The sequence below is a fragment of the Cryptomeria japonica genome, chromosome 9 (assembly GCF_030272615.1).
Source record: "Cryptomeria japonica chromosome 9, Sugi_1.0, whole genome shotgun sequence".
NCBI lineage: Eukaryota > Viridiplantae > Streptophyta > Pinopsida > Cupressales > Cupressaceae > Cryptomeria > Cryptomeria japonica.
In genome coordinates this window covers 489864908-489936996 of record NC_081413.1, presented here as the reverse complement: position 1 = coordinate 489936996, position 72089 = coordinate 489864908, and the positions used below count along the sequence as shown (strand labels likewise).

Sequence of the window (72089 nt, the reverse complement as noted above, 5' to 3'; positions counted from 1 at the left end):
AAACAAAAAGGGTTTTTTCGCCTTTGCAAATGGAGTCCAAATCTGCAAGAACAACTGTGCACCTGCAACCTACACACATAAAAGAGAGGAAAAGGGGTTGGGATTGGGGGTTTGCCTTCAGGTCAAACCCCATTTTAGAATTAACCAAATGATGAAAGAAAGTACTTGTGAGTAAATGTAAATGAAAGATTGAAATGTAAATCACCTCAAGGGAGGTTGCAATGGGAATGTAGATAGAATTGCTTGTGTGTAATTGAATGTTGAAAGGGATCTCCTCTTCAATGGTTGAATCCTTGACTTGAATGCAACACCTAGCCTTGAAAGGAGACTTGAGAATTCTCAACACTTCAAAGGGATGCTTGAATGCTTGAATAAGCTTGAATGCTTGAATGCTTGAACTAATGCCCAATTTTCACTTATCCAACTTATGCCAATGGGAGGTAAAATATGACATATATATTCATCAATTAGGGTTAATTGGACTGATTTTTCGTCATAGGCCGATACATGGAAATTTTCCCGCTCAAAATGCAAAGCTCAATGCACAATTTGAATGAAGGGACCCTAAAATAGGGCAGGGATAGGGGCACCACGCCCCTGTCCTGCCCTTAACTCGAGACATGAAGTAGGTTTAAGTAGTGCAAGGGGTAGAAAAAGTGCAATTTCCAGGGATTGAGAAAGTCTCGGGTCTCCGATCAGGCTTGGGGATTCAGTTCGCCAACGTGAAGACTCTAATGTGGTCAAAAATTGCAAGGGTCGCAATTTTATGACACTACACAATTGTTCAAGATTCAATCAATCCCTCTCAAGATGTAGTGGTAGGTGATGATGTTGATTCAACTTTGCCACCATGGTTACTTTCTAATGCACCTAAGAGAAAGATGCACGCAGTCTCACGTAAATATTTTGATTTCAGTCAACTTATTCTCGTCAAACCTAAGACTACCAAGAAAGCTAAAAATTTGTCAAGGATAAAGGTTGACAAAGAAAGGAAAAAGTATGTCGAGATTTATATTCCTCCTCCAAACACAGATATTAATAAGATCCATGAGTCAGACTATATCTAATTTACAGGATTGAACTAGGTAAACAAACTCATAATTCTTTTGCACAAGATGCTTATTCATCTTTGGAGGCTCGTGTATTCAGATATGATGAGGATAGGGTTAAAAAGGGTCAAATAAAGGTACAAATTGAGTGGCTCACCTCAATACTCATCAAAGTAAGTAAGTCCTCAAAAGCTATTGAACCAATGGCTTCATCTCTGGATGAACAGGTTGTGAAAAGAGTTGAACAAGCAACATCATGGAGTAGAGTTTTGGGAGAGTGGATGGATAGGATGTTGAGTCAAGGTACGTGGCTCCTATACTCAGTGTTCACCATCGTCAATAATCTTGATGTTGTAAGAATAGAGGAGGACAACACCATAGAAGCCTTCTTGTAATGCCCCGCCAGGAAACCCCGAAGGGATTAAGCCACAACACAAGAATAGAGGGCAAATTTTTTATTTTTTTTAAAGTTACAACACAAAAGACGCAACAAGATATCAAAGATTCAGATTACATAGCGGAAGACATCAACTAACACCTAAAGAGTTTCCCAACGAGATTACTTAAATTTCACAATTCACTTTACTCACACAATTAATCCAATAAGCTAATTATCTTAACAACGAGATAGTTCATAATCAGGATAATTCCTTTCAAAAGAGGGAAATATAAATCGCAAGAGGAGATTCATCATTAAGAACCATTCATAATCTTCATTCAAGCTTTTCATTTAAAATTACAAGCCATACATCTAATATTCTAACACCCTAGAATTTCATCAAAATCATATGAGATCTTTCCAAGCATATATAAATTCCTTAACAACAACTGAGTATAATTCATTACTCTAAGTTACATTCTTTCATATTCCAACTTATTGCATTTCAAAAGACGATTGCATACTAGCATCTACGATAAATCTCATCTAAACCGCTTACGCATTCGATCAACATGGCATTCAAGAAAGAACTGAATATAAGCATTTATAGTTAATTCCATTTATCCACTTAACCATTCTAACATAAGTTAATCATACATGATAAAGCTGAATAAAGGAAACATAAGAGAATACATCACATAACACCATAATGATCTCGGAGTTCACCCCTAAAGGGCTACATCTCCGGGTCTACACAACTGCAAGACCCCCTCTGATAAATAATAAAGTTAAGAATACAAGAGGTTACACCATACGATCCAGCCATCAAGGCGATACATAAACAATATACAAGCGACCGCATCGGTCCATAAATACATAAACGATATCTGAAAAGAACAGGATCCAGCTGAACATAAATCAAGCTAAAACAAGAGGTCCATGAGAGCATCCATAAAACTGAGCCATCACCACCCAAGGTCTAACATGAAACCGACACTCACAAGGGCAGAGACAAAAGGACGACTCACAAAGGTACTCCTAATAGGACAAAATGACAACACACTAGCGAACGTAGGGACAAGTGTCATCACACAACCTGGTATGGATACCATGGCAAGTCTTCATAGGTCCCGGCCCCATACACTAGGTTACCCTGGCCACCTAATCAGAGGTTCCGGCCCATCCAAGCCTCATGTGGACCCACACATCCTCTCGTGAAGACAAGGAAGATGGTTTGCCATTTCAGGCCTTCTCACAGCATGTCGAATCTATGATAGCACTCGTCCCATGTGTGAGGCACATTATCTTACTTAGAGATTACATTCTAATCTATTTAAAGGTTATCACTTATTAAACTCACTTTCGACGGGTTACCCAGCAGCCACTTTGGGCGCGGCCCCCAATCGAAAGCCACTTTCCCATACGACACTAGACTATACTCGGACGAACTCAAAACCAAGGAATACACATGGTCAGACGAACGGAGTTCAAAAAGGAGAAACAATCATCTGGTCAACACGACTCAAGGAAGAACACTTACTGACGGTACTCTAACTAGAGACCTGACAAACTAAGGTCAACCACAATCATCATTCGACTCACACACAAGGAGGATATGATCAAAATGACACTACCACAATACAACAGCCAACTCAGAAAATAGAGGACTGGAACGGGTACCCTAAGTCAATCCATACAACAGGGTCCTATCAAACAAAGCAAAACTTGCCATTTCATAATTAAAGGCGAATACAGAAATTAAACTCGCAAGGTAATAATCAGAAAAGACAATATTCCTCAAATTAATTTAAACATTAAAATCGATCAAGTTTTCTACATGATCTAAAAACAGGTTACAGTTATCTACCTCATCAAGGGATAAGTTGCTCTTGGTTTTCTAACTCCTAAGGTTCAAAGCATCGAACAGGCAAATAAAGCCATAATGAGTTTTTTTAGCCAATTCATATTATTAAATCTCAGACAACCATTAATCTATTAAATAAGATATTTAATCTCCGACAAAACATCATAGACATACTGGTTAACAATCAATCTCTACAGATTCATAATTTCCAATCCCAGATGTACCATACGAAGCACGGAAATATAAATATAAAAAGGAAGTCTAAAAGGAGAAAATCAGTATCAAAAGCATATCGTTAAATTTCTAATGCCCAACGATAAATATTTCACTACTTTTCAATTACTCAAATGATATGTTCTAAGATAATATTAACAACATCAATAAGTAATTACATCGTGTTTCAACGATCTTCCAAAACATATTACTCTCTATTTTGTTTTTAAACAAAACTGCCTCAATTAGCCAAATGTTCAAATCAGCTAGAAGGTAAGATAATAACTAATTAATCCAAGATCAATCGGAAAGTAATCAATAATATTCAATTGCGAAGATTCACAATTTAGAACTTAATCAGGTAGGGAGCATAAGTCATGAAATGAGGTTGAATAATGATTAAACCAATAACTCCGTTACGAAATTAATCAATACCCAATCAACAAATATGATGATATTGCCTCCCTAATCCTAAATAAGAAACTAATTAAATCTTAACATTAAAATAACATTTACAATATTAAATGCCATTTTTTTTTAATAATTAAAAAAAAGCATTAAAAAAAAAACCATTTTAAATCCATGTTTAAAAAAAAAAAATGCATTGTAACACGTGGTGAGGGCGGGCCGTGCCCTAGCCCTAGCCGCAGGGCAATACCCGCGAGCGGCGCTCACAGTGGTGCCCGCAGGTGCCGCGGCGCCCTGTGGCCACCGCGGCCCCTGCGGCCACCGCCGTGAGCCGCAGGCAGCGCGGTTTGCAAGCAAGGGAAGGGGGTGTGCGGGGAAGCAAACGGGGGATGCGGGGGGGGGGGGGGGGGGGGGAAGGGGGGAGGAGCGGGTAGAGCTCCGCTCCCCGCCTCCAAACCCCAACCACTGGTTTTACAAACCAACACGCACGGTGGTAAAATATAATATGTATTTTTGATTCAAAACACAGTTCGGGAATAAGCACAAACGCCCAGCTCGGCATAAATTAAATATTTTCTTTTTCCTTTTTAAACACAGTCCGAACTGAAATGAACGCACAGTTCAATAAAAAAAACATATAAATTTTCTTTTTAACACAGTTAGGTTTAAAAACCAACAATACAACCCAACTCAAAATTGGATTAACAAATTTCGGTTTGAAACAAACTAGGTTTGATATCACATCTTCTTGAAGGGTTTTTCATTCTTTACAAACACCCAAGGGAGATTTACACCAAAATTCATCAAGAACAGCCATTTCCCAATTCATATCCAAAATTAAATCTGAAAACAATCAAAAGATTGGACTTTGGCAACAAGCAACCATTTTCATAAGAACGAGGAAGAACAAATGCGGTAAATCCTACCTTCATACGCATTCCTGGAGTAGCTGAAGGAGAGCCCAATCCTACCAGGTCCAAAATCATTCCTTCCCCAAACCCCCAATTTCATTCCAAAATCTTTTCCACCAAAAATTTTCTCCAAAATGTCCATCCTCCATTTTTCCCCAAATTTGGGTTATATGGAAGAGTTGACCCAAAAATTCTATTTTTGGAATAAAAATTCTTTATTTACAAATAATACTCAAAATTTAATTCTTTTCTAGCTAGCAACAAATTAACTTGCTATTCAAATCAAAAATCGATTTCCTCATTTAACTAAATTTTAATCTTTCAAATTTCAGAATCCAACAGAAAGCAATTACGTCTATTGCGATTAAATACCAAACTTTCTTTTTCAACAGCATAAATAAGATGCATTAAATATACAAAATCAGACATTAAATCAAATTCACTCCCAAATTAAAATAAGCAATCCAATATCAACGAAGATCGCATAACAGAAACCAAATTAATTTAACCCATTAATCTTCAATGCACAAATGCATAAATACTCAAAATAATCACTAGGGACTAATTAATCAATTTAACCAAACACACCAGGCACGCAAACCGAGAAAGTCAACCAACAGATGACTCGCAAACCCAAACAAGAAGGGATCACCGATGACGACTGACGATGCTCACTTGAGCACGACTAAGGTCGACTAGGGTCTTACGACCACCTAATCCAACTCTAAGGATTAAAAAGGTACACTCAAACCTGCAATTCCAGGTGAAGACGAACCTCGCATTCAAGCGGCATTGTACCTGAAATTTCCTGCAACCAAAGGTCATACATGTACAAAATTTAATGAAAGCGTCAGCTCAATATTAATACCACGAAATAGGTACACAAAACAACTTGCATACACTAGAGTGAAAACCACATCAATAGCTATGCGTAAAATCAATCATCTGACTATAACGTAATATTACGATAAACTAATCAAGATTAAACCAAGGTTAGAGATAGATTAGGGCAGGGGTACTACACTTCTCCCAGGAACTTGAAACATAGGAGAAAGATTTTGAAGCCTGTTTGAAATTTGAGGATTATGATCCAAATGATCTCATCCAAAATGGTGGTATTCCTTCATGAGGAATGTATATTCAACAACAAGAGGCATTAGAACATCATATGAATATCTTGGAGCATCTTGTCAAGGATATGAGGAAATCCCAAAAAGAATGTGTAGATAAGAAGAAATAGATTGTTGCTAAAATCTATGAAATTCCTCTCCCTTCCCTGATGAAAATAAAGAATTCATTGATGTTTATAGAATCATTAAGGAATTTAGCTTGCTTGTGACTACTGAGGATGATATGGAGGACTTCTTTTGGCCCTCAATTGATAGATTAGCTAACCTCCAATTCATCTTGGATTTTCTCGATTCTTTTTTGAAGAAACACAGGAAGTGCTACTCTCATTTAAAGGATTCCATCACCAGGGTCAAGATTATAACCAGCCATACCTAGGGATTCGATGAAGTTCAAATGAAGAATTCCTTTCAAAAGTTCAAAGAATTCCAAAAGCACGAGTCAACTAGAGAAAAATGACACTTAGTCATTTTCATGTTTTTCCTAGTGGTATTTGGTTATGTCAATCGACATCTTAGGTGTCATTTTGTATATTCTCTTGTGTACGTGTTGAGTGCACAAGTCCTAAGTCAAATGAAACTCCTCTTTTGACAGTCTTAGAATTAGTTGTAGTTCCCTATTTTTATGTCACACCCCTCTTCTATATATATGAGGTTTAATATTGTGATAAGGATTTTTTTCCATCATTGTTTATGCAACGAAACTCTGCCAAAGTGAAGAGAAAATTGAGACTTGGTGTTCATTTTGTAAACTTTGAAATTTAATCAAAAAGGAGATAAGCTTGGCATTCAAACTTTGTTTTGAAAACAAACTGACATATGGTATGAATGTTCTTATGTCATTTGTATCATATTTTCTTGAATGATTAAAATTAAGTAAAGTTCTTGGTGCTAGACATTGAGAATTTTTTGAGTCTTTACAAGTAATCTTTGAGTTGCTTTGAAAATTCAAGAATTGGAAATAGGTTGAGAAGATTGTTTAAAGTCTTTGAGCTTTTGCAAGTTGTCTCTGAAGTTTGTATTGGAAAGCTAAAAAGTAAATTCTTTGTGCTATATGGATTATCTAGTTAGAGTAGAAAATCCTTCAATATATATGTAAGTCTTTGAGCTTGCAATATATTTTGGTTACAACAGTTGATAGGAATTGGGTATTCAATATAATCTTTGAGTTCTTGGTGGACACAAGCCATGTCCCCAGCTCATTTTTTAGAAAAAGGGAAGTAACAGAAGATTGTTCTTTCACAAACACTTTACTTCCTAGTTAACTTAGTTTTAATATATTACTACAAAAATTAGAGTTGTTTTAGTTAAGGAATCTGTTCTAAAAAGAGAATTAGATATAATTAGTTCTGAAAAAGAGGACTAAGTTACATTTCATCTTGGAATAGTGTAAAGTTAGCATGTAGATAGAATAGAAAGTAATTGTAGTACAAAGGGGGAGTCTTTCCTTACGATTAGAAGAGATCATATCTTGCCTTCTGAGAGATATTAACTCATGTACCATCGTCAAACTCACATTCTGTAAACCTCCATGAATTTACAAAATTTTCACCCAATAATTTTTTTTGGCAACTCTATTGGGGATACGAGCATATAACCCATTTTTAGTCTAGCCATTCAAAGCTACACTCGTGGGTGCAAAAATCAAGGTGTTGTTGATCCTATCTTTGAACTTCTTCAAAAACATCATTTTGATTACTTACATGTGCATGCAAGTTCTTCTCTTTAGAGAACAAGGATTTTTCTGCCTATAAGTCAAAGATCTCCTATTCCAAGCAAAGCTTCAAGTGCACCAAGGCCTTTGCTAATTCCACAAGTACAAAGGTTTATAATTCATCCATATCAATCTTTATAGCTAGTAGCTATAGTTGCTCAAGAACCGTGGGGACATAATTTTGGTCCTCTAAATTTGACTCCACCACTTCATCCTCTTCTACAAGGTTCGAGGAAGAATATTCCAAAGTTCTTTAGGGATGGAAAGAAACATCCATATGAACACATTGCAACATTTCATATTGCATGTGGAATTATTTGTGTTGAGTATGAAGATGTAGCAATACATCTATTTGTTGAAACTTTACAAGGTGTGGCAACAGATTAGTTTTACCATTTGGCATCTCAAAATAACACAACTTGGGATATTCTTAATACTTAGTTTGAGGCGTGTTTCAAGCTAGAAAAAGATGCACATTCTGTCTTAGCTCATTTACCAGATAAATCTATGAGGGATTTTGTGACTAAGTTCAATAAGTTGAAGAATAGAATTCCTACCAATTCTCAGCAGACTGAAATCACAAGTGTGTTCCTTGTGAATGCTCAGCTACCAGAGGTCAGATTATTGTTAAGAAGGAAACCTTCGATGGATTTGACAATGACACAAAATCAAGCTATGGAAATTGAGGATCATTTGATTATTTCAGAGAAAATTAAGAAGGATTCGAATAGAACTACAGTAAGTTTTTCTACTCTGGAAACTTACAATTTTCCTTCTTCGAGTATCATTGATCCTATGTTGCAAATACTTGCGAATGAAGTTTTTGTTTTGAAAAAGAAAATTTCATAAACATCTTTCCCTACTCCATACAAAGATGTTCCACAAAGGACCTTGATAAAATTATAAGGCACTGAGAGGGGGGGTGAATCAATGCAAGAAAAAACTTAATAAATCTGATAACTACTTTCACCAACTTGAAAATCAATAAGAATGCAAGAAATATAACCACATAAGAAAACATCCAACAAAGAATGAAAACCATAACACAATGATTTTTCATGTGGAGACCCAAATGGGAAAAACCACAGTGGGAATTAGTACCCACAAAGATCTTCTAACTATAGTATAGAGATCTTACCAATTAAGGTCATACAACCACCCTGTTAGGGGCACACCCAGTTAAGAGTGTTTTATCTCGGTTAAGAGCTATACAATAAGGCCTTTTAGGGGCCATCCCTATTATGAGCTACACACATTACTGTGATTTAAAAACACAAGCTAATATGTCACCTTCTGACCTGCTAGGATCCTACCACACCTATTAGGAGTGACCTTGTTAGAGGATTTTCTTGTTGCACCTGTTAGGAAGACAACAAGTTCAACTAATATGAAGCTAGCACCTCTATACCTTATTAGATCCACTTCTGCTCAACTTATATCACCGACTAAACATCAAAACCTAATTTCCCCTTAAACCGCACTATCAAATTCTCACTCTAGATACATGAAATCATACAACTTACATCACCTTATAAAGAACTTTATTAGGTCGGTTAAGAACCTTGGAACAATTCCCTAGGTTCATTGAATCTAGTCACCTTTTACAATTTCCCACTCATTACACTTTTCTTTTGTCTGCAAAACAATTCATAACTTAAAAATATAACAATAAGTCTATCGATTACTGATCAAACTAACTCTGTTATACTAATTCTTTGTTCTTCCTGACTGTGACTAAAAAATCCATCATAACTTGCTCAATACATTGAATCTATTGATCCAATTTAGAACATAGGTGCATGTTCCTGTCTCCAACACTCCTATAAAACCACAACGTCTAACTCTTCTCCACTTGTTTGTACCAGTCACTTGATCATCACTATGTTCCTGTTTATTAATTGACAACAACTTAGTAGTATTGTTGTCTAACTGATTCCACTACCGGTTAGGCCATACCACGTGGTCTAGATGACCTAGATGACTAAACAAACATGGTTTCTATCAATGACAACACAAATAAAGTCATCAAACATCCTATTCAAATTATATCATCATCATCAAGCCAACAATCTCCCCCTTTGGCATTGATGGCAACACTTAGGAATTTTTTTGTCTAAGTGTCACATTACAATAATCATGACTCACCTCAAATACATAATACAAAAATCCCCCTTAGCAATTACATGATATTACAAAATTTTGACTGACTTATACTACTCACTTTTTGACAACAATGACAAAGGTAAGCAAATACATTTGAAACAAATGAATACAACACACCAAAATTTGCATTACCAAATGTATAAGAGTTCAAAAGTTTACAATTACATCTTGAGAAGAATATCAGCAAAATTAGTCTAAAAGAATTTTAAATCATTCTCCCATGTCTCCAAAAGAGTAGATGTAATCTCAATCTGTGTTCAGAAATGGTATGCAAGCTCTTCCATAGCATCAAGTGTACTCATTTCAGGTGTAGTCAACATTTCCTTTATCTCTTTGTATCCTCTCTGCAAGATTTCTAATTTGGGGGCTAGATGAGTCTGTAACTCCTGCAATGATGTAGTCCTCTTGATCTATTCTACCTCATATGCCTTAAGCTTATGTTGTATCACTATGATAGATCTACCAAAAATTATTGTTGAATCATTTAATGGATCAAATGATTCACTCAAACTCTTTAGCTCCTCCTAAACCTCCTTCCCTTCTTATCAATATCATCAAAAAACAATGAAAAGTGGCAGATTGTAGAAAGAATTTTACCTCCATTCTTCAAGGCTTCTTTGATTTGGTCCATATTCACAGTAAGATCTTCTTTGTCTTTGTCAATTGCCTTGATCAATGTCTCAATTATTTTATTTTCATATTCTTTCTCTACATTATGTAGAGAAGCCTCTCCAAGACTTTTCATTTGCTCCCTTGTTGTTGTGACCAAGTGGTCTAGTTTTTCAATGGGAGTTGTGAGACTATTAGTATCAGTCTTTGGTAACAGACTTGAAAATATGTCAACTACAACCAGTATAGTTTGAGCTTCTCTCATTTGAGTTCTCATTATCTTCTTCTTGGTCTTGGATTGCATTGTAGATGCAATCTCCATCAATTTTGTTGGACTCAACATATCCATGTTTGTTGGTCCTTGAATGGCCATTGTATCATCATCCCCATTATCATCAATAGTTTTGTTTGAAGTAAGTGACCAATGGGTCACTTTCTGCTCTTGTTCTTCTTCTTTTTACTTCTCTTCTTTCTTCACCTGTGGCTCTGTAGGTTGCACAACATTAATTTGTGCACCTTTTTGTGTGTCTTTCTGCATCTCTAATGTCTTCTCTGGTGGCTATGTGGTTTGCACAAAATTAATTTATGCATTCTCTTGTGTCTCTATCTTCTCTTCATCTTTACTAGTTGGAATAAATTCTGATATAGCTGGTTGTTCTTCTATGACAGTAGGAACTAATGTGGCATCACCTTCTGGTTTTTTCATCGATTGAGTAACATCCGATATCTGATCAATTTCAAACACATCCAGTAGTTTACCTTCAATTATCGGTACTTTAGAGAGATCTTCTTCCTCAAAAGAATCTATCTTCTTTGGTTCCTCCCTTTCAAGTCCTAACAACTTTTTCAAAATTTCCTCAGTCTCAACTTGCACAGATTGAGACTCACCAACAAGCAATCTTGTCAACCTCTTTTTGGTATGAAAGAATTTCTTGCACTTCCTCCTTGGGGGTCTCCAGTTGTAAATGCATAAGTACATACTCTATTATTTCTTTATCCTTCTTAATTGTGGTCTGCCATCTAGCTTCCAATTTTCTATACAAATAATCAATTATCTATCATTGTAATTCAATCAATGCTTTTTTATAATGATTCATAAACCGAACAACTAAATCCTCAATTTGTTTCTTCTCTTCCTCACCAAAATTGTTATAGTGTTTATGTACACCAATTAATATACTATACTTCCTTATATTACTCAACAAGTTCTCAAGAGAAATAGGTTTAGTTACCTATGGCTTGACTGATTTGATAGTGGGTGAACCAACCACTATAATTCTTACCACTTACCCTCAATTCTTTCTTATCGCCTTCTGATTTGGTTTCCTCTACCTCTTCCTCTGCTACAACCTTAAAAACTCTTTGTGCTTGTTCTTTCTTTCTTTTTCATGTAGCTTTTGTGAATTTAGGTGCTTGAGGGTTATCTTCCTTTTCTTTTCTCCTAATTTGTATCTTTGGAGGAGGGGGCTTCTCCTTCTTGACATTAGCACTCCTAGTTTGTCTATCGGTGGAGACACTAGAGTTTCATACCTTCCTTGCTTCAAATCTAGTTCTTGCTTCATCAATCATCTCCTTTGTGAAGCCTTGTGCAACAACAAATTCCTCAACCTCTTTCCTAATCTTTTTGGTCACTACTAGTTTGGCCAATTCAACATGTACCTATAATGATTTCTCTTTAAATGTGTCAAACCTAGGTACATTCAGATCTACTAGTTTAGATAGGAGGTGGTCAACATAAATAATCAAGATATGTTCTTCTACCTCATACCCCATAGGCACGACACATGAAGTCCTTGGATCTGCAACCTCCATCTGACAAGTATCGATATCAACCATAAAACAAATGGAGTCTTCATATGTTTTCACCACATGTTCCAATATCCTCTCTCTTATGCATTTTCTTTTGGAATTTCTCGAAGTATCCCCAAATAGTCTTAGTGAACTCTTTTCCAAGTATCTTAATGTTGTTCTTGATTTGCAAGACTGTCGGTATATCCACAAACCATTGGATATCACCTATACCGGGAAAGTAATTTTGGAAATAGAAAAACTATCCAATAATCAACTGAATTGACCAAACTTGAAATTGTGTCACTTGTCCTTCTTGATTGATTCAAGATTCAATATCAGTTGGGCTCTCAAAGCCTCTACTAGGTCATAATCAGTATTATCTTTTAACATCCAGTATGCTGTGTGGATAGTAGCTCCGAGAATGCTATTCATCCGGCTCAAATGGTATACTCTGTAGCTGATGATCATGGATGCAAACTTCACTTCTAGATCTTCTATATCATTCACTATCATGGCACAACCATCTCACTTTGACTTTGTCAGTCATCGGGATTGATCTCAAGAGAGGGATTTCACTGGTGGCCCATGATCCAGTGACAACATGTATGGCCTTTTTCTGATCTTGTGTGGTCTATCCAACCACATAAAATGATCATGGATCCTAATCAGAACATATCTCACGTGCTCTTCTTCAAAATCATCTATAAATTTTACAGCATGGTGAAAACCCTTATCAGATATCCTTTTGAATTCATCCTTCACCAATCCTTTTTTATCGCGCAGTGTTAAGAATTGATTAAAGATGGAAAATGTGCCCAAATCCTCCAGTTTGCAATGGATGTATGATCGAATATCCTCAACATGCAAAACTCCATAGGGAACGTTGGATAGGGCTCTAGCTGGATATGTGTCCGTGAACTTATGAGGATGTCTCTTAAAATTCGGTCGAGGTCTTTCAGTAATATCAATAATATGTGGTGTATCCACTGTGAAAATTCAAACACAAACTCAGATTCACAGAGAAATACCTTTAAACTTCTTCGCAACTAGGGTTTCTGGTTTGAATGTTCTTCCACTGATTCACTTTTCCACAAATCTTCACAATCTGCTATCAACTTCGCCAAAGTAGCAGTCAAATGCTCTTATATGTTTCTGTCGCTCTCTAAATGTGCTCTTGAAAATGCTAAGTGAAAAATGAGATTGTAAAACACCTTTTTATTTGGCTTTTACCAACTGCATTTAATGCTAAACCGGTTGAACATACCCTAATCATTGTTCAACCGTAAAACTTGCTACCGGTTCACATATCATATCCAATTTACTGATTACATCTCAAAATCACTTCATAACATCATATTGCATCAAAACATGCAGATTTGACTTATCACACACTATTTAGGGGGTCCAAAAATGGATCTGACAACATGCTCCCCTTAAGCTTCATACATAGCTTAGTTTTTCAGTGAGAGATTCGCCACACCAGGTGAATAATTGGAGTCCTTTGATGGTTTCTCCTCACTTTTCTTCCTCCAAATATTATTCATCTCACTTCTAGTTTCTTCCACATCTACCTTATTCTTTCCTTTCCGGTCAACAAACTGATTAACCAGTTAATTCATTCTAGCTCTACAAAACCTTGCAATGTGTCCCGATTTGTGACAGTAGAATCATAACATTCCAGATGCTCTCCAAGGTCCAACATTTCCTCTATCACTTCTTATCCAAAAATTCATAGCCACATGACCATAGTTGTGACAGATTGAACATGTCACATTCCATCTATTCTCCATTTCATATGGACTAGACCGGTTCACATAAGGTCTCTGCCAAGTAGGGTTCGTTCGGCCATTGTAAGATCTTTGTCATTCACCATTAGATCTCTGATCCATGTAAGATCTCTTATTGTTCACTCTTGACCAGCACTCAACAACTCTATGCCCATGCTTGTTGTAATGGAAGAAATGTCCATCAAAAGTACTGGATCTACTTCTACAAACATTTGCAGTATGACCTACCTTATGATAGTTAAAACATACTGGTTTGTAGGTTCTCTTAGTGGTGTTCTTCTTGGTATTTAGAGAAGATTTGTCTTAATGCATGGTGTCCTTGGTACCAGATGGCTCTCCTTGTTCAAATGTTGTGTATCCCAAGCCATGTGTATCTCCTTTTTTCCTTTGTATCTGAATCTGCTCATCAAGAATAACAATGCTCTTGTTGAATTTAGCTAGTAAGTCATTTGTATCAACCAACTCCTTGGTAAGCTCCTCATTCTTCTTTGTGATAATTTCTCTAAGAGACATAGCCATGTCTAGATCAACTTGTATTTCCTCTTTTTCCTCATGAATATGTGCACGTAGGGTACCAATCTCCTACTTTAGCTTAAAGATCTCATGCTCCTTCTCTCTTATTTTTTCTGCAGTTGTTCTCCTATCTTCCAACTCTTGGCTCATCCTAATGGTAAGGGCTTACAACTCTCTCCTCAGATTTGTATTTTTATCATTAACCTTTTCCACCTCATTAGACAAGGCATCAATGGTCACTTCCTCAGATGAACTATTTTCACTGAGTTCCATCAAGTGCTCAACCAACTCTCTTCTCTTAGCTAATGAAGCTTTGTACTTGACCTTTAGTTCATTAAGGGCTTCTTCAAATTCTGCAAGCCTGTTTGAAAGTTCTTTGTAACTCATTGAGCCTTCCCCCATGTTAGCCTTAGAGAACCTTCCCAAATGGTTAAGCATTAAGGGAATTAGGCTTTGATACCAATTAATAAACTTATAAGGCACTGAGAGGGGGGGGTAAATCAGTGCAAGTAAAAACTTAATAAATTTGATAACTACTTTCACCAACTTGAAAATCCATAAGCATGCAAGAAATATAACCACATAAGAAAACATCCAACAAAGCATGGAAACAATAATACCAAAATTATTCACTTGGAAACCCAAATGGGAAAAACCACGGTGGGAATTAGTACCCACAAATATCTTCTAACTGCAGTATAGAGATCTAATCGGTTAAGGTCATACAACCACCCTGTTAGGGGCACACCCAGTTAAGAGTGTTTTATCTTGATTAAGAGATATACAATAATGCTTGTTAGGACCCAACCTTGTTAGGAGCTTCCCACATTAATGGGATTTACAAATACAAGCTAATGTGTCACTTCGTTAGAGGATTTCACCTTCAGACCTGCTAGGATCCTATCGCACCCTGTTAGGAGTGACCTTGTTAGAGGGTTTTCTTGTTGCAACTGTTAGGAAGACAACAAGTTTAGCTGATCTGAAGTTATCACCTTTGTGCCTGATTAGATTCACTTTTTCTCAGCTTTTATCACCTACTAAACATCAAAACCTAACTTCTCCTTCAATTGCACGATCAAATTCTCACTGTAGATACATGAAATCATACAACTTACATCACCTTATAAATAACTTTGTTAGGTCGAGTAAGAACCTTGGAATAATTCCCTAGGTTCATTGAATCTAGTCACATTTTAAATTTTCCCTCATTACACTTTTCTTTTATCAGATAAACAATTCATAACTTAAAAACATAAAAATAAGTCTATCGGTTACCGATCAAACTAACTCTGCTATACTGGTTCTTTCTTCTTCCTGACTGTGACTAGAAAATCCATCATAACTCACTCAATATACTAAATCTTTTGATGTGGTTTGGAACATAGGTGCATGTTCCTATCTCCAATACTTTTGTTAAACCACAATGTCTAAGTCTTATCCACTCGTCTGTATTGGTTATTTGATCATCGCTTTGTTCTTGTTTACTGATTGACAACAACTTAGCAGTTTTGCTGTCTAATTGATTCCACTACTGCTTAGGCTATACCGGTTGGTATAGATGACCTAGATGACTAAAAAAACATGGTTGCCATCAATGACAACACAAATAAAGTCATAAAACATCCTATTACAACTATATCATCATCATCAAGCCAACATACCTATCCTAAAAATGCTTCTAGCTATGTTGCTAGAAATCAAAATAAGTTGCCTCCTGCTGAAAGGTTGGCTCTTGAAGTACTTCTTGTTAATGCCTCAATGGGTTGTTATGAGATGAAGTAAGGAGACAATATTGTTGAAGATATTCCCCTTGAAGGAGGTGTTAAATTCTTTTCAAAAAGAGGAAAATGAATTAACTTGTGACTCTAGTATCAGGTTCATGCAGTACTAGGAAGCTTAAGAAGAACATAAAAGTGAAGCCTTTGAAGTTTTCACATGTTTGTGTGCTTCTAATCAGCCAGATCAACAATCTAGTGATAATTCCAAAGCAAAAGATGCACCTCAGCTACCTGTGACACTAGCAAAAAAAGGTACTCCTTTGCCTACATTGCCCAAGGATCCTATTGCAAATAAACACGTAAGCACTTCTGATTCTTCCTCATCAAATGTGCCAAAGAATGTACTTGTAAACTTGAAACCTGTAAATGATGTGTCTACTTTATCCAATTTACAATACCAACCTTTTTACATTATTAATCATGGTAAGAAAACTAAAATTCAAATGTTAGAAGCTGAGTATCTTAAGGAAAACCTTGACAAATTTGATAGGTTGGCTAAATTTGTCAAAGAAAAATAAATTTCTCAAGTTCCCATAGCCTCCTAGAACAATTTAGTTGTTGTCCCATCCACCATGTCTGGTAGGATTGAGCCCATTTATATTTCCCTTCTCATTAATGGCTATAAACTTAGCAACTATGTGATTAATTCTGGAGCCTCGGATAATGTAATGCTTGCTAAGGTAGCTAATGCCTTAGGACTTACTCTTACCAAAAATTTTGGTAAATGTTTCTCAATGGAAAACAAACAAGTACCCTTGATTGGACAAATCAAGGATGCTCAATTTGCTTTTACCGCCTATCCTGACAAGATGATCATCTTGGTAGTTGATGTTCCAACCTCCTATGGTACTCTTTTGGGAAAGAACTTCTACAAAGATGTAGGAGGTGAGATCAATATGTATTGGTCAGAAGCAAGAATTCTTGTCAAATGTGAGATGTAGAAATTACTTTTTGAAAAGGAAGTGAAGTATTCAGTGGTCAAATCAAATGATCACAAAGCTCAAATTTTATTTAAGTCATCTGGTATGGCTACTTATTTTCTTCAAACAGAGGAAGGATCAAGTTCTTCAAATAGCCCAAGTAATGACAGTTTGTCAACAAAAGATTTTATGTCTATTTCTTCTTTTACTAGAAATCCAAAGTTTAGTCAGTATCTTCTAATGATGAAGCTTCCATTTCACAACTTGTTATAAACATTGATAATCAGGTATGGCTGATGGAGTTTGATGGTACTTGTACTTCGAATGGCTTTGGTGTTGGGGTTATTCTAATTTCTCCTCAAGGTGAGATTTTTCCATATTCTTTCAAGCTTCAGCTCTCTAATACCAATAATATGACTGAATATTGATCTTTATTCTTGGGTATGGACGTGACTCAAAAGAAAGGTATCAAAAATATGCATGCTCAAAGAGATGCTGAGTTGGTGGTATGCCAAGTATGAAATATTTACCAAACTCAAAATGATTGGTTGAAACATTACTAGAATTCAATCTGGGGTAATATTGAATGTTTTAGTTCATTCAATATTTATGTGGTTTCCAGGGAGTTTAACTCTAGAGCTTATTCTCTTGCTCAATCAATAATTCTTTTAATTCCTCATAATGATTTTTCCCAAGATGTGCACTCCATTAAATTGATTTGTAGGCCAAGTGTACTAGACAATTGGGACCACTAGCAAATTTTCAATGATGATAAACAAATTTTGAACTTCCTTGAAACTAGTGATGGTCTCAACAATTTGTATTTCAAAGGACGTAATTGGTCAGATTCAGTAGCTAGTGATGATTCCTCACATGATGAGGGTTTCTTGCAGTTGAAGGGAAACATGATTCCAAAAGGTTTGGTGTCTTTAGAGAAGCTATTTGATAAACATGATAGGTATATCAAACAACAACAATTGTCATCGGATGATGCTATGGGATATGAGAAATATAATATTGGATCAAAGAATTATCCAAAATATGTGAACATTTGTAATACTTGTACTTCAACTAAAAGGGAGCAGTTCATACAATTTCTACATCAATACATCGACGTGTTGGCCTATTCATATGATGATCTAAAGTCTTTCAAGCCTAAGAAAGTACAACATGGTATTTCAGTCAAGTCTAGGACCACACCTTTCAAGCAGAAGCAAAGGTAGTATAATCCTAAGATCCCAGGTACTATACTATTAGAAATTAAAAAGATGTTGAATGCAAAAATAATGTTCCCAATTCATCAGTCAACTTGGATTGCTAACATAGTACCTGTAAGAAATAATAATGGAGAAATTTGCATTTGTGTAGATTTTCGTAATCTTAATTAGTCCTCTTTAAATGATAATTACCCTTTACTGGTGGTGGATCAAGTCCTTCACTCAGTCACTGGTTCGCAAATGTTCTCCATGCTTGACGAGTTTTTGAGCTACAACTAGATTGAGGCCAACAAAGGTGGTAAACACAAAACTGCCTTCACCACACCTTGGGGTACCTTTTCCTATCGAAGGATGCCTTCCAATTTGATCAATGCAAGTGTGACATTCCAAAGGACTATGGATATGGAATTTCGAGGCATCATTGTAAGGTACATTGTTGTGTATTTGGATGACTTAATGGTTTCCTCCAAAGATTGCAAGAATCATCTTTTTCATCTTAAGGATGTTTTAAGAAGATGTCCTGAACATGGAATTTCTTTGAATCCCAAAAAGTTAGTTTTTGAGGTTACAAAAGGTAAGCTCCTTGGGCATGTAGTGTCTAAGGAAGAGATTAAAATTTACCCACAGAGGGTCAAGTCCATTCAAGGTTTGTCTTTACCTTCAAGTAAAATAGTTGTTCACTCTTTTTTTGGCAAAGTTAACTTCTTGAGAAGGTTTGTTCCAGACTTTGTCGAGAAAACACATCATATTGTGAATATGATGAAAGGAAATATGGCTTTTCGTTGGACTCCAAAGGGAAAAGAAGCCATTGATGAAAATAAAGAAGCAATAGCTCATGCTCCAGTATCGGTATGTTTTAATTATACTAAAGACTTTATAATGTATAATTATGCTTTTGATCATATGCTTTCTGCAATTCTAGTGCAAAATAATTCAAAAGGTATTGAGTCTCCTATAGCTTGCATGAGTTCTCCAATCAAAAATCATGAGCTTAAGTATTCTCAGATGGACAAACATGCTTATTTTGTTGTCAAAGAAGTGAAGTATTTATGTGTTTACATTTTAAATTCACATGTCATATGCTTGGTTTCGGATACTGCAATGAAGACAATTTTGACAGAATGAGATTTTGGGACTAAAAGAGGTAATTAGATAGAAAAGATCCAGGAATATGACTTGGATTTGACTTACCAAGTTGGTCCAAGGAAAAGGTTTATGTCAGTTGATGGCAAAAAATCATGCTGAAGAAGCTATTCCCCTCGAAAGAGATTCACAAGGATATATTCGTACAATACTATTTGTGAGTACCGTTGATGAATGGTATTCTAATATAACTTATTTTTTGACTTACGGTGAATGCCCTATGCATCTCACATATAAGGAGAAAAGGACTCTGAAATTGAAAGTAACAAACTATGTTCTTTGGGAAAATAGTTGTATAAAAAACGTCTTGATGGCACTTTTCTAAGGTGTGTTGATAAAGCTCAATAGGCTAGATTGTTGGAGTCTTTTCATAACTTGGCAGTTAATAAAATTATGTTTTAAGTTCTTTGCATTTTTAGGGTTTCATTGCTGTTGTTTTACATGTGTTTTTCGATTATTTGTTGATTGATTTAGGGTTCCATTGTGTGAATTTTTCATTCCGTGTCTCCATTACCCTATGAGTTATTTAGCCTCAGTTACTATGGTACTTAACATATTTTGGGTTTTAATAAATTGTTAGATTTTCATTTTCTGTGTTTTACAAATATATTGTTTTCAATTTGTCATTCTCTGTCTTGGTTTGTCTATTCGTAAACTTAGGGTGTGTGTGTGTGTGTGTGTGTGTTCTAAAAATCTATCATCGGCTTAGAGTGTCTGTGTTTTGGTCACATCTCTCCATTACTCTACATTTTTAGGATTTCATCATCGTTGTTTTACATGTTTTTTTTGGTCATCTATTGATTGATTTAGGGTTGCATTGTGTGCATTTTTCATTCAGTGTCTCTGTTACCCTGTGGGTTATTTAGCCTCGGTTAGTGCAATAACATATTTTGGGTTTTAATAAATTAATAAATTTTCATTTTTTTGTGTTTTACATATATATTGTTTTCAATTTACCATTCTCTATCTTGGTTTGTCTATTCGTAAATTTAGGGTTTTTATATATACATATATGTAAAAAGATACACATATGTTTAAACTGCAAACAAAGGCAAACACAATGAAAATGCACATAGTAACGCCCTAAATCGAAATCAATTAAGCGCAATAGTAATGTACACAAACAATGTAAGCCTAGACAATGACAACCCCTAACTGAACCTAAATAACCCACAGACCAAGCAAGACACATAATAAAAAAGAAAATAATGAAAACCTATATTGATCAATAGATAATGTAAAAACACAAACAATCAAAATGAGAACAAAATCAAAATGCAAACAATCATCTTTTAAGTTAGAGTTACCTGAGATGTCAAGTTGAAAGATGAAAGATACAATTACCTTGCTTGTCCAGCTACACCCATTGAAGAAAACGTAGAGAAGTCATGAACAAACCAAAAAACACAATGGACATATACACAACCAAAAGCCATAGAGGAAGCCGAGAACCACAAAAGGATATCTAGACAATGAAAACCCAAAATTAATTATGAACTTTGTCTTCGACAAAAAGCACAATGAAAAATACATAGAATGAAAACCCAAAATTTGTGAAGTTCGTTTGGCCATGTTGGAAGTGACAAAAACATTGGACATGGACATGAAACATGCTCTATAGCAGCCAAATCTTTAGGCGCATTATATGAAGGCTCTTCAATCACCACCAGCACTATTCATACAAGACATGGTAGGTGGAATTTCACCTCACTGCCACATCACACTCCAATGCATCAATAGAGGACGTGCTTCAACTTGTCTTGTCATCGACCGGGAAATAGGGCTTGGCTATGTTGATGGTGTTTTGATGCACTATTGAACATAGAATAAAATACCAAAGGTACTCTATCCTCTCTTGATAAAAGACTCTCAAATGTTGAAGATCTGCAAAGGATTACTTGAGATGACTCCAAGGTTCTTTTATGTTAGGTCTTGACTTGTCGGATAGCTTCAATGGTATTGATGTGATTTGTTGTACCTACCAGGGGACTTAAGTTGAATACCTAAATACTCAAATGATTGTTGGAACATGGGATGTCACTTGACTTGATTAAAAAAAATAAAAAGTTAAGGGTTTGAAAAAAATCTAGTTGAACTCTAAGAATGTAGGAGCAATGAATGATCTTTGATGAAACTCTAACTAAGTCTTGCTTTGACATGCAATGAACATCTCCACAAGGCTAGTGCGGTCTTCTAAGGATAGCTTTATGATGTTCAAATCACCACTACAAGCATAGATACCATCAAGTTCATGCATATCAATGAAGGAATGATAAATTGAAGTTAAGTATGGGTTAATATGGATCCAGTTGATCACACAAGGCACTTTACCATCGACAAAGTGTTACTAGTATGGATATGTGAATTTCACCATTGATCATAAAAAGTTCTTCCATTCATCTAATAATTTAAAAATTAAACTGAGAAGTATAGAGACCATGCAAATTTTTGAATCAACATATCAATTTCACCATGATATCTTCAATGAAGTTTACATGTCTTTTGCAACAATATCTTGGCAACAATCTTTGCCTTCTCTTTCTACTCTACTCTAAAATGATATCTACTGTTGAGCTACTAACTATTTTCTAACTATTCACACTATTGACTATCAACTTCACAAATGACGAAGTGAGGCCTTTTATAGTGCTCCCATTATATTTGATGGCTCAGATCGATTTAAGATCAATGGCCAAGATTACAAAATAGAAACCCTAAATAGGGTTTCTTGAACCCATCACAAAGCATTTAATTATTGAGCAATGATACAATTACATTTGAGAGGACACATGTCCTGTGAAAATTCAACCAATAGATGATGATGGTAGGTACATCAAACTTTGTGCCCTTGTAGTAATTATATGGATGAGCTAGGTTCATTGAATCTAGATGCCTTCTCGTGAAATAATGTGATTGGATGTAATGATGATTGGGCGCCACCTCATCTTGATTGATCTTTGTAACTCATCGTAAGTGTGAAAATGACTAAGGCATATCTCTTGATACTCAATATATGCGAGCACTTGATATGGCGATGACTCTACTCATGTCGACCTTCTAACTTTGATTAACTCCTTTGAAATGACCGCATGTCTCGATCGCCTACATTCGCAATCACCTGCGTTTGCCAGCTTTCACCTAGGTATACTGGCAAAGATTCTTGGATTTCCGAAGGAAATTCAAGATTGTCAAAATTCTTCTTAAGTGCATGGCGTTGATGCTTATCTTTTGCCTTGATGTTGATAGTTGTTCGTAATGTTGATTGCTTGCATTAGACCCTGTCGTCGCCTATACATGATCCTCGCCACGCCTCAAAGTGCATGTCGCGCTTGGAGTGACCTCGGGGCAATTCATTCTCATTCATCTCCATATGCATGCCCATAGAATAGTAGGGCGATGACGAAGTGGACCCAATAGTAGAATGATCTCCTACTCGCTCGTAGGTAGAGGGTGTTGAGACCATAGCATGTTGCACGCCTTTCCGTTCAGTAAGTGTTATCACAGAAGTAAGAGACTCCTTGGGAGCAAGCTGCCCCCACCTATCACAACGAAACACAGATTATCCCAGCTTGACCCCATCCCTAGCCCATCCATAAAGAAAGGCTGCATAGCTCTTGGGTTCCGGAATCTCAGCAAGCATGTGGCCCTATGCCTGACTTGCATGAGCTTGTGACGTGACGATCCCATCAGTTTCTTTGTAGACACTTGGATTGTCGGTGTAGACCACCTTCACGTCGTCACGACTTTCATATATCTGGATTAGTGTCTCGCACATTGAACGATGAGTTTGTTGCACTGCACTACTAAAGAGAAGTCGACTGCCTTAATGATGCCACTCTCTATCTGTGGGTCTTGTTGGCCTGGTGGTGTAGAGCATGCCTTGAAATTTCCTCATCTTGATGCATCCAAGGTTGATGTCACTTATATTGCTCCAATATGATGTGATCTTCAACTCAATGATGACACTCTTTGTGTCTTCCTTGATAGGCGCTTGTCGCAATCTTGTCATCACGCACCTGCAAGATTTGACTAAGTTAGTGTCACGATATACAATTACGAATAATCATCCTTAATTAACCATAATTTCTTTAAAATGACATAAAGAGGATGTCACAATCATGATATTGCAATGATCAAATGAGACAAACCAAGTTCTTTCAAAACATAATCTGACCGAAGATATATAGACAACTTATTTTAAACATTAATTCAATCAATTCTTATGAATATTTTGATCAAACGAAGTGATCAAAATGAATGTTAATTCGCTGTCCCCAAATCCACTCCTGATATGTATTTGTTTCCTTGATGACCAACTTCGATAAGGGTATTCACTATCGTAGCATAGGTGTATTTTCGCCATCACTCAGTCTCGGTGGTCAATGTCCAAAGTTGCAATGCTATCGCAGATCAAGGTGAAGGAGGCCTTGTAGTCACAGTATGAAGAACATTGGTATTCGTGGATCACCCAAAATGCCTATGCAAAGCACAATTTGGAGTACTTGTTGATATCAACCTGCCACGATATGTATAAAGGAGGATCTTATGAGTGCATTCACTAGAAAAGTAGAATCGTGGTGCTCTGGGGTGAATTTGCTATGCTTAGCAATGCTAATTTGAAGTCGCTTCCTTACCAACAATTGTGTGCCTAATTCGTTGCATCTCCAAAGTTGCCCAAGATCATAATCTTCAAACATGAATCGCCCTATGTCAGAATCGCTGTCTTAAATTGCCGATTAAGTATGCTGATGAAAGTCACCAATTGGTAGAATAAGTGTATTAATGATTACTGACTCGAATTTTTTGATGAAGACAACGAAATCGTCCTATACCTTGATCTAAAATATGATCGTTGATAAGTCTAATCGCTGAGTGTCGCCTCACCTTGATGGTGTAATGGATCGGCTTGGATGATTCACCTGTATGCAAGCAACATCGGTTTGAATTCGATCAATCAAATGACCGAGTTCAAACTTATAACAATTCCTATCACAATGCACCGACGACTTACATTGAATAGTTTGCATTTGAAAAATCGTGACCCTTGCTATTTATTCGACGGTCTCATTCAGATTGGTAAATGTGACTGGTTGAATTGCTTCGTTGGGAGGCTAATGCAATCTAATCGCTACCCTCATTAATGGTGTTTGGGTGCCTTTCATGAATGTTTTGCATCGTTCATTAAATGAACATTTTGATTTGCCTTTTAGCGTACCATATGAAATGCGATACCTCTGTAAATGTCCATAACATATATTAAATGGTTGCTTCCTTGGTACAAATTAGAATTGTTCCGACCTTCGCACCCTTTAAATCCAATCGACGAGTGACTGCCATCAAATGTGATCAATAATGCCTTTGCATGAGGCTTCGAACTTTGTGAGCTTGAATTTGAACGATCCATATTGATCCAACCAATGACACAAGGCATCGATTTAGTGGCTTGCATCGCATATGGTTCAAATGTGGGATTAGCATTGTTGACCGCCCTCTTTCATATGCTTCAAACTGCCAAATCTATAGTTAACCAAGCTCACCACCTTCATTAAATATCTTTGAATCGATCCCCATGGGATGTGTTGAGTCTTGCTTTCAAAGTCATGAGTTAGCCGCCTTGGGTCTTGTGAGTTCCATCCAAAAGTGTTTCGTTAAATGTCTTTTCATCAACTCCTTGAGTCGTCACGTTGAACGTGATGTGAGGATACATCGTGCAATGCAAATGTGGTAGATAGCGCTCGTAAAGCGCTCACAAGGCATAATCATTTTTCTCTATTGCATTCATTTCGCGACTTCATCGCGTGATGCTCCTTCTTCATTTCTTCATTTTTCCGTTTGTCGCATGGCTTCTTCTTTGATTGATCGATGCCGCTGTGCGTGATGAGTACGAGTAAGGCATGACGAGCGCAACGCTATCGTGTAGGCACAAAGGCTTCGCACGACGTATGTAAAATATCAATGATAAGTGCGAGAGCAACGCGTGACGAATGCATGACAACTATGTGCAAAGGCAATGCGTGACAATTAAGTGTAGTAAGTGCAATGCGATGCGTGCAAGCAATGCACGACAGCGATGCGCGATGGTAACATGAAGGCAAAGTGCCACAACAATGCAACATCGTTGCGCAACAGCGACCCAAAGGCAAAGTGCAACAGCATCGTGACATCGCTGCGCTGCAGGAACGTGATATCGCTACGCGGCAGCATCGCGACATCACTGCGCGGCGGGAAAGCAACATCACTGTGCGGCGGGAAGGCAACATCACTGCACGGAGGCATTGCGACATCACTGTGCGACCGGAACGCAACATCGCTGCACGGCGGCATCGCGACATCGTTGCACGACGACATCACGCGGCCTATGTAAAAGCAAAGCGACATGCATCGTATGTAAAAGTGGTGCACGACGTATGACCCTGCCTTAGTCAAAATTTAATTTTTTTGGATTTTTTCAAAAAAAATTTAATTTTTTAATTTTTTCAATTTTTTTGTATTTTTCAAATGTTTTAAATTTTTAGGGAATTTTTGAATTTTTCATTTTTTTTGTATTTTTTTATTTAAAATATGCTAACTCTAAACTTTACTAAACCAGGACATCTATATTTACAACTATGCTCAAAAAAGTGGGCGTCCCCATTTGTAATGGGGCGATGTGTGAAAACATCACAACAGACTGGAAAGTTGCCGGAAAATAGACGATCGTCGGAAGGCTGACGCTTTGGCGAGCAAAAGCCTGCACAAGCAGCCTATCGGCTAATTATAATATTAATTATATATAAAATAGCTATATAATTGTACATAATATAATATATGTATTATATTTATATGTTAGTTTAATTTGATTATAATAATTTATATTTATATTTAATATTTTTTGTTTTGAAATATAATATATAATAATGTAATTCATGTATAGAATATTATATAAAATAAAATAAAATTATATACTAATTGTATTATATTTGTATTTAATAAGGTATAATATAAATAAAATATATAATGCCAATAGTGGCATGTTGTGATGGTTAAGTTGTTGTGTTGTTGTTCTTGCCATCAAGATTCAAATCCCACCGGTTCATAGCTTCAGGTTAAAAATCGTTTACCCCTTGAGAAAAAAATAAATAAATATATAATAATAAACATAATCATAATATTTATTTTAAAAATAAATATAATTTGGAGTTCTTTCCATAGTGTGTTGGTTACTAGTGGTGTGTTGTGACCACCAAGGTTGAAACCCTCCCTCAACTATAGAATTGTTATATGGGCTACATTAAAAAGTTTAACCAACACTTATAAAAAAACTATAATTTAATTATATTATATAAAATAAATAACTAATGAAATATTTTGCATGATACACACAAAGCTTATATTTAGAAAAAGATATGTAAAATTGTTTTTCATTGTGCTAACCTCCTATAGGCACTGTTACCATTTTTCCCTATGGTACATTAAATCATTCTCATAAATTTCAAACCCTCAAACCCTCATATCACATGAAAACAGTCAAGAACTACAAGAAAAATGGAAAAAAACCGACTCATCTTGCCTTCGAACGGTCCAACACAAAGACATGGGTAGATGTGTTATGAGAGTTCGTCCATTTCAAATAAAGAAATGCCTTTGATGTAACATTACGTGTGACAATTAAACTTCTTGGTACAACAGTTGAACTTCTTCATGAGTAAAGTATATTAGGGGGGCAAGTGTTCTATTAGGGATCTTTGGGTGATTGAGAAAAGGCTTTTTGGCTGAGATCGAGAAGGCTTTTGGAAAGCCAAGAGGAGATTGAGTGACATAAACAAATGGGGAGAATGCCTATGAAGGCAATGGCTAACAGAGAAGATGGTAGGGGTTAGTGAAAAAGTTTGAGAGTACAAGGTGACAAATACACAACACATTTTGTTGTGTTATGGATAGATGGCTTATGTTGTGTGAATGTGGATTGCATGGTGGGCTGCTTGATAAGACCCCTAGCCATGATTGGATCAATAGGATGCCTATAAATGTAATGTTTTGATATTGTTAAATGAACCTAATGAAATTATATTAGTTTTAGTACGTAATATTTTTTTTGGTCTTATGCATCTATATTCTTGAATGCTTCATTATACTGTGATTAATATTGTGCACGTCTAATTTTCCACCTTTCTACCCAAAAAGACAATTGCATAAGTAAAGATAAACAAGTCTCTAACACTGCTTGCGATGATTGGCAGCAACCCATTCATTAACACCTCGAGTTATGTGTTAGTAAAGAGGGACAACAAATTTTTAACATCACACTAATAGTGTTAAATCTAAACAAGTAGAGAAAACATATGGACAATCAAACTAAACAAAAACAAACAGAGAATGAATACATAACACAGCTATTTACATGGTTCACCAAAACTGGCTACATCCACTAGAAAGCAAGGAGAATCATTTATTAATTAATATCCAAAATACATACAATACATAGACTGCACACATATTTATACATTCATATTCAAGTATGAATCTAAGAGTTGAGGGAGTCAAAAGGTCATGTGACCGTTGGGCTTCACATCCCAACAAATAGATCTTAAAAAATCATCTGCTAATTGTCATTGTTGCACACATATTGAATGTATAAAAACATTTTCAGTGGATCAAAAAACATAAAACAAAAATTTGAAAATATGTAGAATGGGTTAGTGTTGATGTGTTTTTTATGCACATGCGAACACAGAATAAAATACCTAGGGTACCTTATCCTCTCTTGAGTAAAGTTTCCCGACTGCTGAAGATATCGCCGAAGGATCAGTCGAGGCAACTCCAAGGTTCTGTTATGTAGGATCTCTACTCGTGGATAAGCTCTTCATGGTATGATGTGATTTTGTTGGAATCACAAGGGGACTTACACTCGATGACTTGAACGTCTGATTTGCTGGAATCACACGTCCTATTTACTAACTGGAAGACAAACAAATGGCAAAAGATGCAGGGTTCATGAAGTCTACTCTACTACCTAGAATGCAAGAAGATGGATGAAGGACTAGGTGGAGTCCTACTGGGCTGAGTCTCACCATTAGGTTTGAACAATCCAACATCAACTCAGTGTGATCTTCTAAGGGATGCTTCCAATACGTTCAAATCGTACACCATCAGACACTAATCACCATTCAAGATAATGCATGAACAATAGACATGTAACGACTTAAGATTAAGCTCATTTTATGCCAGTTGACCACACAGGGCGCACTTACAATCAATAAGAGGCTAGTGGTATGGACTAGACGAATTCCACACAAGTGCATTCAACAACTTCTTTCATTCAATTTAATTATCTATCATCTAAAATGAAGATTCAACAAGAGACCATGCATATTGCAACGAAACAACACACTTCACCATAACTTCAATGAAAATGGAGTTTTTTTACAATCACTGGCAATAATTTCTTGCCTTGTCCTCCTAATTTACTCTAATTGCTATTCTATCAACTGACTATTCACTATTTCTAACTATTCACCGACTATTAACTATTGACTCACTATTAACCTTTACAAATGAGGAGTCAGGGCTTATATAGTGCCCTCAATACAATTCAATGGCTCAGATCAATTTGAGATCAATGGTCAAGATTTTACAATGAAAACCCTAATTAGGGTTTGTTACAACAAACTCAAATCTAGCCAATGAAATAATTGCATTATTTGGACACATGTCTTCTCTGGAATATTCCACCAATGGATATCAGGGGTAGGTACATCGAAGTTTGTGCCATCTTTGATGAGTCAGGTACATTGAACCTGGACACGCTGACGTGGACCAATCCAACTGGAGGAGTGATGACTGGGATGCCACCTTGTCTGACACTTGTAACTTGGTAGATGTTCAATTTGACGATGCTGAGAAGCTAACTTTAAATAACTCTTCTGAAACTATCTGTTTCTTCAACAGACCCTTGCTTTGACCTCCTTTGTCTTTGATGTGCATGATGGATGGTGTACCTTTCCCTGAAACACTGGACTGGAAGAGGTCGTCCTTGATGATGCTGGGCTGGAGGAGGTCGTCCTTGATGATGCTGGACTGGAAGTGGTCGTCCTTGATGATGTTGGACTGGAAGTGGTCGTCCTTGCCCTGGCCTGGTTTTCTTTCATCTGCAAGACAAACCAAAAGATGATTAAGGTCATATAACGAATTCATTTCAACATAGCATTTTCTACCTTAAATTATCAACAAGAAGATATCAAAATGAAGTTTGCTCAAGATTCTTTCCAGGGACAGGCTCTATAAGAATTTTGCCCTAGACCATTTGTAAGGGTCAAGGCGAAATTCAAGTTTTAGGTCTCAACTCTTCATTTCCTTCACTTCAATTTATCTTACAAGGCTCATTTTGAATCCACTTCTCAACTTGGCAACATTGGTTTGATCTTCTCAAGGCCTAAAAAGGAAAATTCGCTCAAAAACCTAGCCAAGGGCAGAACCTATCCAAGATTTCAATCTGGACCCTCTGGAAGGGTCAGGAGCGAAATTCTCATTTTAGCTCAAAATTCACACTTTTGATGGTCAAACATCTTTCCAAGGCATTCCAAATAGCTTCTCTCACCCTAGCCTAGGCCTGACTTAGCACAAAATTTGGAGAAAATGATGGTTTTAGTGTTTTTCGCTCTGGACCCTTTGGAAGGGTCAGGAGCGAATTTCTTCCTCTAGCCCAAAATCATCATTTTTGGAGACAAAAATCCATTCAAGGGCAATCTCAAGGGCTTCTATCATCTTTGTCTAGGCCTAACATGGCACAAATGTGAGAGGAATAAGTGGATTTTAGAATTTTGCTCTGGACCCTCTAGAAGGGTCAGGAGCAAATTTCTTAATTTAGGCTTATTCTTCCATCATTTCAAGTTGAATTCAACTCAAAAGGCTAGAAAACACTTCTCCTCTCACATCCAACCCAAGTTTGACTTGATTTTGCAAGGGAAAATAGGTGGTTGAAGAATTTTCGCCCTGGACCCTTTGGAAGGGTCAAGAGCGATTTTCATCATTTGGCTCAATTCCTTCAATCTTGATAATCATTGGTAATTTGGAGTCATTCCTAAGGCCTTCTTTAATCATGATCCACACTAGATTTGGCATGAAACTAAGGGAAAAGATAGGTTTTGCACAATTTCGCCTTGGACCCTCTGGAAGGGTCAGGAGCGAATTTCCCTTTCTAGACCAAAATCATCATTCTTTCAATCTTATTTGCAAGGTAAAATCTCCTCTATCTTCACCTTAGGAACAAGGTTTTAAGCTCAAGCAAGGTTAAAAATATATGCTTGTAAGGAATTTCGCTCTGGACCCTTTGGAAGGGTCAGGAGCGAAATTTCCTTCCTTGGCTAAAACACTCATTCCTCAACTCTTTCAAACATTCCCAAAGGCCACAACATGTTTATTCTCCCTTTCCACATGCCTTAGACATCAAAATTTGGTCGAACAAGGAAGGGAAAGAGGTCTAAGTAGATTTTTGCTCTGGACCCTCTGGAAGGGTCAGGAGTGAAAATCATGATTTGAGCTTGATTTTTCACTTCTCCAACTCCAAACCACCTCAAAAGGCAAAGACATGCTATCTCACTTCCATCCACACCATAAAAACCCAAGGACTTGACCTTATCCAAGGAAAAATAGGTGTTTTTAGGAATTTCGCTCTGGACCCTTTGGAAGGGTCAGGAGCGAAATTCACTATTTGGCTCAAAATCCTTCACTTTTCAATGCTTTCAAACATTGCCAATGGAAAAAGATGTCCATCCTTCCTTTCAAGATGCCTTGCAAATCCAAAATTTGGTCAATCTAGGGAGGAAATGAGCCTTAGGAGGATTTTCGCTTTGGACCCTTTGGAAAGGTCAGGGGCGAAAATCTTAGTTTAGGCTTGATCACTCACTTTTCAAACTTCAAACCTCCTCAAGAAGCAAACTTAGATCATTTTCCACCTAAGGAACAAGGATTGGATCCCAAACAAGGTAGCAAAAGAGGTTTATAGTGAATTTTGCTCTGGTCCCTTTGGAAGGGTCAAGAGCGAAATTCATCTTCTTGGCTAAAATCCTTCATTTCCTCCACTTCAAGTCGTTCTCTAAGGCTTAGAACAAGTCAAACACCTCCATACATGCCTTAGAAGCTATGAACCTGGCTTTGACAAGTGAGAAATTGAGGTTTAATGAGATTTTCGCTCTGGACCCTTTGGAAGGGTCAGGAGCGAAAATCATATCCTTGGCTAGTTCCTCACCTAGGTTCACTTCATTCTCCTCCAAACTAGATCAAATCAACTTCTTCCTTTTACTATCAAGATAATCCATCACCTAACTGGGTCCAAGCAGGGTCAAACTAGGTTTTTAGGGCCAAGAGAGGGCAAAATGGAGGATTTCGCTCTGGACCCTTTGGAAGGGTCAGGAGCAAAATCCTCCTCCCAAGTTGTTTTTCATCATTTCAAAGTCTTAAACCTATTTCTTAAGGCAAACATGTGCCTAAGGTCCCCAAACCATGCTTTAGAAGTTACAAATTTGGTCATGCCAAAGAGCAGAATAGAGGAAATATGAATTTTGCTCTGGACCCTTTGGAAGGGTCAAGAGCGAAATTCCTCTTTGTAGGCTTAATTCACCTCCAAACTGACTTGACTTTGACTTAGACTTGATCCTAGACAGATTTCCCTCTATATCCTTGCCAAATTTGCTCAACCACTCTTTGACTTCCTCGGACTCAAACGGGACACCACTAGCAAAAACTAAGCCTAAGGAAGACCTTGAAGGAAACCCTAACTCGGAGCATCCACTGACTCATCTTATCTCAAGTAGAGCCTACTGTCCAGCGATCCCCCTGACAGCACTCAAAATGCAAAGGCTAACAGACAAAACCCCAGAAACCCAAAAAAACAAACCCTAGAAAGCAAAAAAGCAGGGGTCCCCATTCGCAATGGGGCGATGTGTGAATACATCACAACAGTTAGCAATATCAATTGTTGATGCAAACACTTCTCCAAACTTGCATGTTAATCTCTAAAATGATGTTCCGTTTCAGGGAATTATTATTCAAGACAATGTAAAGTATAAAAACAGCAGACTGATGTAGACACTTCTCTGAATGTACATGTTAATCTCTAAAACAACTCTGTAACAAGGAATCATTGCTCAAGACAATGAACAGTATCAAAAAAGCAGAAGATAGAGGAAGTATTATATCAGTCTTATTCCAAGAGAAAATACAATGTTTCTTGAAGCTCATTAACGTAGCGTATGGAAGGATTTACTGCAGAAAATATATAGGAAAAACTCACAGTAAGCTGTAGCAAATATACAGAGAATACCCCTTGTTTCCTTTTAAAACAAAGTTTTACAAAGTCTCCAATATATTCCCTCCCCAACTCCAAAAGCTAAACCAACATACTTACGTATCTAAACTAAACAAACAAACTCCATTTAGACTTTCTAACTCTAAAAAAGATTTCCACTACTAATATTAGAAAAAAAATTCACCCTAAATTCTCAAAATGTTAAACATAACGCAATTCTACATCATTTTTCCTCTTTAATATAATTTGAAAATTTGAACCTCTTGGTTCAAAGTTAACTTATTTGACAATAATCTTAAGAAAAATAAAATGTCAAAGAAATTTAATTCAAATAATTTTTTTCTTTTTCTTTTTCATTTTAGTGATGGAGAATTGCTTTTGCCTCTCAATGTCAATGCATCAAACATTTGGGTGAGAGTTCAGATTAAATGGTAGAACCATCCCTTTTGACATAAAGAACCAAGCCATGATATGCCCTTCCACCAAATTAGGTACCTCGACAATTTTTGACATTTTTTCTCTCTCTACTTCTAGCCTCTTGTTGGATTAAAAGCCATCATTTTTTCTTAATTTGTTCTCTCTTTTGTCAGTGTCTTGTGGGCTTAGACACACTTCCCATGGTCTTCCTCCAACGAAAGCCATTATGGCTCTTTTGACCTCTTGTCCAACCTTCTACTGCACCTACATATAAACCATCAAAAATCGAAATCGTGTTAAGGAATAAGAAAATTCCCATGGATACTTCCTCCTCTATACAATAAATTATATATGCCTATGCTCCTTTCCTCAATCATTCTTATTTCATCAATACGGGGCTCCCAAAGATTTCTCTCTGCTGCAACATCATCTCTAATGTAGACTACTTGCACTACTACAGCATTTTGGTCCATCTCTTATGATGACTGTTTCCTCTTCAATGTAGTTTTCAAACTCTACTCCTCTCACATTGTTATCCTCAGTACATTACCTTTCTTAGAGATAACGCAAATCAACATCTTCATCCCAGTCATCCTCTTCATCTTCATCTCGCTCATACATCCACTCTCTCAAACTCTTTGCAAATCACATTTAAAGGTCTTCAATCTTTAATAATTTCTACACTCATCAAAGGAGTTAAACTTTCCCTGTTTTAACACTTATATTCCTTGGTTATTCCTAGACTCTATGGCTTTCCTTTTTGAAAATAACTCTTGCTCAGAAGATAAGTATTTATTTTGACCATTCATTTTTGCCTTCTCACAATCCTTCAAAGCCTCTGCTATAGTTTTCTTGTATTAGCTTCCTTTGTCTTTTATTTGCTTCTGCCTCTGCCTTTGTTTTATTTCATTTTTCAACTTGGTTATCTTCCTTTTCACATCATGACACAACTCCATCTTTCCATTCGTAGCCATAGCTACAACTACCCTCTAAACTATTCAAAACTCTTGTCACAAATTCTCTACTCTTTGGAATGCTCTGTTACAAACACTTATTAAACCTGCATTTTAAAATCTGAAACAATACTCTGTTTCAGGGAATTATTTCTCTAGGCAACGAACAGTATTAATAAAGGAGAGGAAGTATTACATCAGTCTTATACCACGGGAAATTACATCGATTCTTTTAACTAATTAACTCAAATCAAACAAACAAGCAAAAATGAACGTAGCCTGCAGAAAATACTCAGAGAAGAGCTCACTGTAACAAATATACAGCGAATGCCCTTTATTTTTTGGAAAAAAAATAGCTTTTACAAAATTTTCAATCCATCCCCTCCCCTGCTTCCAAAACTAAACAAACGTGTTTATATCTACAGCCCAAAAGCATCGATCATTAAGAAACTCCATTTAGACTTTCTATATATAAAATTGCTTATTAGATGACAACTATTCCACTACTATAATATTAGTCATTTTCCCCTAAATTCTTAACAAATTCAGTAATACCAACCGATCCAATGTCGAATTGGTTTCCATAGATTTTCTATCAAATTCTTTATTTAAATTAATATTTTTCATGTATGTGAATTCGAAATTCAAATATCTTGATGTTGAAGATGACTGATGAAGAAGGGTAAGTGAAAACAAGCTTAATAGAACAACGGTTGCCAAGGTTTACTTCATACATGCATTCTTTTGCAATCGTTTTATGAACGGTCCAAATAATAATTTTACGTTTACCATATTGCTTGCAATTGTTTAATAGTCTGCCTACAATATTGATATTGAAAATGAAGAAATTAAAATAATTTCATCAACCTCTACCCATCATGTGAACCAAAAAAGCCACATCATATAACTGGAAGTTTAGATAATAAAATAAATTCATGTGAAAAACAGTCCTCTCGCTATCAGAAACTATTAATAAATTATAAAACACAATCTATGTGATGACAGTCTCCAAAAAATGCTTTGCCACAGAATGAGTTTTGTTGTCTTCGCAGTTCACATTTTCAGCAACTTTTGCCTTTGGAATTCCTTACACTTAAATACATGCACCTTGAAAATGCTATGCTTCTTGTCTACCAACTCAAAAACACAAGCATCATTTTCCTTCAGATTATGTGCCTCAACGAAATCTCGCCATCCTGATGATAACCCATAAAAGTGAGACTGGGATTGTATATTCGCCACCCATGTGTTAGAAAGTTCATGGCTATTCAGTACTACATCATGTTGTTTCTGTAACCACTGTCTACCAAAATTTCTTGGGATGCTCTGCAGTGCAACAATAGGATAAATAAGTACATTATTTTGTTCCAAATCATGCAATGTCAATAGTTAGAAGGATGGCAAGAAAATTATCAGAGTAGCAACAGAAAAAACACTGAATTGACTGTAGGTCATGTTTAAGATGCCAAAAAAGCATAAAAAAGATATTGTATGCCCAACTCTACTGAGCTCATATGACCTACTGTGGCATTTCAATTTAAACAGAATATATTCTTTATCAAAATATTCAGGCTAATAAATCCCTTCATAGCTTTCATGATTCTGAAGGGCAATGTATTTGGAAATTTCATCTGTGAAGAAGGATCACAACGTGAGACTATGTATAGAATAAAAACAATTGAATGCCTTGACCATGAAAATTAATTATGTTGCCTTCAAACAAATAATCTATTTACGAAATGATGGGTGTGAGTCTTCATGAATCTGATGATCAATGTCTTTGGAGATTTACTGGACAGGTTCGTTGTACCATAAGATAATATCCTTGTGTAACCCAAATCAAGGAAGAGAATGATAAAAAATGGCAAACTCTGTGTGCGCCTTTTGTGGAAGAACAAGTTATAACTTACCAAGATCAGGTCCATTATATTAGCCACGTAATATCTAGAACCAGGTCAGCAGTACGTCTATAGATGATACCATGCAATTGTTTTTTTTTGGTCAATAAATGGCTAAAGCCAAGATGTATATGAATAATGATGAAGTTAGATTTTACAGTAATCATTAGAAATTCTTTCTAAAAAACTCTCAACATTTAAATATAACAATTATCTAAACTGTCAACACTAAAAAGTATCAAATTATTCACTAAACAAGTTTAAAAGCTTTAGATTCATCTAATTTTTGCTTCCTTATTTCTAATGCACTAATTTTTCTCTTCTTGTCTGTGCTCCTATTCTTTCATTCTTCTTTTCCTTGGCATGTACCTGTCCTCTGTCTGCACACTTCCTTTGCCTTGTCTCTGCACTTCCCTCTCTCCACATTATGCTGCTTCCTTTGTTTTGTGCAACCCTTCCCTCTTCTCAAACTGCCACATTTTTTATCTCTTTGAGAGATGCATCTCTACGTGATGAATTTAAGACCCCTGAGCTGGAACATGTAAGTCGATAAGGCAGACCCATTGCAGCAATCAAATTTGCCTGATAACCTCCCAGATTCTAATAATCAGCTTACTATGAAATAATTACTAAAACTGGCAGCTTATCCTATCAGATTTCTCCAGCCATTTCCGCCAAAATCTCTCCAGGTCTGCTATCTGTCTAATCATTCTCTTGTTAGTGATCTCCTTTTATTTCTAATCCAGTCACCTTTTCATTTAATCCCCTAGTAATGACTCTCTTGCTTGCTAAGACTACTGCCCTCTTTAATGTTTTCTCCTAGGCCCTGTTGTGACCATTTCACACATCGCCCCATTAGAATGGGGACCCCCTCTTTTTTCTAAGGTTTTGCTTTCCCTTAGTTAGGTTTTCTCTCTGCTTGCTGGGTTTGGAGTGAGTGAGTGGTCGCCTGGGCTGGGTAGATTAGGGTTTCTTTCCGAGAGCTCGTCTTAGGGGTTTCTTCCAAGCTGAGTCTAGCCTGGTCTTGAGAGGTCATTCGTTGTCTGCCTGGAACCCTAGGTTTGCCTTAGTGAAGCTTTTCCTTTCAGGAAAATGAAGATGGTCAAATAGAGGAAAAGGGGTGATAGGTCTCAGGTGGGGGTAGATAGAGTGATGGTTTTCTTGTCAGAGTCTTGTTTTTCTCCCGATCAAAGCCTATTAAACGGAGTCAGTGGTCAAAGAGAGATGGAAGTGGCGATTTCAGAAGCTGATGAGCAAATACACTCGGAAATGTTTGAAAGCATTTTTAAGGATGAAGATTGTAGCCCAAATGAAGATTTTTGCTCCTGACCCTTCCAAAGGGTCCAGAGCGAAATCTTCCTTTTTGCCTTCCTTTGACCTTGAAACCTAGTTTGACCTCGCCTAGACCCAGTACAATGGAGATTTATCTTGATTGCGTAAAGAGGAAGTTGATTTGACCAAGTTTGTGTGAGAATGAGTTGAAAGGAAGATGAAAATCAACCTGGGAAGTGATTTTCGCTCCTGACCCTTCCAAAGGGTCCAGAGCGAAAATCCTTGAAGACCTCAATTTCTTCATTGCCCAAGCCAAGCTCTTGGTTTCTAAGACATGTTTGGAGTTTTTGAATGTTCTAGCCTTGTGAAGTTGAAAGATGAAGGATTTTAGTCAAGAAGATGAATTTCGTTCCTGACCCTTCCAGAGGGTCCAGGGCGAAATTCTTGAAAACACTCATTTTTCCCTTGGCTAAAGTTAGGATCTTGATGGAGATGCATGAGGAAGGATCTATGTTTGCCTCCCAAAGAGAATTGGAGTTGAAAAGGTCAAGAGTCAAGCTCAAATCATGATTTTCGCTCCTGACCCTTCCAAAGGGTCCAGAGCGAAAATCTATGTAACTCTCATTTCCTTCCCAATTTTGGCTAAGTGTTGATTTCTAGGGCATGTTGGGGGATGAATTGGTATGTTCTTGCCTAGAGATGGAGTTGGATGATTTTGAAGAGCAAGATTTTAGCCTAAAAGAGAATTTCGCTCCTAACCCTTCCAAAGGGTCCAGAGCGAAATTCATCATAAATTTCATTTGCTACCTTGTTTGAGCTTGAAACCCTGTTCCTTAGGTGGAAAATGATCTAAGTTTGCTTCTTGAGGTGGTTTGAAGTTAGAAAAGTGAATGATCTAGCCTAGAATGGGATTTTCGCTCTTGACCCTTCCAAAGGGTCCAGAGCGAAAATCATCCTAAAGCTCATTTCCTCCCTAGTTTGACCAAATTTTGATTTGCAGGGTATCTTGAAAGGAAGGATGGACATCTTTTATCATTGGAAATGTTTGAAAGCGTTTTGAAAGTGAAGGATTTTGAACCAAAAGATGAATTTCGCTCCTGACCCTTCCAAAGGGTCCAGAGCGAAATTCCTAAAAACACCTATTTTTCCATTGGAGGAGGTCAAGTCCTTGGTTTTTTATGGCGTGGATGGAAGTGAGATAGCATGTCTTTGCCTCTTGAGGTGGTTTTGAATTGGAGAAATGAAGAATCTAGCCCAAATCTTGTTTTTTGCTCCTGACCCTTCCAAAGGGTCCAGAGCGAAAATCTCCCTAAAATGCATTTCTTTCCTTGTTTGGCTAAAATTTGATGTCCAAGGCATGATGAGAGGGAGAATGAACATGTTATACCCTTTGAGAGTATTTGATAACATTGAGGAATGAGGATTTTAGCCAGGAAAGGAAATTTCGCTCCTGACCCTTCCAAAGGGTCCAGAGCGAAATTCCTTACAAGCCTACTTTTTGACCTTTCTTAGGCTTATAACCTTGTTCCTAGGGCGAAGAGAGATGAGATTTTACCTTGCAATGAAGTTTCAAGTTGAGAGAATGATGATTTTTGGTCAAAGATGAGATTTTCGCTCCTGACCCTTCCAAAGGGTCCAGAGCGAATTTTCTCAAAACCTCTCTTTGCTATCAACTTTGTGCTAGATCAAGTGTGGGCTAAGGTAAAATCAAGGAGATGTCCCTAAGAGTGACTTCAAGTTGCTAGAAATCATTGAAACTAAAGGAATTGAACCAAATCAAAATTTTCGCTCCTGACCCTTCCAAAAGGTCCAGAATGAAAATCTTAAAATCACCTTGTTTTCCTTACAAAATCAACTCAGCTTTGACTCTTTATAGTTTGGATGAGTGTGAGGAGAGGTGTTCTTGCCCTATTGAAGTTGATTGAGGTCAAATGATGGAGGAGTAAGCTCAAACCAAGGATTTCGCTCCTGACCCTTCCAAAGGGTCCAACGCGAAAATCCCAAGTCCACCTACTTTCTTTGCAAGACAAGTTAAAATTTTGATTTTTATGGCCTAGAGAGGAGTGAGGCGAGGTGTCCTAAGTCTTGGAGGTGATTTGAAGTTGAAAGGATGGGGAAATAACCCTAAAACAAGATTTTCGCTCCTGACCCTTCCAAAGGGTCCAGAGCGAAAATCCTAAAATCTACCTATTCCTTTCAAATTTGTGCCAAGCCATGCCTAGACCAAGGTGAAAGATGCCCTTGAGATTGCCTTTGAGTTGATTGTTGTCTCCAAAATGATGATTTTGGGCTAAGAGGAAGAAATTCGCTCCTGACCCTTCCAAAAGGTCCAGGGCGAAAATTCTTCAATCACCTTTTTCTCCTTGCAAAATCAAGTCAAACTTGGGTTGGATGAGAGAAGAGAAGTGTTTCTTTGCCTTGTGAGGTGATTTGAAGTTGAAATGATGGAGAAGTGAGCTACAAACAAGAAATTTGCTCCTGACCCTTCCAAAGGGTCCAGAGCGAAAAACCCTAAAACCACCTTTTTCTTCAAGATTTGAGTGAAGTCAGGCCTAAACAAGGGTGAGAGATACCATTTGGATTGCCTTGGATAGACTCTTGACCATCAAAGATGCATATTTTGAGCTAAAATCGGAATTTTGCTCCTGACCCTTCCAAAGGGTCCAGAGCGAAATTCTGGATAGGTCCTGTCCCTGGCTAGGTTTTTGAGCGAATTTGACCTTTTAGGCCTTGTGAGGAACAAACCAATACTGCCAAGTTGGGAAGTGGATTCAAAATGAGGGAGTCCAGGTGAGTTGAAGTGAAGGAGATTGAAAATTAGGCCTAAAGGGTGAATTTCGCTCCTGACCCTTCCAAAGGGTCCAGAGCGAAATTCCCAAAATGCAATGTTTCCTTCAAGATAGTGTTGAGCCAAGTCAGTGGTCAAGGTGAATGGACCTTGGAGATTGCCTTAGAAAAGATTGTTGATCAAACAAAGGTGAGTTTTGACCTAAGAGGTGAATTTCGCTCCTGACCCTTCCAAAGGGTCCACAGCGAAATTTCCATTATCACCTAATTTACCCTTGTGAGAAGTTAAAAGATTGAAATCCTAGGCTTTGTTAGGCCAAAACAAGCGTATGCTCACCTTCCAGAGGATTTTGGAATGAAAAAATGAGACAATTAAGGTAAAACCAAGGAAACCGCTCCTGACCCTTCCAAAGGGTCCAGGGCGAAATCCTTGAGAAAACCTATTCTTCGCCTTGTTTGGGCTGGACAAAGAACATGAGGAGATGACAAGCCTAGGAGGTGAGGATTTTGACTGATGGAGTGAATAAGCCTAGATGAAAAATTCAAATAAGCCTTGAAATAATTTAAGCCTCCATCATACTTTGAACACTCTAGTGCCTATGGAGAATGAGCCTTCATCAAACCTTGATCAAGCCTTAGCATTCACTAAGCTAGCTTGTATCTTTTCATTAAATTTGCCAATTAAAACTCATTTGGGAGACTAAGACAAATTCGCATGAATAAAGGCACTTATAAATTGATTAATTAATTTTTCTAAGCCTTGAAATAAATAAAGAATCCACCTTTAGCTTTGAAATTAATTTTAAAAAATCAAAAAATTCACATTTTAGCGCTCAAAGCACTTTGTTTTTGCTTTGTTATCAAGTCGGCCAGCTTGTAAAGTGGTTTTATTTTATTTTTTTACATATTTGCCAAGTCGGCCTAGAGGCAAAATGAGGTGAGCGCCCTATATAAGAGAGGTGTGTTTTGAAAATTTTAAATCATTCATTCATTTTCCCTTGTGCGAATTTGAGAAGCAGACCTAGTGGTGCGAAATTGAGCAGATTGAAGGCAAATTTCCAGATCTTGAAGGATAGTTGAGGGCGAATTTGAGCAGATTGAAGGGTAATTTCCAGATTTTGGAGGATATTTGAAGGCTGGTTGAAGGCGCACTTCTTGCTGGAAGCTGATTGGAGGTTAATTCATCCAAAGGAAGAGTCTAAAATTCAGATTAAATACCTTTCATCCAGCAAACTCTCATTTTCCTTTATCCATCTTTTCAAAGTTGATAGCTTGAAGTCAAGAAAAAGGTATGTATAATCAGTTATCTTAAAGCTTATTCAAGATTTAGTTTGATTTTTCATAGCAATCCTTTGAAAGTCTTAAGTCTTGTAGAATCAGATTTCAATTCACAATTAATATTAATTTGAAAATTCATAGTTCTAAGGATTTATCACATTATTTTCAAATTAATATTTATTTATTTCATTGAAAAGACTTAAATCCCATACCTTAAGGTACTATGCTCGAACCTAACTTTAAGCCTTTCTTGTAGGTATCAAATGACGACCCCCAAGGCCAGTGGATCTACTACTCGGCAGGCTCTCATCAAGGAAGATCAGAAGAACGATGAATTGGAGACCAGGATCGTGTCCAAGTGGAGCAATATCGAAGACACCAATCTAGGAAACTTCAATGTGAAGAAGTTTCGGGAAGCGCCCTACAACTGGCAAGCCATCACCTGTTGCGAAGAGGATAATTGAGAGTGGCATCATCAAGGCCGCGGGTTTCCCTCCTGCAGTCAAGTGTCACGAGTTGATGATCGAATGTGCTCGGCACTATGATTCACATTCAAGGACGATCGTAGCCGAGGATGGAACTGTCTTAGCTTACCTTTCGGAGGAAGCTATAAGTGAAGCCTTTCATCTCCCAGAGCATAGAGACATGATCTACAAGAGTTTGGAAGGAGCTAGGTCTATCTATGAGGATGATCCTGATTCCTGTTTGAACTTCATCAACAAGAATTGGTTACTCAAGAGTAGACCTCGCCTGAACAAGATTCCCAATACACCGCACAGAATTGATTTCCAAGAAGAATTCAAGGACTTGATAACCATGCTCAATCGGGTCATGGGTGCCTCTCAAGCTTTCTTCTTCGACAAGTGGATGTTCTTCTTCATACAACTGATCGTCCAAGGAAAGGGAATGCTCAATTGGGCTAGAATCATTAGCAACAACCTAGACGTGCAGTTGAGAAGGCTAACTCCTACCAAGTCATTTCACATGAGTTCATATGTTATATATTCCTTAGTCAGAAGTTTTGAGTACGCAGGGCTACCGCACAGAGGAGTTGTTGGGAGAGGACCCAGAGAAATAAGAGTTTGTGATTCTTATGTTCAACTACATCATCCGCCAAGAAGTGACTACAAGCTAGTCAATGACACCTTCACGATGTATATCACCAGGACATTGCAAGGAGGGATTCACAATCGATTGTCTTTGGATGCGCAGGAACTCATGAAGAAGCATGGTGCATGGTTCATTTAGTTTCCAAAATTCACATACATCAGAATTCATGGATGTCCTTCACCTCCCTACATGTTGCCAAGATATCCTACAAACAGAATAATATTACTTGAAGTAACTAGACAATTGGCAGCTTATGCTAGAGCATCAAGGCACAAGCATGGAAATGGAATTCCCGTGCCTATCCTGCTGGGAAATTCAATTGAAGTGTGTCCTAATACTCAAGCCGCAGAAGATGCGGAGAAGGAGTTATCTCTATATTCATTCACAACCTTTGCCTCAAGGGAGAATTTCGATCCTCATGGTCGTATAGAAGAGACAGTCGGGAAGAAGTACAAGCATGAGTTTCAAGTAGAAGACTTCTGAGTGAATATTCAGGATGATATAGAAGTGAAAAGAAAGATGCATTCCAGATTACCTTTGGATCTCATCAGGAAATGCAAAATTTACAGAGTAGCCGATCAAGCCTAGGACAGTGGTAGATACCTCCAATCATCCTATGAGAAAGAAGATAAAGAAGTGAAGGTAGATTGGAATGAGCCAGAAGTTTCGGACCTAAGAGCATTGATGGATCCTGTTTTAACTTGCACTCGCAGATGGGTGGACGTACAGCATCAAAAGTTGAAGGAGCAGAATGTATCCATGACATTCACCCTGGAAACAAGAACAAAAGAAGGAGAGGCAAGTGTGAGTGAGAATACTTCTCATTCCAAAGGTTCAAAGAGAAAAGAAGGACCTAAGAAGAGAGAGTCTTCCAAGAAGAAACAAAAGGTGAATCCTGATCGTCCACCAAGTGCATCTTCTAGGCATGAAAAGGAAGCAAGTCAAAGAGAAGATCAAAGGTAGATAGTGTATGAAATTGATGAGTCTATGGAATCCATGATGCAGAATGATAATCGAGGTAAAGGACAGGCACCTCAGCATTCATCTAGTCAATCTCTTCAGGTTGGTGCTAACGAACAACAAGAAGAAAAGAATGATGATGAAGCAACATCTCCTTTCAGAGAAGATAGACCTCTGCCTAAAGAAATACAAGTGAGGGAAAGGAAGTCTTCTATTCCGGATTGGCTAAAAGAAAGGCTAACAAGGGTAGTTGTGGTCGAAGAGGAGGAACAAGTGTTCAACTTGGAAAGTCTCGTAGGAGGTTCTCATGAGGAGGTCGAAAAAAAGAAGGCCACCAAGATGTCAAAAATAATTAGGGATGAAGCAGGATCAAAAAAGGTGCAGATAGCTACACCATTGGTAGACAAGTATGAGGATGAGATTCTAGCAGAAGAATATGATCTAGATACAATTGATCTTGGCACACTTACCTCCAAGCAGGTTATGAAAGAAGCAACTGATTCAGTGAGAGCACTTAAAGACAAAAGAAATGGAAAAGAATAAGAAGCTAGAAAGAGAGGTCAGTGCTTGGAGGAATTATTTTAGCCATCTTAATCAACCCTTGAGACGACAAGATCCAGCAATATCTCCTTTGCACGCACTTCCTCTTGAGTCAGTAAATGAGGCAGAGAGAATGAAGAACTTAGCTCAGATCATGAGTTCTTGGATTGATGAATCTTACAAGGTTGCCATTGAATTTGCAACAAGGATGATGAAGACGGTCCACCGGGCTATCCAAGTTCTTGAGATCATCCATAATCTATTGGTAACTGTGGATACATTTACTCACACTAGAGATGTTGTCATCCCGGTCTTGCAAGTGATAAGGACTCCAAGACAGGTTCTAGCGAAAGAGAAGATAATGAATGGAGAAGCCCATAGCCTTCTGCAGTGGTCAACTTTGCTCCAAATAAAGGAAGTTCTTTTCGAAGATATCAATTCCAGATGCAACCGAGTTGAGGAAACCATCCACCCTATTCAAGGCAAGGTGTTTGAGGTATTGTGTACGATCCTTGACAGAAGAATTGAGATCGAGATGGATGTAGACATCCAAGAATTGGAAGACAAGATCAGGATTATCTTTTGCAAAGAAAAGAACACAATCACCGAAGAGCAGCGAAATCAGATGCATGCTACTATGTTCCTGATTGAGAAAACAAAAGAGGTGGAGCTTGGATGGGAAACAACTCTTCTCACTGCCTTTGATCAAGTCCTTCACTTGGAAGAAAGGATGAAGAATCTTCCTGAGATTCCCATACCTGAGATTGAGGCGACCACATCCAGATTCATTGAATGTGCTAGAAAGGAGCATAGAAAGGGGAACAAAGTTCTAGATGAGAAGTTGTTATAAAATGATGTGGCAACTTAATTCCTATTGGTCTGTCTCCTCGTTATTTGTGCCAATTCCTATTGGCTATGGATTGATAATTATCTAAATGGGGACTTTTTTGTAACAAACCCTAATTAGGGTTTAGGTGTCAAAATCTCAGCCATCGATCTTCTTTTGATCCAGGCCGTTCATTGTATTTGAGAGTGCTATATAAGCCCTCACTCATTTCATTTTAGAAAGTTAGAAAAAAAAAAGTTAAGAGAGAGAGAGTTAGAATTTTTAGAGTTCAATATTGTCAGCAGCATAGAAACAAGTAGTGAAGAGAGAAAGTTGAACAATTGTTGTTTTATTTGGCTATGAGATCAATGAAATATTGAAGTTATGGTGTTTTATTGCAATCCTTGTGGCTATTTTCATGGTTGTTTATCTTCTTGAATCACTCTTCGTAGAGATAGCATTTAAGTTTTGAGTTTGAAGGACGAATGTTGTGTTTGATCTTTGATAAGACTCATATTCCAAACCACTAGCTCCTTACTGATTGTAAGAACGCCCTGTGTGGTCAACTGGAAACGTTGAGATTGTTTAAAAGTTCAATCATTGTTGGAGGCACTGATATGTATCTTACTGATAATATCTATCCCCTCAGTGATTTGAAAATCATTAAATCCCCTTAGAAGATCGCATCAATTCCAGTAGAGTTGTAACCTCTTGGCAATATTGAAATTGGTAGAGTTCCATCAAGAACAAGCATCACTGAGTCATTCTTAGGATTAATTTAGTCTCGCCTCCTTGAAACCTTTATCTTTTGATCTTTTTGAAACATCTGTTAGCATTAGGAAAATCTTGTTCCCTCATTTGAAAAGTAGTCACATGAACAAGCTTTCTCTGAAAGTACGTAAGGCCCCTTGAAAAACAGTAAACACAACGACCACTGGTGCTTATCCACGAGTAGAGAACCTACATAAAAGAACCTTGAAGTTTCACCGATAGATCCTTCTTTGCGATATCTTCAGCATTCGGTAACTTTACTCAAGAGAGGATAAGATACCTCTAGGTATTTTATTCTGTGTTTGGTCGTGTACAAAATACACATCAACAGGGCCCTTGTCCTATAAAAAATGCCCTTTTTGTATGTGATTATTCCTGATTAATGAGACCTTATTCATCTCGCTTAGCTTTACTGCCACCACCTCACCTCTTTACCTTCAACTGTGAACTTTGATAATTGATTTGCTTCCATGTTTGCCTCCCTCTATACATGATTGATTGTAAAACAATCAAAATATCCAAGAATTGTCAGTATTTTTTCCAATAGGGCTTTGAGTCTCTAGTTGGGTGTTTCATACATCCTCACTTCATTGATAGTGATAGCCGAGTCTCCTTCAATTTCTACCTGTTTGATTCCTTTCTTTTAGCATTCGATCAGCCCTATGTATAAGGCGGTGAATTCAGCTATATAATATATTATTTGTGTCCTCTTGAAGGGTAACAGCAAACTTACCTTTAATGGAAGCATTGCTGTCCCTGATTATATATCTTGCTCCAAAGGGACCAGGATTACCTCTTGAAGCCCCATCAAAGTTCAATTTCATCCATCCTTTCTTAGGCAGTTTCCATGTTATTTGCTCTCTCTTCTTATCTCTTTCCCCCGAGAACATGGGGACTTTAAGTCCAGCCCAATAAATATTTGGCTATCTATACTCAGATATCCACCCCATGAATCCTCCCAAAATAAGCGTGAATTGCCATCATGAACGTCCCGAGATGCATGTTCTGCCACTATAGACTTACATTTTAGGATAAAATACCATATTCTTTATCCTTTGGGGGCGTTGTTGATCCTAATTATTTCCTAGGATGCATTTCCTTCTAAGTATTTGATTTGCATGAGCCTCACCCACCTCGATTGTGGGTCCTTTATCATGCTCCATACAAGTTTCGCTCCCAAAGCTATATTTTGTTTCACTTGATCTTTTAACCCCATACCTCCTAGTGACTTTGGTTTGCAAATTTTATCCCACGCAATGAGAGCTATCTTATTCATCTCCTCCGTCTTTTGCCAAAAGAAATTTCTCATTTTATGTATTAGGGCCTTATTCATTCCTGCTGTTAGAGCCAAATATGAGAGGAGATAAATTGGTAATGCTGATATTACTGCTTGTAGCAGGATTTTGTTGAGTGACCAAAAGTAAGGAAATTCATCAGATTGACTGGATCATATAAAGCTTGTTAAGGAATTCATCCAGATTGTAATACCTATAACCAATCTATAGAAAGCAGTTTTAATGGACTGAATAGTTTAAGACCAGTATCTATTGATATAAAAGGGAATTATTGAATGTGTCGATATTACGAAATCCCAAAACTAAAGGACCTTGTTGTTTGTAATGAATCTTGATGCTTGCTTGCAGGGATATAGAAGTGTTTTTGTTGTAGGAAGAAAAGGCAATTGCATGAAACCAGGAAGCTTAATTAACTCAAAAACTGGATTTTGCAATACAAAACCATGCTTTGCAAAAGCAGATGTGTTGCCTGATTAAGAGCAAGTTCAAATTGAAGACTGATAATAAAAAATAATTATACGTTCTTTACCCAGCTACAAGTAACCACAACAAAAATAGTGGTTGGACTTGCACATATCTAATGTAAGGACTAGATAGAGATACTTTAAAGAGGGCACGACACCTTAGAGCTATTAAGATTACAAAAAATGAATCTCCAAGATGAGGTTATTTTTGGAGTGAATAGGGCTATATCACATCTAGTTTCCCCTTTTGTGATGATCCCGATTTCTAAGTAGTTGGCCCCAATACTACTAATTAAATTTTTAATAAATGAAATTATTAAATATTTAAAAATCGTTTTGGGCCGACCTCTAATAAAAGTTTTTTGAATAAATAAGTCGGCCCTAAGGCCGACCTATTTGCTCTGGCAGTTATTTCTTAACCGACCCAAACTGTATTTATATTGTTTGCTTTAGCTGGAGAGGGAATTGGAGAATTTCAGTTGTTCTGCATTACATGGATGCAAGGGAACTCATACGCAACCCTGAGCTTCTCACCCTGGTAGGACATAGCCCCTGCCATGCACTCACATTAAATTAGTTATTATTTTGCCTATTCTTGCATTAAAATTGATTTGGTTATATCTGACCCGTAATATATCGAGATTGGCACAATTAGGAGCTTATAATTGGTCATGGTACATACAGAGCAGGTTTGAGGGCGATAGAAATCACATCCTTTGCTATTGTTTCCCGACATAGCAAAGCAAGAGAATAGGGATGGATTTGAGTGCGATTTTGGAGTGGAGCAATCTCATTAGGAAAAGTGTGAAGAGTTAGTGCCTACAGCAAAGTGGAGTATCTGCCTATTCACTGCAGAAGCATTTGAAGTCATTAAGGAGTCAGAATGGATCTGTGAGGCACCACTTTTAGGCACAATCAGCTGTTCGCATCCACCAGTGGGCTAACCACCTGTCTGCAGGTTCATCATGAAACTGAGTCTTTAGTAGTTGCTAGAGAATTGGAAATCAAATATATTCTGTGAATGTCATTTTCCAAGATGTATGTTTGAACTAAAGATACAAGAGTGTATCTGCACTGGTTCTGCAAAAAACTATTTTTTCAGGTAATTACGTTGCTTAAGCTGGTAAAAATTCTAGTGTTAAAAAAATATTTAGTAATCTGAACTAGGCAATGATGTATGGGATTGATATGATCGTATTTGAAAATGGTAGTTGAATCTTATTATTATTCCTGAAGATTTGAAAATTTTATTGTGACTGATTAATTTCATGAGTATTTCCATTTGAAGTCTTAAGAAGGATATTTCAGTGGTATTAGAGCAGATTGACCTGTCAACCTCTGAGTTATCATGAGGATAGGGAACAACATTATCAGCTGCGTGAGAAGAAAAAAGGAGCCACCATGGGGATGGAAGAGAAGAAAACCCTCAGGAGTTCATTAAGGAGACTAAAGAGGTAGTGATCGGCATAACATTTACAATGGGAGAGATGGTCCAATTATTAAAAGGTTTGGGCCAGCAGCTGAGCAAAACAAGACCTATAGAAAATAAAGCAGAAGGAAACAGCTATAGTGGCGAAAATACCTCAACCAACACAAAGACTTTTAGGGCTAAGTTTCTGGAAAAAGGAAGCAACAATGAAAGTGGAGGAAGAACAACCTGATTCAGAGGAAGAAGTGTCAATATTTCATGATGCTTACTGTTCCTTAAGCCCTGTTGTACATTTAGATATGACTTTCAGGGATTTTTATGAGATGAAGAAAGCACCAGGACATGGGAGGAAAGGGTATAAAGGAAGGAAGGACATTCAACATCAATTAGGAAAAGTTACCGTCCTAACTTTTGATGGATTTGGTACTTCGTTAGCAAGGGCCTAGTTGCAGAAATTGGACACATACTTCTCATTAAATCCAATGTTTGAAGAAGAGGCTATCAAATTTACCACGCATCTTGAAGGGATAGCTCATGAATGGTGGTATCATGGCATGATAACTCAAGGGCATGATTCGATAACAATTTTGGAAGACTTCAGCCAAATGTTGACTAAGAGATTTGATAGGAAGGAGCCAAAAATTCACTTTAGGGAATTAGCACAGTTGAAGCAAGAGGGTGAGGTGGAGGATTTTGTAGAAAAATTTCAAAGACTTGCAGTAATGGTTCCTAATGTAACTACATAGTTCTATTTGTAGAAGGCTTAGCTAAACCTCTTAAAGGTTTAGTAAAGGCATTTGACCCAAGCACACTGCAAGAAGCCATCACAAGAGCCCTTAATTTGGAGGATTACGTGACTAGGGACAGATTTTACTCCAAGAAGACAGCACCTCCTATTCTGCCCAGGAGATCTTTTCAGAAGGATATACCAAATTCCAAGGCATCACCCTCCAAGTCAAGTCAAATAGAGGTATCCAAGAATGAGCTATTAAGGAAGAAGCTATTCTTCACATGTCGAGCTTTGGCAATCAGGGCATAGGTGTTTGGGTAAGGGGCAAATACATTACATAGAGGTAGTTTTTTGATGATATACAGAAAATGAGGAGGCTGAACCTGAAAAAGAGGTAGAAGAGATGGAGCATGAACACCAAGGAGAAGAGCATTCAAGAGGTACACTTGCAACACTTTTAGGAGCACCACAATATAATGCATTCTAGGTTAGAAAAGTCTTAATGGGACAAAAGGTAACAATTCTTATTGATAGTAGGGCTACTTATAATTACATTGATGAAGAATTGGTGAATAGATTGGGATTAAAAGCATAAGATTTTGAGGGGTTTGATGTTAAAGTTGCTAGTGGGACAATTCTTCTTTGAACTAAGAAAATTCCCCAAATGGAGTTCACAATGGGGGAGTATAAAATGATGGATGATTTCTATATTATCAACATGGATATGGAAGTGGTTCTAGAAGTTCAATGGTTATACTTAATTGATAAATATGAACAGAGTTATCGAACCATAGAGTTCTCATTCCATCACAATGGAAAGAAGATAGTTCTACATAGCCTATCTAATAAGGGAACTATGGAAGTTTAGCCAAGAGGATGGAGCGAGCCTTTTGCAAGGAACAAGTAGCATGGGCAAATGAATGTTTAATTACAGATAGAAGTCCTTCAAAGGATGGGTGATCCTAAAACATAGCAATCCAGTTTATTTTGGACAAGCATGCCAAGGTATTCAAGGATATTCCTCCTGGACTACCACCAAATAGGGATCTTCAGCATATAATTGAGCTTGAGGAAGGAGCAAAATCAGTCATGATCACTCAATATCGTCACCCTAAGGTATATAAAGAAGAGATTGAAAAGGGCATCAAGGATCTATTGGATATGGGCATATCAGGTCTAGCTCTAGCATTTTTGCATCATCCGTAGTGCTGGTCAAGAAGGATGGATCTATGAGGGTCTATATAGATTATAGAGCACTCAACAAAAGGACAATCAAGAATTGTTGCCCCATACCAAGGATTGAAGAATTGATCGATGAGCTTCATGGAGCCGAGTATTTCTCCGAGATTGATTTGCATTCAAGGTACCACCAAATTAACGTAAGTGATGAAAATGTGCACAAAACAACATTTAGATGTCATTATGGCCATTATGAGTTATTGGTCATGCCATTTGGACTAACCAATGCACCAACATCCTTTCAATCATGAATGAACCAAGTATTCATTCTATAATTAAGGAAGTTTGTTTTGGTATTCTTTGATGACATTTTGATTTATAGTAAGATATGGGAAAGTAAATTGAAACATTTAGATGAGATGTTGGGTATACTTGAGCAACATTCTTTTTATGCCAAAGTCTCCAAGTCTGAGTTTGGATTGATTGAAATTTTGTACTTGGGATTCAAAATCAGTGCACAAGCTTTTAGTGTGGATGAGAAAAAGATCAAATCAATCCAAGATTAACCTAGACCAAGGAATTTGACACAGCTAAGAGGATTTGTAGGTCTATGCAGCTAATATAGAAGGTTTGTGAAGGGATTCTCACAACTTGCAGCCCATTTAACAAATTTAACAAAGAAGGGAGCATTCTCATGGACTCCAACAACCCAACAAGCTTTTGACAAACTTAAGGAGGTAATGAGCTCATTCCCAGTTTTGGCAATTCCAGAGTTTTCACTTCCTTTTGTCTAAGAATGTGATGCTTCATGAGAAGGCATAGGAGCTGTCTTGATGCAAATATGAGAGCAAAAAACTCAAGGAGGCTAAACAAAACTTTTCATTTTATGACAAAGAAATGCTGACCATAATGCATGCTTTAGCTAAGTTCCAACAATATTTGGTTTGTGGGAAGTTTGTAGTCAAAATAGATCACAATAGTCTGAAGTTCTTTCTTAACCAAAGGGATTTGAACAATAGGCAGTAAGAATGGGTAAGTAATATTCAAGCCTATGATTTTGACATCAAATATGTAAAGGGGAATAACAATGTGGTTGTCGATGCACTTTCTACGAAGCCTCATTTTCATTCTATAATTGATATATCTGCTCATTGGAAGGTTTTGATAATAGCTGAGTATGTTAAGGGTTCATTTGCTAATGATATTTTGGAAGAGAAAGTACAAGATGACAGGTTCAAAGTAATAAATGAGCTCATCCTTTAAAAAGATCACGTGTATCTCATACCTAGATTTAAGATGAAGGAGAGGATTTTAAGAGCATGTCATGAAACACCACTTGCTGGTCATTTAGGCTTTTACAAGACATACAAACAAGTAAGAAAACATTTTTCATGGAAAGGGCTTCAGAATGATGTGTTGCAACATGTAAGAAAGTGTATGGAGTGCTAAGAAAATAAAGTAGAGCATGTCTTCCCAGCTGGTTTATTGAAGCCCCTACCCATCCTAAATCAAAAATGGGAAAGTATATGAAGGGATTTCATCACAGGGTTGCCAAAGGCTCAAGGACAGGACTGTTTGTCTGTGGTTGTTGATAGGCTTATGAAATATGCACACTTTCATGCCATATCTTCAAAATTTAAGGCTCAAGTGGTAGAGTTGCTTTTAAGGGAAATTTTCAGGCTTCATGGGTTGCCAAAAAACATTGTAAGTGAGAGGACCGACAGGTTTCTCAGTTTATTTTGGCCAGAAATTTTCCATTTGATAGGTAGTGAATCGACAACAAGTGTTGGCTATCATCCACAAACTGATGGACAAACAGAGATCGTGAACAAATGGATAGAAGTTTGTTTAAAGAACTAAGTCATAGGGTAGCAAACAACATGGATCAAGTGGCTGCACCTAGGAGAGTATTGCTACATCACAACTCATCATATGTCTATTGGTATGAATCCCTTTAAAGCAGTCTATGGTTATGATGCTACTTCATTTATGCACTTGATGTTGACTAATAGTAAAGTGCCGAGCGCAAAGGATATGATACAACAAAGTAAGGATATTTTGGAAGCTCTCAGAAAAATTTGCAGCAAACTCAAAATCAACAAAAGTTATATGTTGATAGACATTGAACTGAAAGGGCTTTTGAGGTTTGTGATATGTTGTTTTTGAGGTTGCAGCCCTATAGGCAGTCCTCTATTAAAGGGAGTGAAGCTGAGAAGCTTAAACAACGTTTTTATGGGCCCTATAAGGTGACAAGGAAGGTTTGTGTAGTGGCTTATGAGTTGGAACTTCCATCTGACAACAAAATTCACAATACCTTTCATGTTTCATGCCTCAAGAAGGCTCTTGGACAACAGGTCACTCTCTCACAAGAACTACCTCCACTTGACTATAAAGGCAAATTAATTTTCACTAAGACAATATTGGATGTGAGAGATGTTAATTTTAGTGAACGAGATTAAGTAAACTTAGAATTTTATTTTAAATGCAAACACTTATGAACCGGAACACACAAAAATACCCTAGGAAAACCTCCCTCTTGGGCAGATTCAAATCAAAGTATATGGTGCTGCAAAATATCAATCTTTAGAAGCCGCAAAAATCGATGCCACTTGGAGAAGAAAAATCACTGAAGTATGAAGACACCAATTTGCCCATCAAGCTGCCTAATAGGTTCACTCAATGATCAGATAAGCTCAAAGCAGAATGGAGGCTTAGGTCGCTCCCCAGCTTTGCACACTAATATCCAAGTTCGCTGATTTAGTATGATATATTTGCGTGATGAAAAATGATATGCTTGAAGTATGAAATGAATCTTGTTTATATACAAGATTCATACTCATGTTTTCTCCAAGTCGGCTGGGCAAGATTGCCACCACTTTTCATAATTTCGGAATTTGCTTTTAGCGCCCAAGTTGGGGCCTACATAAATTTACAAGTTGCAATGCGTTCCATTTTGAGTCCAGCCCAATAGACATGTAATCGCTTAAATTATAACAATATGATTAAATTTTAATTGCCACTAGGCAACATTAAAATATAATCCGAACTAGCTATCCATTTCAACACTCCCTCTTAGCTAGGGAGGATTATAACAAGCAACCACATATTGTAATAATACATCATGGACCTCTTCATCTTACATTGCCCGTAGAGGATGAAGGGTGACGTGCAAGAAACCAACAAAACTTTCCATCTTGCATTGCCCATACAGGATGGATCCACCTTGCATTGCCCGCAGAGGGTGGAAGAGATCTTTCACCTCAACCTTCTCCCAAAGAAGGAAATACTATCACCTTACATTGCTCGCAGAGGGTGGAGGATGCAAACTAGATTGCATCACTGAGATTGAGATTCTCAATCAATGTTGTTTTCTCCACAATTCCAAGCTTCTCTCTGAAGTACTCAAACTTCACTCGAACTAGAGGCTTGGTGAGAACATCTGAAACTTGTTCATCAGTGTTGATATATTTCAGCTGGATGGCACGTCTTTGTGCCATATCACGAACATAGTGATAATGAGTTTCCACATGTTTTGACCTGTCATAAAACACAGGATTATTAGACATTTTCATACAACTCTGATTATCACAGTAAATGACAGTGGATTCCCAAGGTTGTCCAAACAACCCAGCAAGAAGCTTGCTAAGCCAAACTGCTTCTCTAGTTGCTACACTTGAAGCAATTTATTCAGCTTTTGCAGTACTCGGTGCAACTGAGGACTGTTTCCTACTAGCCCAAGAGATCATAGCGGAACCCAAGCTGAAGCAAATTCCTGAAGTGCTTTTCTTGTCAGTAACACTTCCAGCCCAATCAGAATCAAAGTAACCTTCGAAATTGATTACTGTGTTGGTTGAATACTTCAATCCATAGCCAACTGTTCCACGCAAGTATCTCAGGATGTCCTTGGCTGCCACCAAGTGAACATGCTTTGGTTGGTTCATGAATTGGCTAAGTGCACTCATTGCATATCAAATATCTAGTCTAGTGTTGACTAGATACATCAAGGATCCAATAAACTGCCTATACTCTGAAGGATCTGCAAAATCAAAGTTAGTTGCAGAAATACTCAACTTCTTCAAGTTAGTTTCTATAGAAGTAGACATAGGTTTACAATCCATCATACCAAATCTTTTCAACATATCAATAGTATATTGTTGATGTGTATTTTGTACACGACCAAACACAGAATAAAATACTTAAAAGGTACATTATCCTCTCTTGAACAAAGTTCCCGACTACTGAAGATCTCGCCGAAGGATCAGTCGAGGCAACTCCAAGGTTCTGTTATGTAGGATCTCTACATGTGGATAAGCTCTCTGTGGTATGATGTGATTTTGCTGGAATCACAAGGGGACTTACACTTGACGACCTAAACGTCTGATTTGCTGGAATCACAGGATTTTACTAGTCTAGATTTTGAAAAAAAAAGGAAAAAGGATGAGGGCGAGGAAAGGATCTAATTCTGACACTAAGAATGTAGGAACAATGAATGACCTTTGATGAAATTCTAACCAAGTCTTGTCTTGACATCCCAGGACCATCTCCACAAGGTTAGTGCGATCTTCAGAGGAAAGTTTTATGATGTTCCGATCATCGCTACAGGCATAGACACCATCAGGCTGATGCATATCAATGAAGAAGTGACAATTGAAGTTAAGCTTAAGCTAAATGATTCCAGTTGACTACACAAGGCAAGTCTGCAATCAACAAACTGCTAGTAGTATGGATATACGAATTTCACCATCAATCAAACACATTTCTTCCACTCATCTAATAACATGAAATCAAATCTGAGAAGTATAGAGAGACCATGCAAATTGTTGAATCGACCCATAGATTTCACCATTTCTTCAATGAATTTTTACAAGTCTTTTACAACAACATCTTGGCAACAATCTTTGTCTTCTCTTTCTATTCTACTTTAACTGCTATTCTATCAACTGACTATTCACCTCCTAGCTATTGACTAACTATTAGCCTTTACAAATGAGGAGCCAAGGCTTATATAGTGCCCACAAAACAATTCAATGGCTAAGATCAATTTGAAATCAATGGCCAAGATTCTACAATGAAACCCTAATTAGGGTGGGTTACAACAAACTTAATTCTGACCAATGAAATAATTGCATTATTTGGACACATGTCTTCTCTGGAATATTCGACCAATGGATAGCCGAGGTAGGTACATCAAAGTTTGTGCCATCTTTAATGAGCCAGGTACATTGAATCTGGACATGCTGAGGTGGACCAATCCGAATGGAGGAGTGATGACTGGGATGCCACCTTGTCAAACACTTGGTTGATGCCAATTTGGTGATGCCTTCCTTCAAATGCTGGACTAGAAGATAGATGGAGAAGGTCGTCCTTAATGATGCTGGACTGGAAGATAGATGGAGAAGGTCGTCCTTAATGATGCTGGACTGGAGGAGATCGTCCTTGTCCTGACTTGATTTTCTTTGATGAGGGTCTGCCAAGTAGTTGATCCTCCGGCTTTGGGGGTCGTCATTTGATGCCTACACAAAAGATTAAAGTTAGTCTTTGAGTATAATATCTTATAGCATAGGATCTAGGACCTTTCAAGGGAACATATTAGACATTAATTTGAAAATGACAAAATAAATTCAAGAATTCTAAATTTTCAAATTAATTATGAATAGAAATTAGAATTTTCAAGACTTAGACTTTAAAAGATTGCTATGAAATCAAAACAAGTCTTTAATAAGAACTTCAAAAGGATTCTTCATACCTTCTCCTTTGAAAGCCTAACTATGAACCTTGAAAAATGAAGAAAGAAGATCAGATTTTGCTGGATAAGGATTGAATTGTGGTCTTCCTTTGGATGAATTACACCTCAATTAGCCTTCAAAAAGCTTCGCCTTCCACTAGCTTCTCAAAATCTGGAAATTTGCCTTCAAACACCTTCCAAAATCTGGAAATTATTCTCCAACTTGCTCAATTTCGCACCTCCAAATATGCTCTTCAAGTTCGCATGAGAGATAATGAAAGAATGATTTGAATATGCTACAATACACCTCCCTTATATAGGGCGCTCACCTTGATTTCCCTCAAGGCCGACTTGGCAAATAGGGAATAAAATAAAATAAAACTCCTCTCAAAAGATGGCCGACTTGTTTGTCAAGGCACAATAATGATTTTAGAGCGCTCAAGCATAATTTTTTAATTTTTTAAATTAATTCCAAAGCTCAAAGGTGGATTTTTTCAATTATTTCAAGGCCTAGAAATTAATTAATTAAAGTGCAAATGCCTTAATTCATGTGAACTTGATTTAGACTCCCCAAATGTCTTGAATTTGGCTAATTTAGTGAAAATTGAGGAATATCAAGGTTTGATCAAGGCTTAATGAAGGCTCTTTGCTTCTTAGGCACTGAAATATCCAAAGTGATGAAGGCCTAAATTATTTCAAGACTTGTTTGAATTCTCATCTAGGCTAGTTTGCTTCATGAATCAAAATCTTCACAACCTAGGTTTGCCATCACAATTTTGCATTTTGCCTTCAACTTATAGCCTAAACAAGGTGAATAATAAATGTTTTCAAGAATTTCGCCCTGGACCCTCTAGAAGGGTCAGGAGCGATTTTTTAAATTAGGTCCTGAATACCTTGTTTATCATTTCCAAAATCTCCCGGAGGGCGAGCTTATGTTTGTTTTGACCTAATCAAAGTCTTGCATTTCAAACTTTTATCATTTCACACGAGGAAATTAGGTAAAAATGTAAATTTCGCCCTGGACCCTTTGGAAGGGTCAGGAATGATTTTTGCTTATTAAGTCAAAATTCACCTTAATTTGATCTTTGACCCCCTCCAAGGCAATCTCCAGGGTTCATTTATCTCCATTACTAGGTTAGCTCATCAAAACTTTGAAGGAAATATTGCATTTTTGGGAATTTCGCTCTGGACCCTTCGGAAGGGTCAGGAGCGAAATTCTCTCCTGAACTCAAAATTCTCATTTTGAGAAGATCTAAATTTCTTCAAGGTATTCCAAATGGCATCTTTTACTGTAGCCCAGGCCTACTTTCACTTGAATTTTGGAGGAAAAGGTGACTTTGATGTTTTTCGCCCTGGACCCTCTGGAAGGGTCAGGAGCGATTTTTCTTGTTTAGGCTTACTCCTTCATCATTTTGTCTTGAATCCACCCCTCAAGGCTAGGCAATGGTCTTCTTCATTCACTCCATCCAAGCTTGGTTTGTTCCTGCAAGGCAAAATAGGGGATTTTGAGATTTTCGCCCTGGACCCTCTGGAAGGGTCAAGAGCGATTTTCCTTCTCTAACCTAGAATCATCAAATTTTGAAACAAACATCTAATCACCAATGGTCTCAAAGGCCTTTTCCACCTTGGTCTAGTCTTGCCTTAGCACAAACTTGAAAGGAACATGTTGGTTTTAGGATTTTCGCCCTGGACCCTCTGGAAGGGTCAAGAGCGATTTTTAGGTTTTAGGGCAATTCCTTCATCCTTTCATCTTCAAATCATTTCCAAGGCATGGAACATCACGCCTCACTCCCATCCAAGTCATGAATAGAAAAATCTTGTTTTAAATTTGCAAGAAAAAGGGAGAATTTGGAAATTTCGCTTTGGACCCTTTGGAAGGGTCAGGAGCGAAATTCTCAATCTTGACCAAAATCCTTCATTTTTCACCTTGAAACCTCTTTGCCAAGTGGGATTTCATCTTTCATTGTGCTAGGAATAGAATTTCATGTCCAAGAAAGGCTAAAAAATGTGTTTATAAGGAATTTCGCTCTGGACCCTTTGGAAGGGTCAGGAGCGAAATTGCCTTTCCTAGCCAGAATCCTTCATTTGTATGACTTCTAAACATGCCTAAGGGCTTGAATATGCTCATTCTTCCTTTCATGATGCCTTAGACTCCTCAATTTGACCAAACAAGGCAAGAAATATCCCTCATAGAGATTTTCACTCTAGACCCTTTGGAAGGGTCAGGAGCGAAAATTAGGTTTTAAGCAAAATCCCTCATTCTTCAAAGTTGAAACTTCTTCAGGAGGCAAAAACAAGCTATTCTTGTTTCATTCATGCCAAAGACTTGACCATCTTCACTGCAGAATAAGAGCATTTGGGAATTTCGCTCTGGACCCTTTGGAAGGGTCAAGAGCGAAATTCACCATTTTGTCCAAAATTCTTCATTTTTACATATTTCCAAATCCACAAAGGTATCAAATAAAGTCCAATCTTCATTCCAAGAGACTTTGCACATCAAAACTTGGCCAAAGTTAGGAAAAAATAAGTTCTAATAAGATTTTCACTCTGGACCCTCTAGAAGGGTCAGGAGCGAAATTTTCATTCCAGGCCAAATTGCTCAATTTTCAAGTTTCAAACCACCTCACAAGGCAAAAACATACCCATTCATCTCCCATCAAGCCAACGCCTAGCCAAAATAAGGAGGAAAACAAGAGTTATAAAGATTTTCGCTCTGGACCCTTTGGAAGGGTCAGGAGCGAAATTCCTAATCTTAGCCAAGATCCTGACTTCATTTTCACATTTCTTCATTCAAACAAGCATTTTTTACCTTCATTCTAGCTTGGGAATGTGTTAGTTCTAGGTTTTGGTCAAAGTAGAATGTCCTATGGAGAATTTCACTCTGGACCCTTTGGAAGGGTGAGGAGTGAAATTCGCTTTGGACCCTTTGGAAGGGTCAGGAGCGAAATTTGACTTTTTGAACTCTCCGTCAGGATCATTTTATGGAATATAACATTTAAGTATAAGTCTTATACTTTAAGTTATATTCCATATATACTTTCAGGATGTTTGAGAGTGGTTTCGGACCTCCAGGAGTTATATTGCAAAATCTAGTTTTTGGAGGATTCTTCAATTTTCCAGACTTAGTCAAATTTCAGGATCAAGACATTCCAGACTTAGCCAAATTTCAGGGCATTTGAAGATCAGGATGACATTCCAAACTTTATCACTCAGCAGCTTGACCTAGCTCGGACCTCCAAGAATGATACTCGCTCACCAAGCAAGACACAATTAACAACAAGAGCAAAACCAGGCCCTAAGGAAGTCTCTCAAGGAAACCCTAATTCTGGGACCCTGCGGACTCACCCTGGCTCAAGCAAAGCCTGCCATTCAATAATCCCCTCGACAGCACTCATCCTCCAAAGGCTAACAGACAAAACCCTAAAAGACCTAGAAAGCAAACCCTAGAAAGCAAAAAAGCAGGGGTCCCCATTTGCAATGGGGCGATGTGTGAATACGTCACAACATATATTTACCTTGACTTAGAATAATTTCATTAGGTCTTTGCCACACTTCTAACCCTATAAAGTAATGCATTAAACCTAGATCCTTCATTTCAAATTCAGTAGCTAATTCTTTCTTACACCTAATGATGAGATTATCTTCACCAGTTAGAAATAAATCATCCACATATAGAACCAGAATTAGCATTTCACCATTAAATACTTTAAAGTAAATGTTAGGATTAGCATCATTCTTATAAAATCCTAAACTAACTAAGTACTTATCAATTCTTTCATACCAAGCTCTAGGAGCTTGCTTGAGGCCATAGAGAGCTTTCTTCGATCTGCACACATGATTTTCTTTATTATGAATCTCATAACCTTCAGGTTGTTCAATATAGACTTCTTCCTCAATAACACCATTAAGGAAGGCAAACTTTACATCCATCTGATGTAATTTCCAACCTTTGGCAGCAGTAATAGCTATAATAGTTCTAATGGATGTATATCTAGCAACAGGAGCAAGTGTTTCTTCATAATCTATGCCTTCCTTTTGAGAAAAACCCCGAGTTACAAATCTAGCTTTATATTTCTCTGTACTACCATCAACAGCATGTTTAATTTTAAACAAACATTTGGAAGAAACAACAAACTTGCCTTTAGGTCTGGGCACAATATCCCAAACATCATTCTTGATGATGGATTGATACTCTTTGTCCATAGCTAACTTCCATGCTTACTAGTTCATAGCTTCTTCTATGTTGGATGGTTCAGTCTTAATGATGTTGCACATCATTGCAACATAGTTGGAGAGCTTCTGAGGTCTCTTACTTTCTCTGAAAGTGCCACTAGGAGCTGCAAACTTTTCTGCATCTTGGATTGTGCTTCTAACCCAAAGTGGTTTTTTCTTGCTAACTGTAATATCTCTAGGTCATCAGTTGGAACCAGAGGCTCAGGAGGATCATCATGCTCAATAGGTTTAGGAGGTTCAATAGATTCCCTCTAAATCTCAGGGTTAGCATCAATATCCATATTTTGATTATCATTGACTTCTTTATCATTGTCAATAAGAGAACCTTTAGATTTCTTGAAAGCAATATTTTCTTCAAACGTGATATCCCTACTTACCTCGATGTACCTTTGACCAGGAATGTAGATGTGAAATGCCTTGGAAGATTCACTATATCCAAGAAGGATACCCTTCTTCCCGGAGGGCTCTAACTTGGTCCTCTTTTCCTTTGGCACATGAACATAGATAGGACTTCCAAAGATCCTTAGGTGGCTGATATCTGGTTTGACTCTAGTGAAAGCTTCTTCGGGAGTTATGTTCTTTAGGACACGATGAGGGCATCTATTTTGAATGTACACTACAGTCTTGGATGCTTCAGCCCATAAGAAGGTCTGCAGGTCCTGATTGTGAATCATAGCTTTGGTAGCTTCAACAATGGCTCTATTCTTTCGTTCAGCTACACCATTTTGCTGAGGATTGTAGGGAACGCAAAACTCCCTCTTAAGTCTTGTTTCTACACAAAAGTCATTGAAGCTACTTGAGGTGTATTCACCTCCATTGTTAGATCTTAACACTTTAATCCTTTTACCAAACATATTTTCAGCTAGATCTTTAAATTCTTTAAACCTACGTAACACTTCATCAAATTCTTTAGATTTTAGAAAGTAAATCCAAGCCTTTCTAGAAAAGTCATCTATAAATGTAACATAGTATAGAAATCCGCTAGGTGAAGGAACAGACATGGGTCCACATAGATCAAAATGAACAAGCGCTAATTTTTCCTTAGCTCTACTTTCACTTTTATGAAATGGACTTTTAGTGTTCTTACCTAATGCACAACCTTTGCAAGCATCATCATGAAATTGATTAAGTTTAGGCATACCTTTAACCATCTTTTCAAGTGAAGGAAGTGCCTGATAGCGAAGATGACCGAGCCTTCTATGCCATAGCTCGCTAGATTCAGGAGCTTCATGGATGTGTGCTCGGATGGGGTTAGTTGAAAGCTTATACAAACTATCATATCTATTTCCAATAACACGAGCAGATTTAATACTAGATTTCTTAGACCATGCAAGTACTTTACCCTCAAAAAATGCTATTTGAGAACCTTTATCTTCTAGAGCAGAAATTGTAGCGTCCTAAAATTGCGACACTTGCAATTTCGACCGCATTTGGGTCTTCACGATGGCGACGCAACACTAAACCTGAATGGAGACCCCGAAACTTGCTCATGACACCAAAAACTGCATTTTTCCAGCACCCTGGCCTGATCCTCCTTGCACCCTACTGTCCCGGGAGGTGGGACCAGAGCGCCCAGCGCCCTGGTCCTTCAGGACCAGGGCACCTAGCGCCCTGGTCCCCCAGGACCATGGCGCCCAGCGCCCTGGTCCCTGGCCCTATTTTGGGCCTGGTCTCCTATGGGACTTCGGGCCTTTTTGTTTGCAAATTGGAAAATAACATTTCCTGGTCGGCCTAAGGTCGGGAAAATCAGTGTTTTAACCCTAATTGGCAAGTATATAAACTACTTTTCCTCTCTCATTTGAGGAAAAGGATGAAAAAAAAGGTGAAAACGATATTCAAACATTCAAGCATTCCTTCAAGCAATTGATCATTCTAAGTCTCCATTCAAGGCTAAGTGTTGCATTCAAGACAAGGATTCAACCATTGAAGAGGAGATCACTTACAACACATTACATGCTACAACATACAACATACAACAAACAACAACATCTATACCTTCGCATATAAGGATACAAACATCCTTACAACAAGGTATTAGTACTTGTTTTACATTACATTTACAGCATTTCTCATTTCTTGGTTAATTCCAAAACCGGGGTTTGACCTAAGGGCAAACCCCTAATCCCTAACCCCCCAATCGTCTTCGCTTTTCTGTGTGTAGGTTGCAGGTACGCGGCTGAAATTGAAGATCTGGAATCCTTGTGCAGAGACGAACAGATCCCCCTTTGTTTCGCGGATTTTTCGGAGGACCGTGTGCACGCCGGGCGCCATCGTCCCGTCAACTTTTGCTCAAATTTCCAGGACAGCGCCATCTCGACATTTTACTGCTAATTCCAGGTCCGCAGCTTCATCCTATATCCCTAACTCAATTTATAAGCGAATCTTTCTCACTTTCTATGCATTCCTAGTTCAATCTTTCCATCTACATTCTTTACAAAAGAGGGTATCCTTGCTATCACAACCCTTGAAACTCATATAGAATCCAATCTTGCATTGCGTGGGATTGGATCTTGTGGGTTTCAACCCCTCTTTTGAATGTAAAGTCCCTCCTAAGTGAAAACCATCAACCCTAGTGACTCTCCCTTCTCCCTCCTCGGAGTTGGGGAGGGGAGAACGACTAGGGTTCGATTTTTCCGCTTTACAGAAATATAGATTAAATTCCTCTTAATTCCAGGGACAAATAAAATATCACTAATATGCAAGGACATGCCAGATTCTAAATTTAAAGAAGGGCTACCAAAACCTCTTACCGAATACTGAGAATCATCACCAATTACCACATGAAGGTTGGACTCTTTCTCCATCAAGTCTGAAAGATGCTCTCGATATCCCAAGATGTGTCTAGATGCACCACTGTTTATCAACCAAGTGTCACTATTGGTTGGAACATTGCTGGACAAGGCGGAAATGAAGAGGTAGTCTTCATTATCCTTTGAGTTTGCAACTTCATTCAGGTTGGCCTCTCCTTGCATGGGCGGGTTTTGACATTCTTTAGCATAATGTCCAAATTTGTCACATCTGAAGCAACGAACACGTGAAAGATCCCTTGGCTTCTTCCTTGAATCATAAGCAGGAGGTCTGAAGTCTCTATCTCTTTTGAAGTTGTTCTTCTTCCAATGGCCTCTCTTTCTTCTAACATGTTGAGATGCAAGCACATGTTAATCTCCTCCATGAGAGCCTTTATGCATTTCTCTGGCAACAAGGCGTGACTCCTCTTGAATGCAATCTGACTGGAGGCGATCGAAGGAAGGGAATTCAGCTCTTCCACTTATGCTTAGAATAAAAGGATCCCAAGAGTCAGGAAGACCATTCAAAGCAATCATGACAATAGCCTTGTCCACAACCTCACTTCCAATGGTGCTGAGTTGGTCCTTCAACTCTGAAATCTTCATGAAGAAGGACATAACTGAATCTCCTTTGCTCATTTTGACTTGAAGAAGTTTCTGCCTCAATGTAAGTGTTCGGCTGATATTGTTGATCTCATTTATCCTTTCCAGATGTTTAAACATCTCTTCGACTGTCTTCAATTTGGAGATGACTGGAACAAGATGATCCTTCACAGAATCAATAAGGAACTTCTTTGCCTTTAGAGCATTCTTCTTGAATTGCTTTAGCTCTTCCGGATCCGAAGGTTCAGTCAGATCCATGTCTTCCACAAACTGTAACAGCTCTAATTCTTCAAGAGCAAGGAGGACACAAACCTTCCATGATGTAAAATTGAGGGCACCTTCAAGTCTGTCCTCTACTTTCAGACCTGTAACCATTTTGAAAAACTGAAATAACAAACTGAAAGTGAAGGGCAACTAATAGTCTGATTAGAAAGAACCTAATGCTGTGATACCATGTTAATTTTAGTGAACTAGATTAAGTAAACTTAGAATTTAATTTGAAATGCAAACACTTATGAACCGGAACACACAAAAATACCCTGGCAAAACCTCCCTTTTGGAGGAAAAACCCAGCATCAAAGATTCAGATCAAATCTTTTATTCATAAGCAGATTACATGAACAATATAGATCAAATTACTTATCTAATTGTAGTATCAATCTAGGGTAGATTCAAATCAAAGTATATGGTGCTGCAGAATATCAATCTTTAGAAGGTGCAGAATATCGACGCCACTTGGAGAAGAAAAATCGCTGAAGTATGAAGACACCAATTTTCCCAGCAAGCTGCCTAATAGGTTCGCTCAATGATCAGATAAGCTCACAGCAGAATGGAGGCTTAGGTCGCTCACCAACTTTGCACACTGATATCCAAGTTCGCTGATTTAGTTTGCATAAGGCATATGATATATTTGCTTGATGAACAATGATATGTTTGAAGTATGAAATAAACAAGATTCATACTCATGTTTTCTCCAAGTCGGCTGGGCAAGATTGTTGCCACTTTTCATAATTTCGGAATTTACTTTTAGCGCCCAATTTGGGGCCTACATAAATTTACAAGTTACAATGCGTTCCATTTTGAGTCCAACCCAATAGACATGTAATTGCTTAAATTATTACAATATGATTAAATTTTAATTGCCACTAGGTAACATTAAAATATAATCCAAACTAGCTATCCATTTCAACAGAGAGAAGAGATTAAGTAACAAAATCATCCCTGAATATATGGTGAAATGGAAAGGACTTCCCCTCAAAGATGCAATATAGGAGGGGGTTGAAATTTTTTAACATCCCAACCTGAAATTGCTGAAGGACAAGTAATTTGGGATGGGAGGATTGTGACGATCCAGATTTCTAGGTAGTCGACCCCAATACTAATAATCAAATTTTTAATAAATGAAATTATTGAATATTTTAAATATTTATAAATAACTCAGCTCTAAGTCCGACTTGTTTGCTTGGGCGATTAATTCTTAACCGACCCAATACATTGTATTTATATTGTTTTCTTTAGCTAGAGAGCGTATCAGAGAATTTTAGTTGTTTTGCATTACACGAATGCAAGGGAACTCAGACACAACCCTAAGCTTCTCACCTTGGTAGGATGTAGCCCCTACCATGCACTCAAATTAAATCAGTTATTAAATTGCCTCGTCTCAGTCGTACTTGCATTAAAATCGATTTGGCTATATCTAACCCATAATACATCCCAGGACCGACGCAATTAGGAGCTTATACTTGGTTGTGAGGGTATAGGCGGGAGCATACATTGCAGGTTTGAGGGCATAACAATCACCTCCTTTGTTATTGTCTCCTGACATAGCAAAGAAGGAGACTAGAGACGGATTTGAATACGATTTAGGAGGGGAGAAACCTCATTAGGAAAAGTGTGAATAGTTAGTGCCTACAATGAAGTGGAGTATTTGTCTGTTCACTGCAGAAATATTTGATGTCATTAAGGAGTCAAAACGGATCTGTGAGGCACCAATTTAAGGTGCAGTTAGTTGATAGCATCCACTAGTGGTCTAGTCATCAATCTACAAGTTCATTATGAAACTGAGTGTTAAAAGTTGCTAAAGAACTGGAAATCGACTATATTTTGTGAATGTCATTTTCCAAGATGTATGTTTGAAATTTGAATTGAAAATACAAGAGTGTATCTATATTGGTCCTACAAAAATATGTTTTCTTTGGTAATTACAATTCTTAAGCTGGTGACAATATCAATGTTAAAAAAATATTCAGTAATCTGAACTGGGTATGGGACTGATATGATTGTATTTGAAGATGGTGTTTGAATCTGATTTTTACTCCTGAAGATTTGCAAATTTCACTATGATTGATTACTTTTCTGAGTATTTCCATTTGAAGTCTTAAAGAAAGATATTTCACCTTTGTAGTGTGAAGAAGGTACATTATCTAACTAATTATTAGTTAGGTCTTATTCACACATGCTCGCATGTTAATTTTACTTAAGAGTATAGGAATATTTCTAGAAGTCACTAGTACACATATGATCTTATCTCTAGTTGTATAGGAGTAAGACTCTTGTCACAATCTTGTCTGGTCCTATATCTCAACCTTGTCTAAATAAGTAAGGCCTCATGTACATTATGTAGATACTATCATTGATCCATTATTGATCATTGTACATTATTGCACCATAATCAAGCAAGCTATCCTTTCTCTCTACTCTCTTGTAGAAGGCTATCTTTGATTTTGTAGATTTGAGGGTGATTTGGGTATGAGATTTCTTTGGGTGTATTTTAAGACAAAAAAAACCCCTCTATTGAGTCCAGAAGATCCAAAAACCTCCATTTTCATATAAAAACTTTATATTTTGACGACAAAAATATTTCAGCCATTTTTGATAAAGATATAGATTTAGCAAGTGAAATTTCATACAACTGCATAGAATCTATATGGTTGTATAGATCTGTACCATACAACTCTAATAGATTATATGCAATTCCAATGGCTTGTAAAGTCAGGATTCTACAACATGTTTGCAAAGAATATTCTCTACAAGCATACAAGTAGGCTTTTTTCATTGTTTTTTAAATATTTGATTTGTGCATTGCATTAATTTTCCCTAGTTCGTATGGTTGATCATGGGGTTCTAGCCCTCAAACACAGTCAACCCCACAAGGGTTAAAAATTTGCAACTGCCCATCGCCTTTGTCAGATGTCGTCATCAATATGCCACCTAAGAGCTTGTATTTATCTCATGTCAATGCTCGTATGAGCAAAAATATAAGTAAATGATTATCAATATATAAGAGAAATAAAATCCTTGATTCCCGGGACTGCAACACAGAAATTAAGTAATTGATTCAGAATTTCCATGGGCACCTTAAATAGAAGCAATCAGAAAATACCAAAAAAAGCATTATTCATATAATGATTTACTTGAGAAATAAACATTGTCTAAGCAAATTTTCCTCTTTTATTTGTCAAAAATAGCAGTTCTGCTCTGGCAAAAGAGCATATTCTACAGTTATGTCCAATGCATCCTCACAATTTTTAAAAAAAGAAAGAAAAGCTAAACTTCTAGGAGGAAGGCAACAAAGGCACTAAAAGACAGAATCATAGCATTATAAAACTAATTAACAAATAATTAAGGTCTTATTGTGCTCATTCATATTCAGCTAGGCTTGACAAAATTGCATAACAGTGCCAAAGAAACACAATCAATCCACCAGTATTGGTGGCAAGGCGCTCTGTTGCATCAACGAACATGGGTTTTTCTAGCAGAGTTGCAATTTTCAGGCTATAAAATCACATTTATTAATGTATAAAAGTGCGAGTTTGTTCTGAACACTTTTTTCTCCTCTAGGTATAGCCCGTCTACATTATTTATTTAGAATTAAAAATTAGGGACAAGGACAGACTGAATCTTACAAGTCTGCATCTATCCTTAACTGAACTTTCTGCCATGAACTTCCCAAACTTCGGATTTTCTGTTCTGACCAGATTCATAACCTCTGCAACAAAACTTTTGGAGCTAATTTCATTTTGTGTTGCTTGAACATTCTTCAGCTTACTTTTTCTTGCCGTGCATAAGGTATTTTGTGTTTTCTGAACTTTAATCAGCTTACTTTTCTTTGCTGAGCAAGGGGACTGTAACCGAGAAACTTTGTGTTCCATTTCAGGTACAAGAGCTGAACCAGCAAGTAGATGTTTCAGTGCATAAAAAAACAAAATAATTTAGCAATGCATGAATTTTCTATTAATATTGTTATAAAGTATACCGGGCTCTGCCAGATTTTTCACCGCTGCAAGATTGCATGCCAGCTCTAGCTCTGTGTCTTTTTCCTCTCTGGCAGTTATAATCCTAGTGGCCTCATTATTCTCCTCCTCAGTATGAATAATTTCGAGACAAGCAAATGATTTCCCCCCATTATTGCAAACCCCCGAAGGAATTTCCAATTTAGCACACTGTTTTTCATAGCCATTGGCTCTAAAAATTTGCACGACAAAATCAGTATGAGTGACATGTCTGAAAACAACAATATCTCCACCATTCAGACAGTTATCAGAAACAAAACTTTCCCACCCATTTCTGAAATTTGCAAGACCATTGTTTACACAAATTTTTGTCGGCCACAAGCGGCCATTTAGTCCGATGAGAAGGGCATCTCTACAGAGCCCATTCTGCATTCTGTCTGCAAACTTCCATGGGATTTCCTGCAACAAATAATTAATTTTCCACTAACGTGGATTCTTTTTCAATACCAGAAACCAAAATTTGTGTACATTGACTTACCAAAAAAGAAGTAAAATCGCCCGTCATAACCTTAAAAAAAGATAACCCATTCGAGTTGAAAAGCGAAGAAGGGTGGCGAGCTACACAGCTAATAGAGCATGTTCTGCATGCATGCCCATCACTCTCCATTCCTGATATTACTCCAAACTAGCAGCTCCAAAATTCGTTCTCTGATAAACGATGGCGAACTCATTTTTCATTTTCCTTACGTCGGTTTTGATGAAGAAAAGTGAAGGAATCATGATGAATGAGAGTGGGATTGGGTTACCGTATCGCATAGAAATCGAGACAATGCCTGTCACGCCATTCAAACTTCCCATCAAACCAATTTCTCGTAATGATTGACAGTAGGATTGGACATTTCTCCTCAAGCGTTTCATTGCGAAAATGGTAGTTTTCATTACGTTTATATTAATATGAGTGTTAGTCAATTCGTACTGTCGTTTCTCATAAAAATGGAGTTTTCATAATGTCCTTTCTTTTAAGAAGATTGAATCAATGATTGATGGTGTCTTTTGTTTGTGACATTCTTTTCTAGATCTGATTCGTCTCATTCTCTTCTAACATTTTAGATGTTCTGTTGAGGGCAGTTGTCATGACTACAAATTTGACCGAAGAAACAATTTTGTGTTCATGCCACAATGTAAACTTTGGAGAAAGTAAATAGTCTAATTAAGGGATAAGTTTTGAAACTCAAACCTATCTCATATAATAATAAGCTTGAAAATGAAATATGAGATTGTATACTGAAATATGAGCTAATTGTAAAGGCAATTTTTTTTTTGTGATTAAGAGTTTAATTGGAATTTTAGTGGACAATTTTCCAATGAGAATTTAGGTGAAGATATGTATTTGTGTGGAAGTTTTGTGAATCATGGTAGTGTAAAGATTGAGAGATAGAGAATTGAAATAGTAATTGTATTTATATTTATTTGTCTATTTCTTACATTACATTTTTTTGAGAAAGTTTTTAACTATTGTTATCTTATAATCACTCTATTTATCTCTTATGTCAATGTCTCTCTATTGATATTATAAATATGTATGTATAAAATTAAGTATGCTGAAGGTTGAGATTCATTACGAAAGTTGAATCATTTTTCACTTCAATGTATGATTCCTCATTTCTTAATGGTTGTGGTTTTAAATGATTTACACGGATATTTGTTTTTTAAGAAAATGACTTGGCATAGTGTGACCTTAGGGATGCTAGCCATATTGTCATGTCAACTACAATATCCAATGTTCAAAGTACGACACTTAGAACGATATGATGATGAGTAGCATGAGCAAGATTTTGTAGTTTGGCTTGGTGTGTTGGACCTTTCTAAAGCCATGGTAGAAATTACATAAGGTTTGACATAAAATTTGGCTACCACAAAAGTGTCTAATCTCTTGCAAAGTGTCTTGTGCCATTGTTGGAGCATGTGTAATGTTTTTTAAATACATATGCACAGTCCTTGTGTTATTGGGGGTGACTACCATAATTTGTTGATTCATTTTCATCATTATTGCAAGTTGTGAGAATAGACATGGTGTATGTGAACCAATATTAGTACATCTTCCCAGATTAGTTGCCCTTCCTTGTGAAAAAATAGTCTTGATTATCTATGGGTATAAAGAATGAAAACTTGACCTCTAGTTATTGCTTGATGAACCATATGGCTTATTATTAAAGTGGACCCTATTTGACAAATTTATACATTGGTATAAAATGATTTTATAAAAATGATTTCTAAAATCTAATCTATTTACCATTGTAGGTTGTGCATAATTTGGTGGTGAAGTATAAAAATTTGAGAACACATAGTTATATGGCACAAACTTCTTTGGAGTTAGCATGACATGTATTGAGCATGGAATCACATCAAGGATCCAGTGTCTCTTACTATGTGCTAAAACAACCACACTTTAAGGATTTGCATTATACATGCACTTGTGACTATGTATGGATGTAAAAGAGTACATTTGAGACCTCCATTGGCACTGCATAAACTATCTCCTCTTCAAAAGGATTTAAATATCACATGAAAGGTAGCACTAGAGAATAACACCCATACCTTGGGTGATGTAGGCATTGAAGAATCCAAATTTATAAGGTTAAAGATGAGTTGTGATTGGAAAAATTAATCATGAAAATTGCTGAAAAAATTAGGCTCTTCATGTTATTTCCATCAATCATGAATTCCATAAGATTCCCTTGCACCCACAATTGTGAATGGAATAGTCACTCTACTTCAATTTTTGGATTACTCACTCATGTGTGTTGACTAGGATGTTGAAATAGGTGTCTATGATTGCATTTAAGGTTTTGACATCATCTACTCTTTTAACCCATAGAAGAAAATCATTTTAAGAATTCAACTTTGTGTTTGAGCAATTGGTGTTTTTGTCTATGTCACACCATTTACCTAGCTTAGGGAATTTTCTCCTTTTTAAAGGTAGTGATTTCTTTGAAATGATGTTTTTTTACCACTTGCTATTCTACTTGCACTCCACCTCAATGGTTTTTTTTATGGTGATGGGATTATTTCATCATCTTTGTTGTAATAATCTTCAATATAAACTAAATAGATGGTTACAGGTCACTGCAATACTTTAATTTATTTTGATCTAACTTGAATGACCCTATCCTTGTATAGAGTTCATGGAAAGCATCAAGGAAAACTTGGAGTGTCTATTCATGTCCTTGTTGTAATTATGGTCATGTAGAAATCACCATAGACATCTTTAGGATAATATTCATCCTTGAAGGCTTATAAGGATTTATCTGTAACAACCCTTACTAACTTTGCCCTTAAATCATTGATTTCTACCCTTGGGAATTTTGTCAAACACTTGTCTTGCAAAGTCTGTACTTGCTGTTATGAGTTTTCTGTTTGTATTGTTTGGGTCTTGTACACTGCAATTAATGTTTTGAATGCCTCTAACCATGAAAGATTGACTAACAATGTCATAGAAATGATATGCCAATTGATTTTGATGCATATAAGTAACTAAAAATAACAACTACAGCTGCTTGACAAATCATCAAACACTTGGCATGCAAACTAGAAATTATGTGGTAGCAGCATAATGAAGTTTTTATTAGTTATTCTCACACCAAATAGTTACAAAGGTATAACATGTAATTTCCAAAACTTATGACAGCAAAATTAGAGAACCTGATATGTAAAATGCTTGCTGCAAATG

At 37.3% G+C, this 72089-nt stretch overlaps 1 protein-coding gene across 2 annotated transcripts; it reads right to left on the bottom strand.

Annotated features, from left to right (window-relative positions):
- Positions 1–35177: 35177 nt before the first annotated feature.
- On the bottom strand, positions 35178–69287 carry LOC131079698 (B3 domain-containing protein LOC_Os12g40080). Of its 2 annotated transcripts, XM_058017727.2 has the most exons (5): positions 69166–69287; positions 68898–69067; positions 68383–68818; positions 68033–68292; positions 35178–35567 (listed from the first exon to the last, which is right to left on the bottom strand). In XM_058017727.2, exons 2-5 carry the CDS (start codon positions 69024–69026, stop codon positions 35295–35297), a joined length of 1098 nt encoding a protein of 365 aa, XP_057873710.1. In that variant the 5' UTR covers positions 69027–69067; positions 69166–69287; the 3' UTR covers positions 35178–35294. The 2 variants fall into 2 exon arrangements, with proteins under 2 accessions (XP_057873710.1, XP_057873708.1); XM_058017725.2 differs by having other exon boundaries at positions 68898–69279.
- Positions 69288–72089: the final 2802 nt, after the last annotated feature.

What these genes read in the sequence shown, in the direction of transcription:
- LOC131079698 (XM_058017727.2), bottom strand. Translation starts at nt 69,026, where the DNA reads ATGGAGAGTGATGGGCATGCATGCAGAACATGCTCTATTAGCTGTGTA. An exon ending in GCGATTTTACTTCTTTTTTG is followed by an intron (nt 68,819 to 68,897) that starts GTAAGTCAATGT and finishes TATTTGTTGCAG; the next exon opens with GAAATCCCATGGAAGTTTGC. An exon ending in GAAAAATCTGGCAGAGCCCG is followed by an intron (nt 68,293 to 68,382) that starts GTATACTTTATA and finishes TTGCTGGTTCAG; the next exon opens with CTCTTGTACCTGAAATGGAA.